At 44.2% G+C, this 72,089-nt stretch overlaps 3 protein-coding genes and 1 long non-coding RNA gene across 8 annotated transcripts; 2 read left to right on the forward strand and 2 right to left on the reverse strand.

Annotated features, from left to right (window-relative positions):
* The first annotated feature begins 3,387 nt into the window (after window positions 1-3,387).
* On the forward strand, window positions 3,388-4,083 carry LOC122319577. The gene is made up of 2 exons (XM_043207033.1): window positions 3,388-3,699; window positions 3,763-4,083. Exons 1-2 carry the CDS (start codon window positions 3,388-3,390, stop codon window positions 4,081-4,083), a joined length of 633 nt encoding a protein of 210 aa, XP_043062968.1.
* Window positions 4,084-30,505: 26,422 nt separating this feature from the next.
* Window positions 30,506-31,185, reverse strand: LOC120321569. The gene is made up of 2 exons (XR_005561268.1): window positions 31,151-31,185; window positions 30,506-30,860 (listed from the first exon to the last, which is right to left on the reverse strand). It is a non-coding gene; the product is annotated as an uncharacterized LOC120321569 (long non-coding RNA).
* A 1,250-nt stretch (window positions 31,186-32,435) lies between these two features.
* Window positions 32,436-38,557, forward strand: LOC6535210. Of its 5 annotated transcripts, XM_015195607.2 has the most exons (8): window positions 32,436-32,517; window positions 32,655-32,809; window positions 33,355-33,892; window positions 33,942-34,118; window positions 35,234-35,344; window positions 36,757-36,901; window positions 37,377-37,538; window positions 37,593-38,557. In XM_015195607.2, the coding sequence occupies exons 2-8, from the start codon at window positions 32,806-32,808 to the stop codon at window positions 38,358-38,360; spliced, it is 1,905 nt and encodes a 634-aa protein (XP_015051093.1). In that variant the 5' UTR covers window positions 32,436-32,517; window positions 32,655-32,805; the 3' UTR covers window positions 38,361-38,557. The 5 variants fall into 5 exon arrangements, with proteins under 5 accessions (XP_015051093.1, XP_039229750.1, XP_039229751.1 ...); XM_039373816.1 differs by lacking the exon at window positions 33,355-33,892 and having other exon boundaries at window positions 32,439-32,517; XM_002095833.3 differs by having other exon boundaries at window positions 32,461-32,809.
* A 733-nt stretch (window positions 38,558-39,290) lies between these two features.
* On the reverse strand, window positions 39,291-41,298 carry LOC6535211. The gene is made up of 2 exons (XM_039373814.2): window positions 41,166-41,298; window positions 39,291-40,516 (listed from the first exon to the last, which is right to left on the reverse strand). The coding sequence occupies exons 1-2, from the start codon at window positions 41,176-41,178 to the stop codon at window positions 39,471-39,473; spliced, it is 1,059 nt and encodes a 352-aa protein (XP_039229748.1). The 5' UTR covers window positions 41,179-41,298; the 3' UTR covers window positions 39,291-39,470.
* Between the last annotated feature and the right edge of the window lie 30,791 nt (window positions 41,299-72,089).

Here is a 72,089-nt window from a genome sequence, read left to right on the forward strand (position 1 = left end):
GGAAAGCTTCACTCTCCAAAAGCCTCATAAATAACATTCCCCCAAGATACAAACCACTTAACGGTAACGTATTAAATCTATCACCAAAAAAGTTTATTATATATTCTTGATTTTGCATTTCCATTTTGAAGCTGTTCATCAAATGAGTCATCCCAATATTTGTAATACAGAGTTGAAGTTTATTCTTTAAGAGTTTTACGAAATGTTTGTATACAATCAACGCCCATAAAATTATAAAATTTAAATATGTAAGTTAAAAATTATTATAATTATAATTATAATTAATTATAAAAATGTTGTTCTATTTACCTTCGTAGGTCCACGTTAAGATTAGGATAATCTTTATGGGCAACATAAAAAGATACTGCACATGCAGTATGCTTTTGTACTTGCGTGGTTGACGAAGTAGCAGAAGAATTGTTACGTCTGGGTATTCGTGCCTGTGTCTTGGGTAAGGACTCAGGCCGAGGGAGGGGCATCCGTAAGCTCGTCGATTTTGGGTCGTGGGATCTTGGTAAGCCCTCACCTCTCCAACATAACAAGAATAAATGTTAGTAGTGCCTGAAAAAGTCCGTACCGTTCGTCAGTCAGCAGTCCTCACTGCCCCACAAGCTGTAGCTTGATCGTAAAACGAGCAAAGCAATGTTTCGGCTACGTTCCCTCCCCTTCATGCGTCCGCATGCCTGATGGATCGTAGCGGGCCGCGCAATACGATACCCTTTTGTCAAGGTTGTCCGTCAAACAATATGTCATCGTTCTTGACCTACTCCAGTTCTCGCGTCAGCTCCACTTCTGGAAATGTTTACCTACTCATTTTGTTGTAGTTACAAAATAGCATAATTTTATTGAGTAATTGTTGGCTAGAGCCATGTAATACAAAAAATATAATTAATAAGCTCGCATACAAAAATTATGATAAGTATGCTATAAGTGTTTTTAGCGAGGAGTATTGAATTCATCACCAAACAATGGTGCGCACGTTAACAAAAATTGTTATCTATTCACGACTACAAACGTCGCTCTGAGGGCTCTGGTTTTTGCATAACAAAAACAAGGCGGATACTCGCCGCTGTGAAGTAATTTTTATTTAAAACAATATCGAACACAAAATATTTAACTTATATTAATGAAATAAATTGCCTGGAAGAGGCTAACAATAAAATATTTTTCTTTAATCCTGACACAAATATACTTATATTTACTAATGGTGTAGAAATTAAATGAGCACGAGACTATATGTATATATATGAATATAGAGAAAACTCGGGAACAGGGTTCCGTCAAACTTACCCCACTTTAATCCGGAGCGATGAGATCTCGACGCGTTGAATCCTGGGTGTTACTATATATATATATATATAGGGATGGAGTTATACATACATATACCTTCAATAAAAAGATATACACAAACACAAAATAAAACAAGAGAGAATGCTATAGTCGAGTTCCCCGACTATCTGATACCCGTTACTCAGCTAGCGGAAGTGCGAAGGAGTGTCTTCAACTCTGACAGTTTTTGGCGGTTTGTGGGCGTTAGAGTGGGCGTGGCAAAAAGTTTTTTTGCAAATCGATAGAAATTTACAAGACCAATACAAAAATGAAAAAATATTAAAACATTTTTCAAAAGTGTGGGCGTCGCAGTTTTAGGCGGTTTGTGGGCGTTAGAGTGGGCGTGGCAGCATGATTCGACAAACTTGCGCTGCGTCTATGTCCCTGGAGTCTGTATGCCTAGTCTCAACTTTCTAGCTCTTGTAGTTCCTGAGATCTCGACGTTCATACGTTCATACGGACAGACAGACGGACAGACGGACGGACAGACGGACATGGCCAAATCGACTCGGCTATTGATCCTGATCAAGAATATATATACTTTATATGGTCGGAAACGCTTCCTTCTGCCTGTTACATACTTTTCAACGAATCTAGTATACCCTTTTACTCTACGAGTAACGGGTATAATTAAAAAATATCAAAACATTTTTCAAAAGTGTGGGCATGGCAGTTTTGGGCGGTTTGTGGGCGTTAGAGTGGGCGTGGCAACATGAATCGACAAACTTGCGCTGCGTCTATGTCCCTGGAGTCTGTATGCTTAATCTCAACTTTCTAGCTTTTGTAGTTCCTGAGATCACAGCGTTCATACGGACGGACAGACAGACGGACAGACGGACATGGTCATATCGACTCGGCTATTGGTCCTGATCAAGAATATATATATCTAGTATACCCTTTTACTCTACGAGTAACGCCCACAAACCGCCAAAAAACTGTCAGTGTTGAAATTTCTTCTTCGCACATCCACTAGCTGAGTAACGGGTATCAGATAGTCGGGGAACTCGACTATAGCATTCTCTCTTGTTTTTTCTACCCAATATGTTCTTTAGTATCTATTTCAACGGTGAATAATAAATCATTATCATATTCGTCAGAAGGCTAGAGTCGTTTTAGCGGTAGATCGCATTTGATGTTTAGCGGGCCTTGCCTTCCGTCCATGCCGGGTATTATCCAGCTTTTTATTTAATGTATTTTTCATTTATGCCACAAATTGACAAAAAACATGCCATAAGTAACTTTGATTAATTTTAATAAATCAATTTTTTAAAACTCTATTCAAAGTTGAAATTTTATTTTGAAAGGTCAAGGAGCGGACCAACAGCCACCCGAAAACGGGGCTCTAGCGACCTAGCAGGAGCGTTATAACTCCAACCAATGAAACCCTTCCCGCCCTTCATATCCACACACTAAAATCCACGGAGCTTCTGACCCATAGTGGGCGGCTACGTGGTCTGCGCCAAGAGCTTTTCAAAGTTACAGGAAAATCCTGATTTCACCTTTCCTGTTAAGGACTTCTGCGCCACCACAGATTGGCGGATCAAACCTTGCTGAGACGGGAGGGGACCCCAAGCAGCCCCTCCGGCTCGAGCTGCAAAACACCTACAGAGAGAACGAAGGCGGACAGGCAGCTCCATTGTGCCGATAAGTTTTCGGAAATTGGACTGGTCCTGGACCAGCTCATAACCGTGACCAACGTTAAGCAGGTAAGTTACATAAACGTGCAGATAAAAGCAATGTTCGCTAATTTGAAGGCCCTCCCAGAAGACGCCAGCAGGCATATGGACATGGAGGACGAACAGTGCAACAGTGAAAAAAAAATTAAAACCCGTAGACAAGTGTCAGCAGAGCACCCCCAGCCCAAAAAGGGGCAGTTTCGACGCAAACGGACCAGAAGGAGCACACTCAAGCAGACACAGCAGACCATCACAGTGGAAGAAGACGAGGGAGAAGAGAGCGAGCCCTTCAAAACGGCAGGCGAAGACAGTGGAGCAAATCACGGCACAGCCAGCTGGAGTCCCGAGCCGTGGTAAGCCAGACACGTGGACGAAGGCGGAGATGGGGAAAAAGATTTGCCTGTCGCGGAGACCCGACTCAGTGATATTCGAGGCGAAGAGAAACACCTACAGTGAGGTCTTGGCTTTGGTCACCAGGAAGCGACGAAAAACTGCAGGAGCTGGGGAAGAACGTGCACAAGGTCCGCTGCACAGGGACGAAGACCAAAGCGCATCGCTGATGAAGAGCGATCTGGAGGCGGTGCTAGATAGAGTCGCATCTGTGCGAGTATTGACAAAGGACTCGAGGATGGAATTTCTTTCGATCAGCGACTTGGACCCACTAGTCGCTACAGAGGACCTATCAAAGGCGTTGGTAGACCAGTTCAAAGTTGAGGATAGCAATAATAAAGCTGAAAAGCCATCGACCCTCTTTTAGGGATACCCAACGGCTATAGTAGACCTGCCGTGCAGCGAGGCGCAAGCGGACCTTGCCAAGGGAAAGCTGAAAGTGGGATGGAAAATCTGTGGAGTTAAAGAGGGCGAGTCCACCCCTAGGTGTTTTAAGTGCCTAGAGCTCGGCCACATTGCGGCGCAATGCAAGAGCCCTGAAAATCGCAGCGGCTTCTATATCAAGTGCGGGCAAACCGTGCACATTGTTGCTAGCTGCACTCAAGAGGCCAAATGCTCCTCATGCACTAGTGCCAGGAGAGCTGACGCCAATCACATTGCGGGCAGCAGCAGTTGTCCTTTGAGCTAAGCCACCGAGAAAATTAAAGATTATCCACATTAATCTCAAATTATGCGAAACGGCGCATCACCTGACGTTAGCGAGCCAAACAAAAAAAAAACCCCGGGATAGACTACACACTGGACAATACACCTGTGGACCTGTGCAGCTGTTGTTACCACCAGCCATTCCCCACAGGGATTTTCCTCAGTCATAGATGATCTAGCAAACGTCGCAAGAGGAGAGCGGAACGTGGTCATCGCCTGGACAGAAGAGTGGGGCTCAGTCCACACGAATGCAAGAGGACAACCCATCCAGGAAGTCTTCGTGTCGCTGTACGTAGCTCTCCTAAACAAGGGATCGGTGCAGAGCTGGAGCAGGGTCGGCAGTAGACCTTACCTTTTGCAGTGGCTCGCTATTCCAGCGCGCACAATGGCCCCTCAGCGACGTATACACGGCTATTGACCACAAGGCGATAATCTGCGACATCACCAGCAGAACACCATTCAGCGCCCCACAAGCGAAAAGGCACTTAACACAGAGATGGAAATTAAAGAACCTTAAAAAGACTCATTATCAGTCAAAGAGAAGATGTTTCCTGGAGCTTAGCGATTCAGTCGAGCAAGATCAGCTTATACAATAGTAATAAAAAGATAAGTCAAGCGAAACCACTAAAAACCGGTGACGTCGCCCAAATGACGTCGATCGTGGAGCACCAGTTCCCACAAGTGCCCTCGGCTCCGCAATTTGCGCACGCAGCTCCAATTGACTCATCGCAATTAGCGTTCCTACCGGATGAAATTCGTAAGGTCGCCAATGACATGTCATCGGGACAAGCGTTAGGGCCAGATGGAATCCCAGACATCGCGGTCAAGCTAGGTATGAGTTCGCTAACGTCTTTAACCAGAGCCTCACGGAAGGCTTCTTTCCGGAGCGTAGGAAGAGCAAGGAAGGGCAAGGCTTTCGAGAGCTGTATCAGCCTCAGACTGCACGAAGCCATCACCGCTCGCCAATGCAGTTTGGCTTTAGGAAAGGGAGATCGACTGTGGAGGCAATAGCAACTATTAAGGAGATCGCCTCGGCAATTGAAGGTAAGGAGGCAGCAAGGAGTACTGCTTTGTGATGACCCTGGACATCGGAAATGCTATCAACTCGGCGAAATGCCACTACCAGGAAGAACGAAGGTGACTGGCAGGCAGACGATATTGCCGTGGTAATTGTGGCAGGAACTGTTCGAGAAACTTAGACCCTTGCTATCTAAGTGTACCATAGTGGAGTAACTCTCATCGGTCGGCCATTGCACACCACAAAAGGAAGGTCGTGCTTATATCTAGCCGCAAACAGAAAGAGTCAGCCAGCATTCAAGTCGGAGGCACCACGGTCACGTCGGCACAAACGATTAGATACCTAGGGGTCTTGCTAGACACTAGACCGTCGTTCAAAGAACATCTGGCTCTAGCGTGAATAATGGTTAACTGCAGGGACCCAAGGCAGGGACGTAGACTACTCCTTCAGTCTGTCTGCAGGGCAACCGGTTTGTGCGCAGCCGCGATATGGGCCGAAGCTTCAGAGAAGAGGTTTTACATAAGGGGCCTGGAATCGACGCACATGCTGTATGCCGGCAAAGACGGTGGCAGCAGTCGACGAGGGGCGCTGGACCTTTACCACTATCGTGGATGTGATAAGACGGCATGGCGAAGTCAATTTTTGGCTTACCCAGATCCTAAGCATGCATGGATGTTTCACGAGCTAGCTGATCAGGATTGGCCAAGACGATCACCGCAACCGCCCAGAATGCTGCGTAGAGGAGTCCGCTAGGCATATTATTGCCAGCGATTTGACCACGACAGGGACGGTTTCATGGAGGACATAGTGGACCTGTCGACCCTTGGAGAGCGCATGATATCGAACCAGACATTCTGGTCAGCAATTTCGCTGGTCAGCAATTTCGAGTTCCTGCAGCTCTCGAGGAAAAACTCAGAGAAACCCCTAGACATAATTGAACCTTTGACGGACCCAAGTGCTTGAATATCTCTTATTGTCCTTGCGTTTAAGCAGAACGGGGACATCCACTTATGCGTCGACATGCGACTGACAAACGAAGCAATTCTACGGGAAAACTATCCATTGCCAACCTTCGACTCTACCATGACCAGAATCAAGGAGGCTAAAATCTTCGCACGCCTAGAACTCAATGATGCTAATCACCAAGCGACGTAAAAGAAGTGTGCAAGATCTTCCAGGAAAATAATGTTCTACTGAATAGAGAGAAGTGTATCTGGAAGACAAGCAAACTAAAATTCCTTGGATACATCTTTTCCGACAATGGAATAGAAGTCGATCCCGAGAAAATGGACGATACGCGATTTTTCAGAGACCCAAAGAAAAAACAGGAAACACGGATTTTTCTTGGTCTGGTAACATACGTCAGGAAGTTCATCCCGGACCTGGCATTTTATAGAGATCCTCTAAGGATGCTGGAAAACCAAAAACAAAATCACTTGGGGCGGAGCCGAGAGGAATGCCTTTAACAACCTTAAGAATCTGTTATTCTTTAGGGCCCGGTCGCCCTCGGTGCCGTTGTATTGCAATTTAAAGCAGATAAGCAATTGATAATTATACAGTATAGATTGCTGCCTGGTATCGCAAGACATCCGGCGAGCTGCAATGGATAGAAATCCATTCCCCACCTGCCCGTAGATATGGGTAGCATCAGATTTTCTAGGTCCTTTACCCAACAATGAATATGTCCTAGGCTTTATAGACTATTTCTCACGATATATAAAGCATAAGCTTCTTAAAACCATATCGTTCACGACCCTGGCAATGAAAGAGATCTTTTGTAGACTGGGATATCCTGAGTACCTACGAACGGATAATGGACGCGAGGAGTTCTGTAACTACTGAAAGGCGTGCGGCATTGAACCAGTTAGAACCCCTCCGTATTTGCCGCAAGCAAACGGGGAAGTTAAAAACATGAACAGAGCCCTTGTAAAACGCATAAAAATAGCATACGCTAATGGGAAAAACTACCAAGAGGAAATCCAAAGGTTTGTCCTGATGTACAATATAACCCCACATGGAACAACTGGGACAGCGCCCACAAAGCTCTGCCAGCAAACCTTGGACTCTGGGGAAAGAGATAAAGACATAATTAAAAAATGTAAGAGAAAGCAGGCAGCCTACAAAAGAAGAGGGGCAAAGGAAATAGATATCGAAATGTGCGACAAAGTATTTTTGAAAAACGTAGTGCTCCCGAACAAACTTACATCAAACATCGACTAGACGGAATTTACTGTATTAAAAATTGCTTCACATCTCAAAAAGGTTTCAACAGTATCCAGCCACATGCCCATCATGATCATCACCTACTCCACAGGACACGGCACTCCAGTTCACAGTAGAAAACGTCGGGATCCATCCAGCCCTGACGCCGTTAAATCTAAAACTCGTTAATAAAGGAAGGATGTGACGACCGGCATTGCCAACAACCAAGCATCGGAAGAGCGGCGACGCGACGTTGACACCTAGCGGACATTGATGACAGCTACGCGGTTGACAGTTGACTCTAGTGCGGACGACAAGCGGCGCGGTGTGCCAACGGCAGAACTAATTGCGTCGGCACCAGGAATTTTTCAAAGAACATCCTGCTAGTAATACCTAACGTATTGCCATATTTCAATAATATCATGATCATGGGAAAATCTGCGATATAGATTAGACGCATTATTAAAGCAATTCAACAAGCTCCCACATCAAAAGATAAAAAACGATTACAAGCTTTTATCGGATTGTTAAATTTTTACCACATCTTCTTGCCACACAAGACTTTAGATCGATAGCTGGACAATAATACTAAAAGGACCTAGAAGCACCGACATTAGGACACTTTGTCTGCGCTAAAGTGTCGTCTTCTAGCTTCAAAGCAAACGGTCGTGTTTTTTTTCTGCGCTCCGAATTTATTTTGCCAAATTTTGTCAAATCCAGCGGTGGATATTAATATATTCTTGAATAATTCAATTGCTTAATCAGTACTAGTTAATGTTCCGTTCGCTTCGCAAGTGAATCTTTTGTGATTTGTGCATTTTTTTAATAAACTTATTCAATCTGTTCTCTTTCTGTCTTTGCGTTTTGTTTACTCTCTCCTTCGTGCGTTGTCCGTAGTGCTGTTTGGTGTTGTTTTTGTACTAAACTGCACGGTGTACCCGCTCTCCCGCTCTTCCACACAAAATCCTAAAGTGCACACTGCTCTCTTGCGGTATATTTTTGATTTTGTATTTTGGTACAGTGGTCAAAACCTAATTAAATATGGAAACCAATGTTGTCTGCTTGCAAAATAAATGCTATCAGGTAATAAAGTCTGAGCGTTCGAAAATGACCTGTTGGCTATTTGATAGAATGGTGCACACTTAGTGCGCAGGCTGGCTGTCAGTCGGGTGATGAACAAGGGGAATAACGTGTAGTTTCAAGCTTGCTAGAAGAACGCGCCGTAATTGTCCATACACCCGGAAGTGCGACTATACTCTCCACGCGAGGGCGGCTGGAAACAGGTCCCCTGGAAAGGTTATGTCCCTGCCAGAGGATGCTGGCAACTAGTCGGGTAGTCGGGCGTCCCGGGCCGAGAGTCAGCCTGGCTGAGGCCCCGGGTCACAAAATAGCTCAGTCTCAAACGGACAGCTCAGCGTACCTGGCAACCCCCCGTTCTAAGAAGCCTTACCCGGGCGTCGCGGATCTCCGCCCGGGTGGACCCTCCTTTTCTCCGCAACTCATGGGAACCACATGATGCCTACAAAAATAAAAAGAAGTCAGGATCTCCCAAAAAACCTACTCAATCGGCAGTGACGACTGTATCTGGCCGAAAAACCCTCAAGGTAGTGAAGTGGCCGAGTAAGCCCACCTGCCTGGCCTCCACCGCAGGATCGGGTTCGGGTGAACCAAGCCTCAAATCTGAGGCGACTGAGTGCAAGCCGCCCAAAGCCATCGCCATGGGAACATCTCTAGGCGCTAGTGCCATGATGCCCCTTTGAGGCGTAGCCAAGGACGGCAAGCACTCAGTGGCAACCGATAAAGGCAAACACACCTACGCAGAGAAACGATCTGCTGGTCAAATCATACGCTGCCAGGAGATATCGAAAACGGCTCCTTCGGCTGAATGGATGAAGCCCAGTGCATGAAGCTGGCAGTGCCAAAACCCCTCTCGGTGGTTCCACTAAAGAAAAAAATTTTTGTTTCTCGGCTATACAAGACAAAACAAAAGCCGACAACATAAAAGTGGAAAAATTTAACTTTTTTTATGCTAGGGACATCTCATCTTTCAAGATAACTGTTCCAAATGAGCAATTCTCAACCATATGTTCTGGTGATTTTTGGCCGGAAAGTATGATTGTGAAAGAGTTTGAAGCTAAGATTAAAATTAGAAAAAAAGGGCCCGTGGGAATTAAACTTCCCACAAGTGGCCAGATCACTGCCCCATCCTCCTCTACTACTTCTACTTCTTTATCTTTAAAAAACTAAAATCTAGTCTCACTATCTGTTATCAAAATGTAAGAGGTTTGTGTAGTAAGCTAACTAATTTGTATTCTAATAGCCTTTCCTTTGCATCCCATGTTATTGTGTTTACAGAGACTTGGTGAAAACCGGAGATACTTAACTCCGAAGTTTTCCCAGGTATGTACACAGTATACAGGCATGATCGTCCCTCCAGGCGGGGAGGGGGAGTCCTAATTGCTGTTAGGTTTACCCTCACGTCAGAGGAGGTACTTTTTGATGAGTTCCTTAACTTAGAATACTTATGCGTAAAGCTGTCATTTTCTGATAGCTATGTTTATATTACGTGCTCGTACATTCCGCTGTCTTCTGAATTTCCTGAATATATTAACCATTTGTCCGCTATCCAATCCTTTTCAAACAGACTGTCCGATAGGGACCAACTAGTTGTTCTAGCTGACTTTAATATACCAGGCACTAAGTGGTCCACAGAAGAACAGTCGAATATTCTCCTGCCTATAGAACAGCATGACTTTATTGACGGCTTGCTTGACATATCGTTGTCGCAAGTTAATTATATTCGAAATTCTCTTGGTCGCTTACTGGATCTATGTTACAAGTCCTAAAAGTGTGTTTCTGACTAGAGTAGCACCTCTTAGTCTACCAGAAGATCCATACCATCCATCTTTCGAGGTGACAATCGACACAGGTACCGTAATAAAAGAGAGGCCAGATAAGTCAACCAAACGAATTCATTGTTTTCGCAAGGCAAACTTTCGTAGGCTAAATCTTTTTATATCTGGCTTTAATTGGTCCGATCTATATTCTTGCAGCATAATGGCCGATGCCATAGATATTTTGTATACTGCTATGAAAATATTTTTCAACTCTTGTGTTTCGATGTACTATCCGTCTACCTCTAACAAAACTCCCTGGTTTAATAAAGAGCTGACACATCTAGACTTTATATAAAATTTAAAAATACCGGTTCTCAATCTATATTTTCTAAATATGTAAGTGCTCGGTTAAATTTTACCGTGCTTAAGGCTCAGTGTTAAAATAATTATTTAAACCGCTGTAAGTTCCAGTTCGCACAGGATTCCAAACAGTTTTATAATTTCGTTAACACTAAGCGCAAAACAACCAGTTACCCTTCCTCGCTATTTTTTGAAAATACTTCGGTAACATCGGATCAGGCAATAGCCGATCTATTTGCCAAGTTTTTTCAAACCACATATTGTACGTTACCTCATTCCGAACGGCCTTACTCTTACGCGGTATTAACGTCGAATTTAATATTCTGTCCCACACTAAACGAAAGCTCACTGCTTTATGATCTTCAGCGAGTTAAGCCTGTCTATCCGGACGGAATTCCTGGATGTGTCCTTAGAATCTGTGCGGAAGCCTTGTGCAAGCCTCTACTAAACTGTTTAACTTATCTCTGGAATCTACACAGTTCCCCCAAATATGGAAGGAGTCCTTTGTGATCCCTCTCCATAAAAAGGGAGCAAATCGGATGCAAGCAATTACAGAGGAATCTCCAAATTGTCTGCTATCCCTAAACTTTTTGAAAACGTTATCACCCTTTATTTGCAGCACCTTTGTAGGTCAATTATATCACTATGTCAGCATGGGTTCATGAAACGGATTTTAGTAAAGCATTCGACTCTGTTAATTATTCACTTTTAATAAAAAAAAGTTGATTTATTTGGTTTCCTTGTTGATCTCATAAATTGGATTCTAAGTTATCTGAATGGCAGGACGCAACGGGTCCTCTTTAAAAATTCTCTTTCTTGTATTTTCCGAGTCACATCCGACGTCCCACAAGGGAGCCACCTAGGTCCGCTCCTTTTTACCTTATTTATTAACGACCTTCCCTTAATAATAAATCATTGGCGTGTACTAATGTACGCTGATGATGTAACATTATGCTTGCAATATAAGGACATTTCTCGCCATTTGGACTTACAATCCGATCAAGATTGCCTTCAAACCTGGTGCCGTGATAACGTATTAAACTTAAATGGCTCTAAGTGTAAAGTTATGACCTTATGGTGCTCTTTGGACAGAATAATACATGTTGATGATCTTGGTGTTCTTCTGGACCCTAAACTTAAATTTTCAGACCATATTTCGTCTATTGTCAATAAGGCCAGAGGTGTGCTTAGTTTTATAAAACGGTGGTCAAAGGAATTTGATGATCCTTACATGACCAAAACCTTATTTATTTCTCTAGTCCGTCCGATCCTCGAGTACGGATCACCTGCTTGGAGTCCACAATATGAAGTTTACTCGGACCGCATCGAATCGGTTCAAAAGAACTTCTTACTTTTTGCCTTACGGCGCCTTAATTGGGATGCAAACCTTAGATTACCTCCTTATTCAAGTAGATTAATGTTAATTAACTTACCCTCCTTAGCTAACCGTAGAACGATGCTTGGAACAGCCTTTATTTTTAACCTTATTCGTGGTGAAGTGGATAGTCCCGACTTGGTTAGTCGGCTTAACTACACTGTTCCGAGCAGATTTACTAGAAATTACGTACCTCTAATTTTAAATCATTGTATATCTAATTATGAGTTGCATGATCCCTACAGAGTATTATGTTCTGACTATAATAGATTCTATCCTATTATCTCTAATTCTGACTCTCTGCCTATCTTAAAGCGATCAATACTAACGTACTTAACGAATTCTTAGATCTTACTACTATATACATATATTTCCTCGTCCTTTACTGTCTTCTATATCGCGTCTATCTTTCCGCAATTCGAGCCGTACGATACAGCGCCCCTCGGTCGGTTGGGTGGAAGGTGTGGCCGTGGGACTCGCGCGTAAAAAAAAAAAAAAAAAAAAACCATTTAAGGGAAAAAATTTCGACGGATCCCCCTTCATACCTCCAAACAATTCCTAGTCTAACGAACTAGTTTCAGTTTTCACAGAAACCCGCAACTATGCACTAAAAAAGGCCTTCCCCAATAGCAAGCCCAAAAGAAAAAGCAAACCTCCCTGGTGGTCAGCAGAACTGTCCCCCCTCCAAATAGACTGCAGAACCCTTTTTAACAGAGCCAAGGCAGAAAATGAGAAGGCCCTGTGGACCGCCTACAATAGAGCCCTTCCAAACTACAAAAAAGCCATCAGGAAAGCAAAGCGATCCTCATGGCATTCCTTCTGCTCAGAAATTGAAAATACAACTGAAGCAGGCAGACTTAGAAAAATCCTATCCAAATCGGTCACAATCCTAGGCTACCTTAAAAAAGCAGATGGCTCCTGGACCAGCACAAGTGAGGAATCTCTGGAGATACTTCTAGGAAACTGCCAAAACGCTCTCACCCCCCAACAAACAAACGCCACACTGACAAGTATCGAACTGTGCATAGACCCAAAGGTCCTCCATTGGGCTATACACAGTTTTAAACCATACAAATCTGCAGGTCCAGACAATATCATACCTGCACATATCCAACATGCGGGAAATATATCCATAAACTGGCTTCTAGACATTTTTAAAAGGTCCCTTCTTCTTGGACACCTACCGCAATTGTGGCTAGAGTTCCGAATTGTCTTCATTTCCAATGCAGGGAAACCATCACACACGACCCCCAAGGATTTCAGACCAATTATACTTTCATCCTTCCTACTAAAGACCCTTGAAAGAATCATCGGCCTGCATCTGAAATCAACTCTCAATCCAAGTCTCATCACAGACACGCAACACGCCGACAAGAAAAGGAAATCGACAGAGACAGCACTACACTCTCTCGTCTCCAAGATAGAAAAATGAATGTCCCAAAAGGAATATGCACTGGTAGCTTTCCTGGACATAGAAGGAGCTTTTAACAACGTCATCCCAAGGGCGATGACCGGAGCCCTGACAGACCTTGTGGTGGACCGCCACTTGGTGGGACTAGGCGCGTCACCCTCACTAGGCACGTCAGAAGAGGCACTCCGCAAGGAGGCGTCCTCTCCCCACTTCTATGGAACATAGCAGTCAACTCGATACTATGCGACATGAAAGGGGATAATAGCCTATGCGGAGGACGTTGCTATCATCCTCAAAGGCAAATACCCCCAAACGCTATGCGATCTCATGAGCGAGTTTTTCGATGTGTTTTGTCCAGCTGGACCAAGAATATCGGATTAGGAATTAACCCTTCAAAGACCGAGCTGGTTTTCTTCACTGAGATAATATACCAGACTTAGTCCCACCTATCCTCAACAATCAAAGACTTTCCTGCAGTAGCAGCGCAAGGTACCTTGGCTTAATACTTGACAGGAAACTAAACTGGTACTTAAATCTTACAGACAGATACAAAAAAGCTTCAATAGCACTCTTCACGTGCAAGAAAGCAATAGGGCTCAAATGGGTGATGACACCCTATATAGTAAACTGTATATATACGGCCATCGTCAGACCAATACTACTGCACGGGGTCGTGGTATTGTGGCCGGCTCTGAAAAAGAAATCCAGCATAAAAATGCTAGCAAAAATGCAAAAAGCTGTGGCACTCTGCATCAGCAGTGCTTCACGCACCACCCCAAACGAAGCCCTAAATGCCATACTCAACCTCCCAAGCCCAGAACTAGCTGGCATGGAACAGGCTACAGTAGCGGCAATCAGGCTTAGAAATATCAAACAGTGGAATCGGGTCACTCATGTATCCTAAAACACATTCAAATAGTCCCCTCCAGGACAGACTACTGCACTCCAACGGAGTACATACAAACACCTTTCAACACAATCATCCCAGAGAGGGACGATTGGAACTCACGAACACCTGGCCCCCAGAATGCTATATGCTTCTATACGGACGGGTCAAAACTACAGAACAGAGTAGGAGGAGGAGTTTACTCCGAACAGCAAGGCCTACGCCTCTCGTTCAGACTTCCCGATCATTGCAGTGTCTTCCAAGCTGAAGTAGCAGCAATAAAGGAGGCCCTAAAACACTCACTAAAACCGGAAAGCTCACATGTAAACATTTTCAGTGACAGCCAAGCAGCTATCAAATCGATTGGCTCAATCTCAAGTCACTCGAAAACAGTATCGAACTGCCGCTTTTTGGCCAAATATGGCCAAAAATAAGCTCAAAAAGAACGTCAAAACTTTTAAGATTGACCAGAGCAAACCTCAGCACTGCTATGAGAGTCATCACAGGGCATTGGTTAATAGGCACCCATGCCAGAAGACTAAATGCCCCGAATAATGATTTCTGCCGTAGCTGTAGGGACGAAGAAATGGAAGAAACGGTAGAGCATCTACTATGCCACTGTTCAGCACTGCAAGCGAAAAGACTTGCTCATTAGGAAGCAGATTCCTGATATACACGTCCGACGTCGATCCCCATCGGATACAAAAATTCACCAGCGCCTCTGGCTGGGGACTGCTAACACGAACCTCGACGGGCAAAAGGGGAAAACAAACACGGTATCACCATGGACTAAGTGCGTCGGATAACCGACGGCCGGTAAAACCTAACCTAACCTAAGTGCGCTGGCTTTAACGGCCAGACAAGTGAAGACCACCTAAGCTAAAGCTGGCTTGAAAGGGCTGATCAGTAGTTTTGGCGTGGCTAGAGATAGTTTTCGTCGAGCTTATGATCTTCTTTCCGCGCTAGACTCACAATTTAATAGCCTCAAGCTATTAGAGGAATCTCCAAAGTGCAAGAAAGCCGCTGATGGTAGGCTGCCTACCACCTGACGATCACAGCAAACCTTCAAATTTTGCTTAGATCGGCAGCTAAAACAGATTCGGAGCAAGCCGATCAATCCGTTGCCGACAACATAAAAGTGAAAAAATTTAACTTTTCTTACACAAGATACATCTCATTGTAACAAACACGACTGTTTATCTACGTCCGAGAGTATTCTCTGTCTAACTAACTTGCCGGCTAGGTTCAGGGTTGGGATGGGTTGTTTTGACTCTCGAATCGCATTATAGATGCAGACGGACAGAAAGGTAGCTCAGCTAGCAGTGGAAGGATTGGATGGTGGTTTTTTACGGTCTTTACCCGCCCTCCTGGAATTATGTTAAAAATATTCATAAATTCCCCTTTGTTGTAAACCGTTCCTCCCTCTAGCGACCTTCTTTATATTTACTGAATCATATTTAATTTAATTTAATTATTAATCGTTGAATGTACTCTAGTAACTTAGTAATAATAAAAATAAGATAAAAGGGTTATTCATTGAATTTCAAATTTAAATCGTTGCTTTAAAAGTATCGCTACTATACAACAATTTATTTCAATCGCTTAATTCTAATCGATAGTTACTATTTTCACGTTAATACTCAAGCTACGTATATTTTGTCGGACGCGAGTTTCTGGAGGAAACATAATAATAATCGCGGCTATGCGTACTTACGAAAGATCTCACGAAGGCCTGATGACGTCCGATGTTAGGTCGATTTATGCGTTAATAGTGATTTCATGAACAAATGCTTTTTACAGGCTCGAAGTCCAACAATACGTACACGTTAAAGCTAATCTAATGTTCGGCTTAAACAACTTTTAACCTTAAGCCGAGTGCTACCAAAATTTAATTGAATTTAAAAATTTTAATCATTCGAAACGAAACAGAGCTTTGTTCAGTTTATCACATGTCGCAGACACATTGCAGGGGGTGTTCCGATCAGCGCGTTGTAGGCAGATTCCTTTAGGATGATGCGCACGTGAAGGCGGAGTCCGATATGATTTTCACGTGACTTAGATAAGCACGCGATTTTAAATAAATTCGCACAAGCACTACGTTATACGTCTTTTTTAATTCAGATCAGTATAACAAGAGACCGAACTGACGCCGACAATAAAGGCGGTGAGCTTTTAACAGCAACAGAGTTGCTAAATTAAATTCGCACAAGCACTACGTTATACGTCTTTCTTATTTCAGATCAGTATAACAAGAGACCGAACTGACGCCGACAATAAAGGCGGTGAGCTATAAACAGCAACAGAGTTGCATTTCGGGTGATTTCGCGTTTGGAAATGTTAATTACTTATCCTAGACAAAAGTGGTAGGGCTGCCATATCAATTACCTGGAACTCCGCTATTTATCGCTTTAGATAATAAATATAAATCTTGAATACTTCAAAATGGTTTAAAACCGCCCTCACACCAACAGATTTAAAGGCAGTCTATTGACTCGAGTTTAAAACAGCTAATTTGGCGTTGAAATGATCTGCCAGTTTGCTTATCGAAAATTTCCGCTTAATTACCAGCTGTCCTAGTTGAAATCGTCGTAGTCGGCTGCGAAGGTCATAAACTTTCTTATTCTGCATTTAAGCCTTTTCCATGTGCCTACTTTGTTGAACTCATTGGGCCGCCTTACTCATGCCGTATTATCCACCAGCAGGCAGAGGTTTCTAAGAACGTTATAATCCTTTCCATTAGTGACCATGTGTTGGCCATACGCTACCATATAGGGTGACGGTCCGATAGATTGGTGTATGCTATTACGCAGGGAACAGTTTATGCTGCTTATATATTGGTCCCAATCCCGTTGGTTCGATCGGATGTACGTACGCAAGGCCGCCTTAATAGATCGAATGACTCGCTCGGCCGAATTACTTTGCGGTGAATAGACTCCAGTAAACACTTGGGTGATCTCATAAGAGGTCAGGAACGAAACGAACTCATGGCTTTTAAATTAAGTGCCATTGTCGCTTACTAATGTTTCCGGCACTCCTATGTAAGAGAAAATATCGTCCCTAAGATACTGAATAAGGACCTTCGATGTGAAATTCTTTACAGGCTTGAGGAAGGTAAATTTCGAAAAGTGATCTAAGATTATTAAGATTCCAATATTTCCTCGTTTTGATCGCGGGATATGTTTCCGCGATATGTTCCAGAGTTCCAGGCGCTTGGCGACTGCAATTAAATGGCTTAAGTGATCCTCAAACGTAGATGACATCCCCAGAAGTTCATCTAAATAGACGAACACGCGATCCTTCGTTCGAATTACTTGGTCCATAAGTCGACACATAGTGTCATAGTGTCATGTGTGTGCATGCCGAAAGGCATGCGTGTGAATTGATTGAGAGGCCGATTCGGTATGGTAAATCCTGTCTTTGGCTTGGACGTAGCATCGAGAGAAATCTGCCAAAAGGCATCCATGAGATCGATTTTAGAGATACAATGTACCGGAGGCAGTCTACTAAGCAAACCTTCTAAACTCGGCATTACCCCTAGACTTAACATTCGATCGACCTACGCGCATAACCGCTTCTCTTGGCGATATTGGATAGAACCTTTGTTTAATAGGTTTCGCTTGACCGGTATCGATCGTGTGCTCAATTAACGTAGGCTTCCCCAGTCCATCTCGCTCAAACGAGGGAAATAGTTCCGTCACCGCATGTAATTCACGTTGTTGGGCAGCGTTTAGCTGAAGTTGGGTCACGTCTGTAATTTTATCTCTGATCTCGTTGACCTGAAAACTTAAAGATATTTGAAATGTCTTCCAAAAATCAATTCCGCAAAATCTTGAGTAATAGTTTTTACAAAAAAAGAAATTGGAAATTGGCTTTGAGTGCGTTATATTCGATTGGTAGAGTTATATATCCCGCTTTGTGCCTGCCTATATGCCTGCTTTGTGTCATCTGCAGTTTTAGCATTTGCATATGACTTGGTTAACCTTTGCTTCAAAATTCGCTGGGCTAGCTTATTGCTTGGCGATGGCAATTTTATTCGCACCACTATCTGGTAAGGCTTAGTAACGCTCATTCAACGGAGTAATATAGGTAAAGGGTCGGATGTCATTTCCTTTATGGACTAGAGAGGAAATTAATACTTGTTTGAGTAGTAGTTTTTGTGACCAATAACGTCTTAGACGGTCAGTGGACCAACATTTCGGACACAAGTCGACCTCATCTATAAAGATTTCTGCTCGTCGTCTAGTATATTCTTTTAACCGCTCGTGAAAAGGTCTAGTAAGGCTGTTCAAAGACGTGTCTGATGGGGTTGGAATATTCTGTCCGAGGCTAGGCTACAACCTAACATTCCAATCATCCGAATTAGGTTTTAGTGGCGCATATCCGGTCTCGAACGGCTCCGCACATCCAAGTTGGAGTTTTCAGAAGTCGGTTTACAATCTGGACAGCTAGGCTTGTACGTGTCCAGTTTCCCACATCCACAACAAAATACACGACGGGGTTTTAAACAATCATGATAACTATGACCCGCGCTGTCACAATTCCAGCATTTGGTTCAGCGAAGGGCATTTACTTCAACTTATTGGTCCTCCTCTTGATCAGCGTTAACGTCATCTTTGTACATTACTTCTTGAACCACACGCTAACGTGCCAATAGAAATCGTCGTTTTTATGGCATTCGCTACGTAAAGCACACAAATTTGCGATTGGCACATGTAAGAGTTCGTGCCTAAGCTCGGGCTTCAGATTTCTCTTGACCGCATCTACTAGGTCGGAATCCGACAAGCGGATACGCAGGTATCTGCATGACGTTTATGATGACGTTATCCCCCTGAAGTGGCACCTCTTCCACTCTAGCAGACGCACCGTGCGACGGGAAGTTAAGGTTTCTTAGGACAACAGTAATTTGTTCGGTGAGATTATCATAATGGAGATTAGTATGATTCAGTAAATATATAAAAGGTCGCCAGAGGGAGGAACGGTTTACAACAAAGGGGAATTTATGACTGATTTTAGCTACCTTTCCGTCTGCATCTATAACTTCCGGTCCGCTTTTGATATTGCCTCTGTCTACATATTGGTAATGTGACGACTGCGATTCGAGAGTCAAAACAACCCACCCCAGCCCTGAACCTAGCCGGCAAGTTAGTTAGACAGAGAATACTCTCGGACGTAGATAAACAGTCGTGTTCGTTACATACTAATTGGCGCCCAACGTCGGGCTTGAGCGAATTAAATTTTCGAAGGAATCTTAATTTCGTGTATAAAACTTGATTAAACAATCGAATAGTTAAGTTCCGAATAACCCTACGAATACCTCCACTTCTCAGTACTAGATGCCCACCCAAAACTTTGATATTAGTGTAAATAGTTATATTTATATTCTTTATCTCAAGGAAATGCTGGAATTGGCAGATATTAGTCAAACCAGACCGGTCATAAAAATATAAACAACGAGGTTGTATTACGTCAATCCGAAACAAGAAGTCAATAAGGAGTTCGAGTATGGAATGATAGTATTGTATTATTACACGTTTATTTCTTTAATATCGTTATTTCAAGAAGATTTTGTTGTACCAATATGCCTATTACAAGAAGCAGACCCTTGCTGTTAGCAACCTGAATGCACCGTTTGAAAAGATACAGTAGCTAGCGAAGTTCCGATCATTGAAACCACCTGTCGACACAGATTTCATAGCGAGTGTATATCCCAGTGGATGCTTAACAATGACAACTGTCCCAACTGTCGTAGAGCCTTTAGTTTAGACGAGCTCAACATGTTACCCACGACCAATAGCATAAGCTTAGCGCAACAGTCAACGACCCCGTCAATTCCGGTTAGTGTCAACAGCGCCGCGGACACAATTGCCCGCACTAGACCCAACACTCGAAGTCACATCCGTGATAATTCGGGTTCCTCCAATGCTCGATCAGGACCCCCAGCACAAAGTTTATGGAGAAATCCGTCAAACGCAACCCAGCGCACACAGACCGCTGCATTCTCTCGTCTGCCACGTGCGTCCACAGGAAGTGTGTCAAACAACCCCACAACTTTATCTGAATAACGACTTCATAACCTTATTAGCGAATCTCTAAATAATTTTCAAGAGACAATCTGAGCGTCGATTACCGAACTTTCTCGGTTAAATTTTACCGTGCTTAATGCTCAGTGTTATAAGAATTTTTAAAACCGTTGTAAGTTCCAGTTCGCACAGGATCCCAAACAGTTTTATAATTTCGTTAACACAACCAGATACCGTTCCTCGCTATTTTTTGAAAATACTACGGTAACATCGGAATAGGCATAAGCCGATCTATTTGCCAAGTTTTCTCAAACCACATATTGTACGTTACCTCATTCCGAACGGCCTTACTCTTACGTGGTATCAACGTCGAATTTAATATTCTGTCCCACACTAAACGAAAGCTCACTGCTTTATGATCTTCAGCGAGTTAAGCCTGTCTATTCGCCAGGTCCCGACGGAATTCCTGGCTGTGTGCTTAGATTCTGTGCGGAAGCCTTGTGCAAGACTCTACTAAAACTGTTTAACTTAACTCTGGAATCTACACAGTTCCTCCAAATATGGAAGGAGTCCTTTGTGATCCCTCTCCATAAAAAAGGTAGCAAATCGGATGCAAGCAATTACAGAGGAATCTCCAAATTGTCTGCTATCCCTAAGCTTTTTGAAAACGTTATCACTACTCATTTCCAACACCTTTGTAGGTCTATTATATCACCATGTCAGCATGGGTTCATGAAACGCAGATCAACAACTACTAACCTTCTGGAGCTAGCCTTCTTCGTGGATCCGGGCTTTAAATTTAATCTACAAACAGCGTTGGACTCTGTTAATCATTCACTTTTATTAAAAAAACTTGATTTATTAGGTGTCCCTGTTGATCTCCCATTGGATTCTAAGTTATCTGAAAGGCGGGACGCAACAGGTCGTCTTTAAAAATTCACTTTCTTGTATTCTCCGAGCCACATCTGGTGTCCCACAAGGGAACCTATTAAGTCCGCTCCTTTTTATCTTATTTATTAACGACCTTCCCTTAAAATTATGTATCCAGTATAAGGACATTTTTCGCCATTTGGACTTACAATCGGATCTCGATAGCTTTCAAACCTGGTGCCGTGATAACGTATTAAACTTAAATGGCTCTAAGTGTAAAGTTATGACCTTTTATCGTGCCAACTCAATGCACGCAACTTACACTTTAAGTGGGTGCTCTTTGGACAGAATAACACATGTTGATGATCTTGGTGTTCTTCTGGACCCTAAACTTAAATTTTCAGACCATTTTTCGTCTATTGTCAATAAGGCCAGAGGTGTGCTTAGTTTTATAAAACGGTGGTCAAAGGAATTTGATTATCCTTACATGACCAAAACCTTATTTATTTCTCTAGTTCGTCCGATCCTCGAGTACGGATCACCTGCTTGGAGTCCACAATATGAAGTTTACTCGGACCGCATCAAATCGGTTCAAAAGAACTTCTTACTTTTTGCCTTACGGCGCCTTAATTGGGATGCAAACCTTAGATTACCTCCTTATTCAAGTAGATTAATGTTAATTAACTTACCCTCCTTAGCTAACCGTAGAACGATGCTTGGAACAGCCTTTATTTTTAACCTTATTCGTGGTGAAGTGGATAGTCCCGACTTGGTTAGTCGGCTAAACTTCACTGTTTTAAGCAGATTTACTAGAAATTACGATCCGTTAATTTAAATCAATGTAGATCTAATTATGAGTTATGTGATCCCTACAGAGTATTATGTTCTGACTATAATAGATTCTATCCTATTTTCTCTAATTCTGACTCTCTGCCTATCTTAAAGCGATCAATACTAACGTATTTAACAAATTCTTAGATTTTACTAGTATATATATATTTCCTCGTTCTTCACTGTCTTCTATATCGCGTCTATCTCCCCGCGATTCGAGCCGTACGATACACGGCAGCGCCCCTCGGTCGGTTGGGCGGGAGGTGTGGCCGTGGGACTCACCCGTGGGGCTCACCCGCAAGACTAGGACACAGGTCCCAAGTGGAACGAACCGCACCCATTTCTTACAATGTTCGTTTGGTCGACAATCGCATAGTCAAACGGCAGTACGACCATGTCTGTCGACTGCAAAAGACATCATAAGCAGTGCAATGCGGACATAATCGCGGACCACGACCATTTGCCATTTTCCAAAGCAATCGAAGAACCTGACCCTGACCATCCCCATCGGCTTCGAAGACTGTCTTAATTAGCGATCAGCCATCAATGCAACCGCCGACAGCCGCGACACGTAGATTTGAGTTGGGCTGCAACAACGTGGAAGAGCAGACTGGATATCTAAAGGGATCCGGGACGTGATTAGAAGGAGGAACAATCTGAAGCCTCTGGCGGACCAGCTCACACAGAATCGTGATGAATAGCGCGAACTGTGCAGAGCTGTGAAAAGAGCGGCCAGAAAGGACAAACGAGCGCTACTGGATAGACTTGCGACAGACGCAGAACGAGCAGCCGGCGAGAACAACATGCGCTCTTTTTACCAGCAGATTGCACGGATTGCCGGAACCCACCACAGACGGAACCAACCAGTCAGAGACCTAGTAGGCAACCTCTTATCCAATGATGATGCACAGATCCGGAGGTGGCGCCAACACTTCATACGAATTAGCCACACCACATTACCAAACGTGGCTACGGACTATAGAAGCATTGCGCCACCAAGTGGGAATACCAGCAATAAAGAAGCTAAAGCGCAACAGGGCATACCAGCCGAACTGCTTTAAGTTGACACTCAGCTGATGGCTGATACGCTGCATCCACATTTCGCACGCATATGGGAAGGCGAGACTGTACCTGACTCCTGGAAAAGCGGAATCATCGTGAAGCTCCCCAAGAAAGGCGACCCTAGCGACGGCAACAACTGGAGAGGGATAACACTGCTCAACACTAGCTATAACGTCCTAGCTACACTGCTGAAAAAATCGAGTCAACAATCCGAGACGAACAGGCAGGCTTCAGACCACACAGGAGTTGTATAGATCAGGCAAACACACTACGCATAATAAGCGAGCAAGCTGTGGAATGGAGAGCTCCGCTTTACCTTCTGTTCATCGACTTCAAGAAGGCGTTCGACTCAGTTGAAAGGGCAGCAATATGGCGATCACTTGCAAGAAAGGCCTACCTGCGAACCTCATCGATGCATGACGATGCCAATTTGGCGGTACTGCACAACGGGAAAACAAGTGATCCATTCTAGAGCATTGGAATTCGGCAAGGGTGCCCTCTATCACCTCTACTCTTCAACATCGTGGTCGACGAGTTAATAAGCGAAGTATGCTCGTCCAACCGCGGAATTACGTGGAGCCTCACCAAACACCTTGAGGACTTGGACTATGCAGACGACATCTGTCTTATCTCTCGTAGTCTTGGCGATATACAGAGTAAAAGTGATAACCTCGGCAGGATAGCCAGCGGCGTCGGACTCGTACCAAAAACACAAGCTATGCGATTCAACCACTCCAACCAAGGAAACATCATCATACATGGTGTCTAAATGTGTGTTTAGACATGATAAGTAGACAAACTATAAATATGTTTTATTCATGGGCTGCCATAAACATGTCACGGGACAGCATAAGTGGCAACTACATTTAAGTACGATTGCAGTGGTCTATTGCCGAAGTGTCAAGAGATATGACCACGCGGAGGTGATTAGCGCGATCATAGGCCTCAAACATAGATTTAAGAATAAATCTCAGCTGCATTGACCAACGCAGACTGCAGCCTCTTACAAGCGCTGCATTATATAATTAGATGATGAGAACCTATGTAAGAATGAATAAAGGGCGATGCCCTCGCAGTAGCAAGTCAGTTAGATTTAAACACCCGAATTGAACTCATTAAGTGTACGCATTAGTTTATAGTGTGAACATTTTGGTCCTTCGAGAAATACTGTTGTTTTCCCCCACCAGTGGTAAGAAACACAGAATAAAAGACCACGCCTTAAAGTACTAGGACGATAAGGTGAAACATTGTGTTCTTGCTTTTCCTTGGCTGATCAATCAGCTGTGAGTCGAGACACAGCTAGGTCAACTGGGCGACCAATCAAAATTCCTCCAACGGATCACGCCAAAGAACATAAGCAGAAAGCACAAAAAAGTCACAGTGATTGTTTTCCCAAGATGTTGTCGGAAAGATCTGTGAAATTGATGCAAGACCATGGAGAGCTGCAAAACAAAATACTGCAAGCCATGAAGGACAAGGCATCTATACCAGCAATAGAAGCATTGGTGGACCAATTTACTACTAACAACAATGCGCTGGTAAAATTGGGAGTTGGCGATCATCAATATTTTAATGATAAAATATTTATTAAAACTATGGATGCTGTCAAGGCCTACAAGGAGTCGCAATTAAAGGTAGAAACACTTGAAGAGATAAATATACCAAGTGGATCAAAATTATCTGATTCCGCATCAGCTCGGAGCTCCAGTCCAGTTGATAATCTGGTTCAACTGGTGGACAGAAAAGCGAATAGGGTGAGGCAACAGTTGAGCCTAATCTACTGAACTAGTCAAGCAGCTTGCAATGATGAATGATTGGTCCAACATGACGGACACACTGAAACTGCTTGAAAACAAGTACGACAGAACTGCCTTTGATCAAGATGAGGCAGACATTCTGCAATCTGAAGTTTCCGCACTAGATATGGTACTTCAGAGGAAGTTGGAACAGTTTAAAAATTCCAACTACGACTTGCCAGAACTCCCAAAAGTGGGCCTTCCAACGTTCAATGGAAATACGAAGGAATGGCCAACATTTTACGAGCTGTTCTCCGAGCTAATAGATAGCAGGAAGGATCTCAGCAACACAAGGAAGCTGGGATATTTAAGAGCCTGCTTAAAAGAGAAGCTCAAATGGTGTTTAGCCATTTGATAACGGGATCAGCGGCTAGCTATGTAGCAGCATGGGAGCTTATGTGCAAACGCTATGAGAATAGCAGAAAAATATTCTCCCAACACTTCAACAAATTAATGGAACTGGAGGGCTTGCTGCCCCATGATGAGAAGAATTTAGGGAAGTTTTTGGATACTGCGACCGAGAGCATATTCATCATAAAGCAAAAAGGAAAAATATGAAGCTCTGCTGACGTAATTTTAGCAGAAATTCTGCTGCGGAAATTTTTGCCAGAACCCTTGCAGCTATATGAACAGCATGTAAAAAAGGCAAGAGGTATACAGTCCTTACAAGATGTACTGGAGTTTATTGAGCAACAATACAACTCAGTAAATGCCATTACCAAAAATACCGCTTAGCTTGCTACAAGAAAAGTGCAAGTTAGATCGTGTGCCTTTTGCTCTAAGGATGACCACGATATGATAAAGTGTCTCAAATTCAGAGCACAATCAATCGAAAAAAGAAAGGAATTCGTTCAAAAGAACAGCATGGGCTTTAGATGCTTTGGAAAGCATAATGCTATCGACTGCAGAAAAGAAATTACATGCAATCGGTGCTCCAAAAGACACAAGAGCCTTCTTCATGAAGACACAAAACGCAGTATCAACAGCAATAGCCTTAAGCAAGGCCAAGACACACTATTGGATACAGCTGTTGTTTTATTGAAAAACAAAGCTGGAGGTTACAACGAGTTGAGGGCGCTTATTGACGGTGGATCCCAGAAGACGCTGATTTCAGAGGAAGCAGCACAAATATTAAGGATTAAGGATATTAAGGTCGAAGGTATCTCCCAGACTACTCAATTATCAAAAAATAGTGTCCACCTGACGATCAAACCAAAAATTCCAAGCAGCTTCAAAGCATCAACCGAAGCATTGGTTTTACCAACACTCCATAGAGCCCTTCCCAGCAAAAAGTTTGATATTGATATCAACAAAGAGTGGAAGGGCTACAGGCTAGCAGATCCACGATTCAACGAGCCAAGCAGAATTGACTTGTTGATAGGTGTGGATCTAATTCCCCTGATTATGATGGAGAAAATAAAAACCGTGAATGGAATCTTGGGACAAAAAACCAGATTTGGATAGTGTCCGGAAATATAACTCAAGCAAAAAATTATAAGTGCCACTACAACAATAAATCTAAAGGACCTGGAACGCTTTTGGGAATTGGAAGATGAAGCCGATGAGACGATTACAGACAATGCAGAATGTGAAAGAAAATTCCAAGAAACAACTGTCATCAACGAGGAAGGCAGATTTGTGGTTTCAATTCCATTCCACAAAGAGGCAAAGCTGGGAGACTCTCGCAAACAGGCAATAGCATGGCTTATGCAATTAGAAAAGAAGTTTCAAAGAAACCCGAAGAACTGGGCTGCATACAACGAATTCATGAAAGAATACCTTAAGATGGGACATATGGAATCTGTAAAGACAAAGGGTCAAGGTAAATACTATTTACCCCATCAAGCAATCATCAGGCCTGGAAGCTTAACTACGAAGCTACGAGTAGTTTTTGACGCATCCGCAAAGACGACAAATGGACTAAGCCTAAATGATGTTATTATAGCTGGTCCTAAGATTCAAAAGGATATATTCGATATTCAAATTAAATGGCGCAAGTAAGTGGCAATATGTTATGGTAGCTGACATTGAAAAAATGTATCGCCAAATAAGGGTTGCTGCGAAAGACCAAGAATACCAATATATCCTATGGAGAGATGATCCAAAATTGCCGATCAGTGAGTTTAAGTTAAAAACCGTAACTTATGGCACATCGGCAGCACCTTTCTTAGCAGTCCGATGTCTACGAGAGTTGCCAGATCGCTTTTGCCAAGAGGAAGCGTCTTAGCAGAGACACTTAGAGACGACTTTTATACGGATGACCTCACAACTGGTGGAGACACAGTCAACGAGTGCCATGAACTTCAAAGGAAATTGAGACAAGTGATGGAGAAGGCCGGCATGCATCTGCGAAAATGCATCTGCGAAACGTATTTTAGCCGACATTCAGGACGACGGTGCTACGGAGAAAATCTGCATTGGGGAGAATGAATCGATCAAAACCTTAGGACTTCAATGGGATCCGAAGAAGGATATATTTACGTTTTCGGTAGAAAACCCAATGCTAACACGCATAACAAAGCGGTTAGTGTTATCACAGTTGTCCAGAATTAGTTTATTCCCTAACCTTTTGTTGTTTTTGAGATGTACCTATTTTCCTACCTCAAAAATTCGATTTTGTCTAGTAGGTTGCACCTATCTAGATTAGCCTGTTGCGCTTTTTCGATGCTGTTTCTAATTGCAAGTCTCTGAGCGTCGTTGAGTGAGTGTAAGGCTTATTTGGGTTGTATATTTGTGACTGAGTGTAATGTCTTATTACACTTTTCCGTGGCTCTCATGATAAGCTCGTCAACCTTTTTGTCAATTTTAATGCACCTAGCTATTTCCGTTAAGGTTCTGTGGAATCGCTCCACTTGCTCGTTTGAGATGCTGTGTAATGGGGTGCATTAACGATGTCAATTTCATATTGGTTTTTCAATAACGAAGTTTCGGTCTCCGAATTGAAGGATGCCTCATTATCGCAGTATATTGTTTGGTATTTCGGAAAAAATGTACCAATTGTAGTATGGGGCTGCTTACGTCAACTACGGCCCTAGAAGTTAATGGCTGCACCACTGCACCACTAAACTTGTGCACACAGGTAAAAATATATGTCTTATTCAGCATTTTGCCCGTATATGAGGTGCATGTCTTGCACTTTATAACTACTTCGTTGGTGAGTTTAGACATACATATTTTGAAAATAGTAATCCTGGAGGACTTGTTTAACATTTTCCTGGACAGCCCTGTAGGCTGTAGTGACAGTTCCTGGGCAGCCCTGTGGGCGCGGCTGTTCCCGCACGTAATAATTTCTCTCTGTTCATTACCATCTGTGATATCATTCACGAAGTTTTTGCAATACCAAAATTGGGTTGATGGAAAGTCCGTCTCTAAGGCATGCTCGATGTATGCTAGTGTGGGGAGATTGCAGTAAATAGCGTTGACAACATCTATTTTTACAACTTCTTTAATCAGTCCGAACAGGGAGTCTTTATTATCAAATAGATAATGTGTCGGTTTTTGGTACCGAAAACTGTAAAACGTCGCCGTGAGGGCTGGCTTGCTTTTTCCAGTTGTGTTCTTCGATGAATACTTTCCATCGTTTTATAAGCATTTGTATTCCTCTTGGACACAGCGAAGGTGAGAGGCTGATGGTCCTTAAAAATCCGGATCTCTTTGGTGTCGTATAGGTAATTTTGCAATTTCCCAATAGCCCAGACGATTGCTAATAACTCCCTTTCGTTTGTTGCGTAATTGACCTCGCAGTCTTTTAATGTGTGAGATGTAACAATAAAACCGAAAAATGTAACACTTTCTGAATTTAACACTGATGAATTCATACTTTCCTCCGTTTATGGAGAAAGAAGTTTTTTCGCGGTCTTTTTCGGCCAGATAAATCTGGTGGTACCCCGATTTTAAGTCTAGGGTAGTAGAAAATTTTGCCGTTCCTAAGTTCGCTAAAAACATAGAATTACTTGGCATAGGGTACCGATGGGCGATGGTTCGTTCATTCAGTTTTTTGATGTCGATCACCAGTCTTTTTATACCCGTTACTCGTAGAGTAAAAGGGTATACTAGATTCGTTGAAAAGTATGTAACAGGCAGAAGGAAGCGTTTCCGACCATATAAAGTATATATATTCTTGATCAGGATCAATAGCCGAGTCGATTTGGCCATGTCCGTCTGTCCGTCCGTCTGTCCGTCTGTCCGTCCGTCTGTCCGTCTGTCCGTCTGTCTGTCCGTATGAACGTCGAGATCTCAGGAACTACAAAAGCTAGAAAGTTGAGATTAAGCATACAGACTCCAGGGACATAGACGCAGCGCAAGTTTATCGAATCATGCTGCCACGCCCACAAACCGCCCAAAGCTGCCACGCCCACACTTTTGAACTATGTTTTGATATTTTTTCATTTTTGTATTGGTCTTGTAAATATCTATCGATTTGCCAAAAAACTTTTTGCCACGCCCACTCTAATGCCCGCAAACCGCCCAAAGCTGCCACGCCCACACTTTTGAAAAATGTTTTGATATTTTTTCATTTTTGTATTAGTCTTGTAAATTTCTATTAATTTCCCAAAAAACTTTTTGTCACGCCCACTCTAACGCCCACAAACCGCCAAAAACCGTCAGTGTTGCAGACTCCCCTTCGCACTTCCACTAGCTGAGTAACGGATATCAGATAGTCGGGGAACTCGACTATAACGTTCTCTCTTGTTTTTTCTGTTACCGTCGGTTCCTTTCCTTCCTTTTTTTGTCAACAACCCATGTTGGGCGGTTAAAAGGCGACCTAGAAGGCCGGATAATGCCATCCTTTAACAGCTGTTTGATTTCTGTGTTAACGAAATCCGCTGCTCCCATAGGGTACGTCTACGTCATCGATTTTTGTGAACTATACGGTATCGCATTCGTGGTATCTTAGCTGTCACGATACGTTTCCATACATAATTGCGTTGTTGTGTAGATCTAATGCCGCTCCTGCGTTAGCAAGTCGAACCCTATTATGGCATCAAACGTACTGATGGTATCAAGTAGAAAGAATGGGGCTGTTAGGCAAAATATGAGCATTACACACATTTTTTTTACTTTACTGGAGCCGTGAATGGAACTCACAGTGAATGGGGAGTCCTTTACGGGCTTTACATAATTGTTCGCCGCTCCATCTTTGAGTCGCTTAAGTCCAATAAGTCACTGTCGTTCTTATTCGCATTAAGAGCGGCGGCAGCCGCGTTGAAATCAATATTCTGATTTCTTTGCTCCACCGCCCTAGCATATTTGGCCACGAACATACTTCGTTCGATACTGGCCTCTGCATAAAATCTGGAATTGACTTTACTATAGGTAAAGGTGTATCGCACGGTGTTGCTCCCGGCTTTACGGCTACCCTCTGGTAGCTACCTCTGGTACGGCTACCTCTGGCGTTCTACACGCAAATTTTTTAATTGTTGATTAACGGCATTAATTTGATCCGCGAACTCGGCCCTAAGCCTCTGTTCTTGATTAGCCAATGCGGCCTGAACTAACATTTCGATTGGGGACACATTCATTGTGTATGCGTTTTTTTCTGACTGTGATAGTTGATGTCTGAGGTTCCCTGAGACGAGTTCTTCTTACCCATATGGGCCTGGGTAACTCATAAGGCCATTAATTGATTAACACTAAGCTCAAGTTATTGAGATGCCGAATATTTAATATTTTAATTCGGCAGAACTTGGCGTCTGAAAATTTGTATTTGGAGACGGCTGATAATAATTTGCTTTCATTTATGAGTCACATTGACAGTCGCACTTTATTGGAAATTTCATGTTAAGATTTAAGGTACATAAGTTGTTTATTTTATCTCTGTGTAATTTGAAGTTGTCTTAGACTTGGTCAGCCCACTTACATGTTTTTTGGGTTGTGGATTCTGTTTGGTTAGGTGCCAATTATGTTATTAGTACAATTCTATATATTGATTAGCCAAATTGGGTGACTTCTGGGAGGTCCCACGCAGCAGTCCCTGAATGGCAGGCCTGGCGATTATACGGGAGCTATGGTTTCCCTCGCAAAAGTCTTTGCGCGGGGTAGCAGGTTGTAAATCCAAATGTAGAATTGCCATGATTACGAAGGCTTCTGGCCTAGAGACACAGATAGCGTGATAATAAAAAGATATACAGCAAATATACGGCCGGAGTTTCGATCTATAAGCTTGTGCTCTTTATTAAAACAGTGGTATATGAAAACTAAAAACTTATCCAACTGTACTAGAGATAACCACGGCCGGCAAGCCGACCGCTCGTCCAGCACAGTGCTGACACTAGCATAAACAGCATATACATACTTGCTGTCACACTTGGCAACCAATGGGGATGGATTTGCATATAACACTCTAGGGTGGACTTATTACTGATCAATTGCCTTAACTTACATATATATATAGCTGGTAATGAGGATAAACTTGTTTGTTTTTTGGTTAAAGATGGATACATAAAAAAATACATTTTGTTTTGGCCTTGTTTTTATACATATATGTATAATTATGTATTTCACCATAAGCTTATTATAAAAAATTTACAAATTTGAAATACGTTTTTATATTTTGAGTGAAAATCGATTATTTGATTTGTTTGGATATACGAAATAAGTTCTAGTTATATGTTGAGAGTATACCAGATTCTTTAAAAAGTATGTAACAGGCAGAAGGAAGCGTTTCCGACCAGTTGAAATTAAACATACAGGCTCCAGTTACATAGACGCAGCGAAAGTTTCTCGATTCATGATGCCACGCCCACACTTTTAAAAAATGTTATAATATTTTTTATTTCTGTATTGGTCTTGTAAATTTCTATCGATTTGCCAAAATACTTTTTGCCACGCCCACTCTAACGCCCACAAACCACCCAAAGCTGCCACGCCCACACTTTTGAAAAATGTTTTGATATGTTTTCATTTTTGTAATAGTCTTGTAAATTTCTATCTATTTGTAAAAAAATTTGTGCCACGCCCACTCTAACACTGATAGTCGGGCAACTCGACTATAGCGTTCTCTCTTGTTTCATTTATATTTGTATCTATGACTATGACTTAATATACTTTTAACAAGCTACACTGCCTTCGGGGTTGTTATGCCACTACGTGCCAAGCAGTGCAGATTTGACATATATTTTATTTTAATTACTAGTGTAAGATAAACCATTATCTGTATTGCAATTATATATTCATTACAAATTGTAATAGAGAAGTTTTAAAACTCTAATTCATATATATATAGTTACGGCCTGTTGTTAAGCTAATAATCTTTTATATACGCTATTTTTGAAGAGATGGTAGCTGAGTTAGTGTGTAAGTAGTAGTGTGTAGTCTAAGTAAAAGGTGCAAGGGCGATAGTACAAAATAGAGAGAGACGAGCTTAGGTAAGGAAAGATAATCGCACAACTAAGGTGCCGTAGAGATAAATTGAGTCTATAATGTTGGCACTAAGCAAAAACCCCGACACTTGTGTTATAAAATATAAATGCAAAAAAGTATAACATTTTCTGATGAAAATATTATGTTAATTATAAGATTGTTGGTAAATGTTATTTGTGTTAACGGAAACAACTTAATTGACCGCAGAACCGCAAATAGAGAAAAGGTAAGGTTTAGTGGAAATTAGATATAACTAAAAAAAAGTAACTAGTTCTACTAAAAACAAGTTAAATAATTGAGCAGAGGTCACACTAATCTGATAACAACGTCAACCACATGTTGACTTCATCAAAATAGTTTGTTAGAACTTAGACCAGACCATTAAAGGTGTGATTCGTTTTGGTAGTGTTTTCAAAACATCCCCATATATATATTTTTTGAGATTTTTAATAACTTTATTTAAGTTATTATACGAAAGATATCAATATGGATCAATTAATAACATCGACTCTCAAAACTCGTAGACAACGTTCTCTTGGATTGCGTCTTTTAATATGTTACCTTAAGAAAAGTAACGTTAAATTAGAAGAAAATGTAAATACGTGGACGTCTTTATTAATTCAATCATGCAAATTGCCTGAGTTACGTTTATATGGAGATTTAATATTTTCAGCTATGGGTAAGTTTATAAATCAGGCAAAATTTTTTAAACGAAATCTAAAAAACCGCGCAAAACTACCAAGCCAACACTTTTGGAAAATAATTTTGATATTTTATATTGGTCTTGTAAATTCCTAATCGATTTGCCAAACCATATTTTTGCTAGGCCCGCTTTAACGCCTGCAAACCGCCAAACAGTTACGCTCTTTTACCTATAATTTTTATGATGCTGTGATACATTTTCAATATATTCGGAATAAAACTAACAAAGCTACGACGGCTTAAGGGAGGAAATAAAAAGCTACGCTACTACCGTAGAAATTCGTTTTACTATTGTTAATCGACACAACGTGGACTACCGTTAACAGTAATACGTTTTTATACTGTCAGCATGTATTTATTTTATTTTATGTGCTTGCATTATTTTCCGGTTTTATTTTATTTTATGTGTTCATATTATTTTCTTTTTTTTTTAAAGGGTATATATAAATGAAGTAGAAATATTAATAAACAGCGTTTTTGCCTATTCACTTCTATGGAATTTAAATCATTTTTACTTTTCAGCACTGCTAATTGACAGATTGCAGAGCGACGGTAATATGTCAAAAGCATTCGCATCTGCTCATTTATATAAAGTTATTGAATGCTTATCTCACAACGAAATATATAAAAACGAACGTCAAACTTTTGCTGCCTTACACACTATAAAAAAATGTCTTAAATATTACCCAAAAGGAATAAAAGCAAAATCATCAACAATTAAAAATATATTAGCATTATTAATAGACAACCGAAACGATGATGTTGTTTATCAATCTGGTGAATGTTGGCTTTTATTACAGAAGCTTCACGGTATTTCCGATAAGGAACATATTGGTAATATAATTGAATGGAAGGATTTTCAATTATCTCTGCTTAGTAATATCCAATATATTATAAATAGTACAATAGTCATGAATAGTCAGGAATTAGTTGACAGCCTATCAAAACCAAATAATTTTGGGGCTTTTACCTTTGAAGCTGTAAAAGATCCTTTTGAAAGGGCTTCACAAGCTTTTCGACGGATTTTTAATCTTATTGAATATCTAAAAATTGCATTAAGGTAAGAAAACGAATTTAACTTTCTATAATATAAACCAAAATATTTGCAGAAAACAATTTTTCAAAAAGTATATTTGCATACATCAAATCTTGGTTTTAATACAAAATGGACTGAAAGCACATGTAAACCAACAGCATAATTTACGAATTGATCATGCATATATTGAGACATTTTTGCCGCAAATGCATATCAAATTTTTGGAGCTATTGGAAATTGTCATTGAAACGTAAGTAACTGGAATTTGTAGATACCGTAAAATACCAAATCTAAATTGGTAAAACACGGTACAACAAGGACATTAAAATAACACGATGCGTAATGCCATACGATTTTTTTGCACACGATGGCTCTCTAGAAATTTTGTTCAAAAGCCAGAGAGCAGAGAGCTCTAGAGCCAGCAGCTCTCTTGTACGCATACAGCGACAGCTGACCACTGTATTGGTGCACACGTATGCACATGAATTGTAAAAATGGCAAAATATGCCCTTCATTTTAGAAGTTCTTTGACTTTAAATCTATATTATTTTTTATAAATTGCCACCACTTAAAAACTCTAGTTTTGCATTGCCTTAACAAAACAATTATTTAAATTCAACATAGAAATAATAATAGCACAATCTATGTACATATATGCATAATAATTTTCAAATATGATTTTATATTAGAATAGTTTTCATTAGAGTATTCAGCGTGCGACGTGTGAAAAATATAAGACGACAATGATTCTTCGGTGCTTATGTCCGCACTTCGTGCATCAATAAAATTAATTTTGCAATAAAAAGTTTCCATATTTTGATTTATTTTATAAATAATATTTTGGATTATGAATTATTTTTATGAAATATTTATTTTTTAAATGTAATTTCTTTTTTTTAAATTCTTTGTTTTAAGTTACAGTATTTTAATAATTTACTTTGTATACGTTTTAATTATTTATTATAGTTATTTAGTCAAATTACTAGTATAAAAATAACCAATTTTCAGTATTTAAAATGCAAATAAGATTCACTTAAATTATTTTTTTATATTTTTTTTTGATATTTTTATAAAAGCGCGCAATTATGGGTGGTAAGAAATGCTCTACGAGTAACGGGTATAAAAAACTTCTTTCAAACTTCTGCAAAACCAATGTATGGCCGTTACGCATCTTGTTATTATAATGTCTTTGGTACATCTGTGAATTCAGCAGAATGCTGGGTGGAAAGAATTTTTGGAACTTCGATTCCGTGTAAATCAATCGAACGTGAAAATGAAACAATTTTTTGGAATTTTGAAAAGCTCTAAGATTTGTATTTGAAAGGGAAAAATGTATGTTATATTAATTTAGCTATTAATTTATAGATGTTATACACACCTCAGGATGGACTATCGGCTTGTTTTAAATATTTTATTGGATGGTCTAGAAAAAAAAAGGAAATCAATGTTTCTAGAAGCAAATTCAAAGGATGTTTCGTAAGTACTACTAGCTAATTTTTGTAACTTTACCGAGGTAAGTAAATGTGACAACAGCACCTTTAACGTAAAAAATTTCGGACATCATGTTTTTTGACAATTATTACCAACAACATTTTCAATAAGTTTTTATAAATAATGTAACTTGCTTAAATTCCTGCACACTGCCTATAAAGGATAGATTTTTTGAAGTTTATTGCCAATTTTGTTGAATGTATAACAAGAGGGAATCCGTTCTTCCAATTTCTCGACTATCGGATACCACTTTCCTTGAAGTGCGCGAGATGACAAATAACTAGAGGTTTAATTTGGTATGGCAAACTTTTAGTAAGAAATTTATTATTAGCTCCATCTAGTTGTCGATGGTCTCTTCAGTTCGAAAATTAATTATTCACAAAAACTGGTATTTATGTTGCCCATGTGCGTTAAGTAGGCATATATATATATATATGTTGTTATGTGTTAAGACATACTTATACAGAACAGTAAAGAGCCTATTGGCGTAACATAGAAACGCTCGTTAAACCTCTGCCTATGACAACATCACACCGAATTTGTTGAGCATTGCGTTTTTGAAGTCCTCCAATGCCGAACAGCACGCTGACTGCGAATAAAAAACTGCCAGTATAGTAAACAAGCAGTCGGGCTTATTAATATTCTCTGCTTTTCAGCTTTTTCTATTTATTTCTCTTTTTCATTTTCATAACTTAAATATAGCTTTATAGTATAAAAATATATCGGGTGAACCTAGATATATCTTAGACTGTCGGTTTGTCCATAATAATTATTTTTAAAGAGTTCACTTGCGAATATTTACCAAAATTACTCCCTTTTTTCTTTTCGTGTAGCCTTCTTCGTCTTTTCCTTTTTATACCCGTTACTCGTTGAGTAAAAGGTATACTAGATTCGTTGAAAAGTATGTAACAGGCAGAACAAAGCTTTTCCGACCATTTAAAGTATACATATTCTTGATCAGGATCAATAGCCGAGTAGATTTGGCCATGTACGTCTGTCCGTTTGTCTGTCTGTCTAACCCACTCTAACGCCCACAAAGCTTGTAGCTTGTAAATTTCTATGGGTTTGCCAAAAAACTGTTTTCCACGCCCACTATAACGCCCGCAGACCGCAAAAAACTGCCACGCCCGCACTTTTAAAAATGTTGATATTTTTTCACATTTTTGTTAGTCTTGTAAATTTCTCTCGATTTGCCAAAAATCTGTTTTGCCACTCCCACTCGAACGCCCACAAACCGGCGAAGACGGTCAGTGTTGAAATTTCTCTTCGTACTTCCACTAGCTGAGTAACGGGTATCAGATAGTCGGGTAACTCGACTATAGCGTTTTTTCTTGTTTTATTTTCAAATGTACAAATTTATACAATTTATACAAATTTTCTAACTTTCACATTTTAAGGAATATGCGTGTAGTCGTGTATAGAGTTATATCCTTATGGTGCTCTACTCTACAAGAAGGAAGCCATTGCGAAATTATTGAGGATACTCTTATCAAAGAATTGTTGGGTGATATGTTATCGCGAGTCCCAACTTCAATAAAAAATGTAAATATTGTTTTTATACTGAGTACTGGAGTTAGATTTGTATATTTTTTTTTTTTGGGAAGGCGTCATCGACTGCGTTACCATTCCAAACCTATTTAATTAAAAAAATTCCTCCATTATCGATAATTAAAATGGTACCGAAGAAAAAACATTAAACTAAACAAACAAAAAATTTGAATAATGCAAAGAAACAACGAAAAAAGTATTAACAGTATTTTTGAAGCGTTTTTAATTACTAAAGCTTAGAGTTAGTTTATTTTATTATCTATAACTAAAATAAGCTTAAATGGATTAGCGTGCATCACGGCCTAAATTTGGATAATTTATATTAGGACAAATATTTCGAGATTGTTCTATTTTATTGGTCATTAAATTAATGACCAAATTAAACTAATAAATAAGCTTAGCAAAGTATCGTCGTAACCATATTAAGCAATCACAATACATTTTATTAATTTTTTTTAACTTAATCCAGGAAAGCGGACCACACTTGGAACAATCACCTGAAACTCTATTTTCGATGCTGAAATTTTCATTATGCAATAAAGACTATGACGAGCTTCGTCACCAAGCACACTCTTGCCTACAAAAGTTCTTGTTATCGTCTGGTCATTTGATAAAGCAACAACTTTTAAAGGAAAGTATAATTCACGAGTGGTAACAAGTTATAACTAAAACTTATGTATTACAGGAGGTGCACAACACCTTATTGGAAATTTCTGTTCAAATGCATTCTCATCCTACCAAAGAACCAAAGAATAAAGAATTAAACGGGCACCTGGAAGTTTACAAGTCTTTCACAATTTTATTAAAATTGCGAAACTATAGATGTCCTACGCCTTCTGAAATTATAATGACTCTTTTACACGAATCCCGATTATTCAATGATAGCATTCAACTTAAGCAAAGTCATAGTTTAAACTTCTTGGAACTGATGCTTCATCCTCAAAAGGCGGATATTCATTTTAAAAGTGTTGACAATTTACGGAGTATACCTTTAAGGCACACAAACTTTCCAACAAATCAAACGAAGAGTGGACACGATTTGTTACAAACGGTCAATAGTGCCAAAGACCCATTGATGACGACCTTTACAACAATTGAAAATAATGAAGATAACCAAAAAGACACTGGGTATGATAAAAGTTCTTTGAGTGAAGAGAAACCTTTTGAAGATGTTTCTAAAAATTACTTTAAAGAATTAATTGCTGAGGACAAAACAAAAAATTTAAAAGAACTATTAGATGACCCTTTGCTCTCATCAAAAAGCAACAGCTTGGAGAATTTAGAAGAACAAACTGATGGAATTATGAATGGCACTAATCTCAACTCTGATTTAATTTCATCCTGCTGCAGTGCTAAAAATACTGTAAAAATAATTCCTTCGAACATGAAGAAATTAGATGATGCTGAAATGATAGCCGACCTGGAAGCAATATTCGTTGGTGAACTTTTATGAAAAAAAAAAAGATTACTTTTGTATGCTTTATTTTTTTTTGGCCGTCTGCGTATTTTTTCCCGCGGAATAATACTTTAAAATATGATTATACATATTCTTTTTTCTGATTCCGTAAGCCTAGTTCTCAGCAAAATGGATATTTTTCGTCGGTATATTTTTATCTTGAGCGTAAATAAAATTTCAACTTTAATAAAAAATCAGATTTTCAAACTTAATTAAATAATCTTTGCCGGTAAGGGCTTTTACACTAGTACACTAGCGCACTAACGCTTGGTGCAAAAGTGTACAAATCCAACACTGTTTATTTTTTCTCGGAAACTGCTTCAGGGACTATTTTCCTGGCCTAATAGGTTTTATTTTAAACATCCCTTTATTAAAAAACATAACAATGAAAATCTGAAAAAGAACAGGCGGGGACCTGGTTCGGGCGGTTCTGTTGCAAGGAATTCCGTTTTATTTCGCCTGTACTCGTGGGCACCTCTCCTATGAGGGTGGATCTCATTGGCTTATCTCACCAGCCCACCAATTGGAACCAGGTCAGCTCCAGCAATGACATGGACATGTCTGAATAAGGCTAATAGAAATGAGGTTTGGGTTAACATTAAGCATTGGTGTTCCCGAACACCGCCGGGGTGTTTCCCCCCGGGCCCGTATTCCCTGTCGCCGGGCCTGAGTTTGAGAGATCGTAGCAACGTTCTAAACATCGTAGGTGTTACAAGAGCCTTCAATCCTAACTATCTTGATCTAAAAGTTCTCGAGTCTCCTACGTTCACATGGCCAGATCGACTAGGCTAGTGATCCTGATTAGCAATCACTGCGGATAGCAGTGATTTACAGAGTGTATTAATGAAGTCCAGTATAAAATTATTTATCGCCACATGAGCCCACTAGAGAAGCTATTCGAATAATACTACATAAGCACAGGTTGTGTTGTTTTCGAAAGTGTTTTTTTTATTTCTGAAAAAGACCTGAGATTTAAAATAGAATGTGTGCAGTCGGCAGCGCCATAAAATTTATCGGTTTATGTACATTAATTTATTATAACGTATGATACGTACATACAAAATAAATTAAATAATTCCAAATATAGGTTTTTTTTTTAATCATATTTTAATTAAAAGGGTTAGATGATGTATCGTAATCGCTTTTTTTATGACATCCTTTGTCGTCTCTTGAATCCGCTTCGCCTTTAAATTGTTTTCTCATACTTTTATTCCCTAGCTTATTTCCGATAGAAACAATTTTAGCTATTACTGCAATAATATGTGAAGAATCATGGCATAATATGGACGAATTTTTTGGACTTATCAAATTTCTGGTTTTACAAATAATACATAATATTTTTTCTTGACGTTTTGTCGATTCGTAATTAAGGCAGTCTTTATGAAAGGAATGTTGACAAAGAAAATAAATGGACTGCAAAGTTAAGATTTCATGACAGATGTCACATTTATCATTACGAAACTCGATTGGATTGTTTAAATAGAGAGACAGCATGGATTTCGATCTCTTAATCTTATCGTTGTAATTTTCAACTAACTGTAATTCATTCGCCGAATCAACTATATTTCGCAATAATTCATCCCTAAATATTGGTTTTATCTGTAATGATCTTATTTCTTCATTAGAGCAAGAACTTTTTAACATCATAAGAAATGATTTTTTACTTAGATTTGTATTTAAAGCAAAATCTGAATTACTTTTCATTAAGTTATAAATACTCTTATTTATTGTTTCGTTATGCAATGTGCCTGTATTTTTTATATCGCATTGGATTCTTTGAAAAGCATTTAAAAATGTATAAAGTTTACATATAATCAAAGTTTTGTCCAATCGCAAGCACTTTGTCTTTATGAAATCTGAGACAAAACTTGCACTAACTTTTTCTCCATGCCATAGTGTAAGATATGAGACCAGCAAATAAAACAATAATTTTTCGTCACAGACAGGAAAGGCTTCTACTATCTTGGCTAACAATTTAGCGCAATAATCGTTATTATCTGCCAAAATGGAACAAAAAGAAAGAATATTTTTTGGTTCTTCAACATTTTTTAATGTTATATTATTTAAATAGGTAGTGGGATCAACTGCTAGAGTTGCTGGTCCATATTCTAACAATTGCTGTAATATATGTTCTTCTTCAACTGGGGTGTGATCTGAAAGAGTACATTCGAAATACATTTTCAATAAGGTTGAAAGATATTCTATATCTGGGGGGCTTTTATAGTTCTGGGGATCATCTCGATGCATTTCATGCTTAATTTGTTCACGTTTAAAACAGCATTCACTGAGTCTTGTATGGCAGCTTGAAGACGTATTCTTTTTTTTCCATTCAGATAAGTAATTTAGTAAATAACTATTGTATCTGGAATACAAAAGTTTCGAAATGACAGCATGCGGTTTAATGAAACCAATAGTTTTAATAAATTCTTGAGTAGCTCTAGTGATGTCGCCCTTTTGTAGTAAATGATTTCCATAATGAAAGCGTACTAAAGCAGTTTCTGACGATGAGGTAATGCCTTCTCGATGCAACAATCTCAATGCAATATCGTACATATTTTTTTCAACTAAGAGGTGTATATTAATATCTATGCTGTTTTGTTGTAACAATAACATGTTGCAAGAATTTACTTCACGAGAAGGGGTAACAATGTAACAAAAATCGGTTTCGCTTAGTACATACAAAAAATCTTGAAATTGCTTTTGAAAAACTATTATTTTGTTTTCTGTGTCAACAACAATTAGTGTCGTTTTGCTTTGCTTTAAGTTTGAATTTTTGGCGCCTATGATGAGATAATGGCCTACCCAAGCCAGACATTCCTTTGCTCCTTCGATAGCAAAACAAGGACCCCTTCCCTCAGGGGTGTAGCAATAAACAGCATCTGCCCGTCCCACTACCAACATCGAATCATTTAAATCGCCGCTTTCCGTCTGTCGCATTCTACTGCGGTAATTAATATTACCTTTATCATTATCAAGGACAAATTTGGTATCCATTATGCATTTATCTTTTAACATAAAACAATAAACTCCTTGAACACATGTTACAAACATTATTTGAGTGGTATCCAAAGGTTGTGTTTTAATGTCTAAATGTATTCCAATGACTGCGTATCCAGATACAGTATGTTTGCGAATATTTGCAGAAAAATGTTTTGTAATTTTTCCATAATGCAATAGAATGTCACCATTCTCGAATCCTATGGCCAACGCAAACAATTTATCGTCAGATTCGTCTGCGTTAATGCATAAGGGTTTACTTGACGCTTGTGTATATGCAGATGCAATTATTGGAGCTCCTTGCTTTTTTGTTAATCTTTTTAGATCAAATATATCAATGTGAATACCATTATTGATATCCGGTGTGACAGTCGCAAGACAGTTATTGCTGGTAAGGGAACATAGTGATATAGCATTCCGCTTGGATAAAGATTTAAAGCTGATACATTCCCAACTCGAAAGGTAAATAAGTATATTTCCGTTTTTATCGCAAACTACTAATTTAATATTTATTTCTTCAGTGCATGATTTGGATTCGTGAAAGCAGTAGCACGATATGTCTGCCGTGCTTGGAATTTTAACAAATGGTAAAGCGATAGTATTGAACAGATCCACTTTTTTCCATTCCAACACACTTATATCCATTTTGCTTATAAAAATTTACAAATATACATTAGTTTGAGTAAATTAAATTCGAGATTGATACATGTGTGTCACCTGGGGGTTGGCCAACAAATTGAAACAGGTCAAAACGAAACTTGCGTTCCTAAAAGATTAATAACACTAAGCACATCCAAGGATTAGGGTTTTAATTTGAAATGTGGAAATGTTATATTTTGGAAAACTTGATATTATTACCACAACAAGAGAGAACGCTATAGTCGAGTACACCGACTATCTGATACCCCTTACAAAGCTAGTGAAAGTGCGAAGGGAAATTTAAACACTGACCGTTTTTGGCGGTTTGTGGGCGTTAGAGTAGGCGTGGCAAAAAAATTTTTGGTAAGTAGAGTTAAATTTACAAGACGAACAAAAACGTGAAAACTTTCAAAACATTTTTCAAAAGTATGGGCGTAGCAACTTTGGGCGGGTTGTGGGCGTTAGGGTGGGCGTGGAAAAAAGTTTTTCTACAGAACGATAAAAATTTATAATACTAATAAAAAATGGAAAAAATATTAAAAATTTTTCAAAAGTGTGGGGGTGGCAGTTTTGGGCGGTTTGTGGGCGTGGCCACTTGAATCGACAAACTGCGTCTACGTCTCTGGAGTGTGCATGCCTAATCTCAACTTTCTAGCTTAGATCTCGACGTTCATATGGACGGACAGACAGGCGGACAGACGGACATGGAGATCGATTCGGTTATTGATCCTGATCAAAAATATATATACTTTATATGGTCGGAAACGCCTTCTGCCTGTTACATACTTTTCAACGCGTCTAGTATACCCTTTTACTCTACGAGTAACGGGTATAATTACTTTTTCAAGATAAAAATTGTAACGAACTGTTTTCCTTGTTTCTGCTCGCTACGAAACGCAACGGCTAGCTCAGAGAGTTTGTTTGTTCGTCCCACCAAATTTATGATTTGTGTGATTGCCCGACCAAGAGAAAACAGAGTTTTAGATTTAAACCACCTTTATTCAGTGACTTGATACAGAGAATCCTGTGATCCTCGCCTTCGGACGCGCGTCGTCTTTCCTTTGTCGTCCTTCTTAGCTGGTCCCGCGTCTCCCTCGACGGCGTATTCGTGCCGGCTCGACTGGACTTAGGATGTTATGGGGCAGGATGTATCGTCCGAAAGATCAGCTAGAGCTTCTCCCCGAACCACCTTTGCACCCACTGACTCCACCGTCCCTTGTTGCGTAAGCCAGGCACTCGTCGCCCTTGCCAAAGGACCAACCATCGGGCTTGGCCGGGGCTTAGGATGTTATGGGGCAAGATGTATCGTCCGAAAGATCAGCTGGAGCTGCTCCCCGAACCACCTTTGCGACCACTGACTCCACCGTCCCTTTCTGACCACGCCAGGTCCTGTTGTTTGCTTCTCCTTCGCTGGTCCTTCCTTGCGGGGATCCTTTTTGGATGCTCGCTTCGACGCAATTGTACTTTCACTTGCGGGCGTCACTGTGTAGCTCTCCACGCACTGTTTCGGATCGGCTGTCTGCCCGGGTGGTACTCCGCGTACTTTCTTATTGACTGTCTGTGTCCTCCGCGTACTTTTCCCGATCGACTGTGAGGCTGTATGGCTCTCCGCGCACTTCTCATTTACTGTCTACTCTCTGGCACTTTCTTTTTTGACTGTCCCGGGCTGCGCCGGCGCCGTCCCTTATATCGGCTGCGGGAATCCCGTTATTTCCCCTTTTGCACACGGCCCGCTCGGGTCCAAGGTCCAAACATGTCCCGTTAGTTCACGGTGCGTCCTCTTTGTGCCTGTCCAAAGTCCGCACCGTTACCGTATGACCTCTATGCCCTTGGCGGGTTTGAGTCCAAGGTCCAGCGCGGTACCGTTAATTCACGGTCTCTCCGCTTTGCCGGGGTCCAAGGTCCATTATTTACCGTTTGACCTGACCGCCCTTGACTCTTCTCGCATTCCAGCCGTCTTCGCTGTTGCTACGCCGATCTCCTGCACCCGGATTTGTGGGGAGTTTTAAGACTCCTCACATCTCCCCCTTTCTTCGGAAGCTTTTGAAAAGGATGTTGCTTCCGGCGGTCCTCTGCTTTGGCTCCTCCTTGCATAGGCAACTTCCTCGATCTCCACTCGTCGACCCTGCGCCCTTCGTTCTCAGCCTGGCAGTCGCAGCTTATTAGGCCCCGTCGTTCAGCGTCTTGACTTGGCATCTTGAACACCCTTGCGCCTTCCTGATCGCAGCCTCTACGTCTCAGCCTGTTCGAGCATCTCGACGTGGCATCTTGATCCTCACCGTTCCTTACTCCTCACGTCGACCGGCGCCTCCTTGATCTCAGCCCGACAGCCTCAGCCTAGTAGACCCTGTCGTTCGACATCTTGACTCGGCATCTTGATCCTTGCGCCTTTCTCCAGCTTCCTGTATTTGTTGCCGTCTGCCTCTGGTCGCCAGCTCCGCATTTAAATTTCCCGCCGATGAGCGCTTTCCATCTCTGGCAACTCCATCGATACTCACCATGATCGAGTTATCGATGCTGGTGACCGGCGTTGCCACTTCCGATTCCTACCGATGTTGTCCCATCGCTGAGTGCGCGATCGAGTTATCGATATTGTCGACCGGCGTTGCCACTTCATGTTCCGTAATTCCGATGTTCCGATGTCGTGCCGATTGCTGTCAATAGTGTGACAGCGTGTTGAAAATCAATATAAAATCCAGTATTTGTTGTTCCCTATCGATCTCACTATCGATCGACCGCTATTATTGTAGCGCCCCCATCCCGATTTTCTCTTGTTTTGATGCCAACAGCTGATATGGTTTGTTTTCCTTTAAAGCAGCTTTATGGTGTCATCCTTGCTTCCTGATGTTGGGTCCACCCTTTGCCCCACCCTCCACCCTTCCTCAAGCTCCTTGGGCATAACGTCGGTCTCCTCCATGCTGGCTCCTGGATCAGGACACTCACGTAGGTGACTCCGACTTCCACGACCGGTCTCCTTCCACGATTTCAATATCTTCCCCTCTGTTCTTTTGGTCATGACAATTACGGTTGGGCGCCAGATGTAACGAACTGTTTTCCTTGTTTCTGCTCGCTACGAAACGCAACGGCTAGCTCAGAGAGTTTGTTTGTTCGTCCCACCAAATTTATAATTTGTGTGATTGCTCGACCAAGAGAAAACAGAGTTTTAGATTTAAACCACCTTTATTCAGTGACTTGATACAGAGAATCCTGTGATCCTCGCCTTCGGACGCGCGTCGTCTCTCCTTCGTCGTCCTTCTTAGCTGGTCCCGCGTCTCCCTCGACGGCGTATTCGTGCCGGCTCGACTGGACTTAGGATGTTATGGGGCAGGATATGTCGTCCGAAAGATCAGCTAGAGCTTCTCCCCGAACCACCTTTGCGACTGGACTTAGGATGTTATGGGGCAGGATATGTCGTCCGAAAGATCAGCTAGAGCTTCTCCCCGAACCACCTTTGCACCCACTGACTCCACCGTCCCTTGTTGCGTAAGCCAGGCACTCGTCGCCCTTGCCAAAGGACCAACCTGCGGGCTTGGCCGGGGCTTGGGATGTTATGGGGCAAGATGTATCAGCTGGAGCTGCTCCCCGAACCACCTTTGCGACCACTGACTCCACCGTCCCTTTCTGACCACGCCAGGTCCTGTTGTTTGCTTCTCCTTCGCTGGTCATTCCTTGCGGGGATCCTTTTTGGATGCTCGCTTCGACGCAATTGTACTTTCACTTGCGGGCGTCACTGTGTAGCTCTCCACGCACTGTTTCGGATCGGCTGTCTGCCCGGGTGGTACTCCGCGTACTTTCTTATTGACTGTCTGTGTCCTCCGCGTACTTTTCCCGATCGACTGTGAGGCTGTATGGCTCTCCGCACACTTCTCATTTACTGTCTACTGTCTGGCACTTTCATTTTTAACTGTCCTGGGCTGCGCCGGCGCCGTCCCTTATATCGGCTGCGGGAATCCCGTTATTTCCTCTTTTGCACACGGTCCGCTCGGGTCCAAGGTCCAAACATGTCCCGTTAGTTCACGGTGCGTCCTCTTTGTGCCTGTCCGAAGTCCGCACCGTTACCGTATGACCTCTATGCCCTTGGCGGGTTTGAGTCCAAGGTCCAGCGGGGTACCGTTAATTCACGGTCTCTCCGCTTTGCCGGGGTCCAAGGTCCATTATTTACCGTTTGACCTGACCGCCCTTGACTCTTCTCGCATTCCAGCCGTCTTCGCTGTTGCTACGCCGATCTCCTGCACCCGGATTTGTGGGGAGTTTTAAGACTCCTCACAAAATATATGTACGAAAATATATTTTGTGAAAACCTGTGAGACCTCCATAAGTGCCTCGTCGGATGCGACTTTTGGTATGAATGTCATTTCAAAACAAGTTTGTCAAGATCTGTGAAGCGCGAAGTTATATTGCAACTCACAGATAGTAATTAATTGTTAAAAAACTGGTAAATGCCGAGCTAGAACGATAATCATCAAGGGTATATATGTAGGTATATGTATTTGACGCTGTATGTATCACTTTAAGAACTTTAAGAAATTCAATTAGTTGACTTTTGGAAATAAATTGCAAAGGTCATAGTCTCGCTAGAAAATGCAATACCTATGATAAGAAAACCCTCCAACGTGGGACTAGCAACATCAACGTAGACGTCCCGTCCCATCAACTCCCCGATGACGTTAGGTGGCAGCCCCACCACTGGGATAAGCCGCATCTGGCCAATCACCAGATCGGTCGAAAAACTTAAACCGATTACCGAAACAGAAACGAGAGAATTAAACATAAACAGCCCCCCAAATTCGATGACGACCATAGGCATATCGAAACGGACACAAATTGGACAATGGAATGTTAGAACTCTGAGAGCCATCTAGATTAGCACAGCTCGAAGCGGAGATGGAGAGACTCCATATTGCAATAGCTGGAATCAGTAAGAAAAGGTGGTCTGGCAGTGGGGAAACAACAACATCAAATAGCAATCTAGTCATACACAGTGGCAGCAGATACGGGGTGGGGAGTTATGTGTCCAAGCGCATAAAAAAGACACTGCACTCCTGGGAACCCATTTCTAATAGAATCATGACAGCCCTCACAGCAACCCTCAGCAAAACGCGGCAAGGTGACATTAAAATCCTCATGGGTGACTTAATTCCGAAAGTAGGCCCCAACAACACCGGACTAAGATCTGTCATGGGCCAACATGGATCTGGGACTCGCAATGACAATGGAGAGAGATTAGTGGAACTCTGCCAGCTATTCCAACTGGTCATCGGCGACACAATATTCCCACACCAAGATGTCACTATTGGACGAACGGAACAAAAGGGGAGCATCTATAGATAGTGATCATGAGTTGGTCATTGGAGAACTTGAAATAAAGTTGAACCGCAACTACTCAAGGAACACTGATAACAGCCAACACCGACGAGCGCCCCCCCTGAATCTGCACCTCCTTAGCGACTCCACTCTGAGGACGAGAATGACGTCCACATTGCGGGAACAACTTATCCCCTTAGAAGACCACCCATGGGAGCACACCTGCAGACAGCTAAGGACCGCAGCTGAGCACACAGGAGTTGTATAGATCAGGCAAACACACTACGCATAATAACCGAACAAGCTGTGGAATGAAGAGCCCCGCTTTACCTTCTGTTCATCGTTTTCAAGAAGGCGCTCGACTCAGTTGAAAGGGCAGCAATATGGCGATCACTTGCAAGAAAGGCCTACCTACGAACCTCATCGCTATCATCAAATCGATGCATGACGATGCCAATTTGGCGGTACTGCACAACGGGAAAACAAGTGAACCTTTTCAGACGAGCATTGGAATTCGGCAAGGATGCGCTCTATCACCTCTACTCTCAACATCGTGGTCGACGAGTTAATGAGCGAAGTATGCTCGTCCAAGCGCAGAATTACGTTGAGCCTCACCAGACACCTTGAGGACTTGGACTATGCAGACGACATCTGTCTTATCTATCATAGACTCGGCGATATACAGAGGAAAAATAAGGACCTCGCCAGGATAGCCAGCAGCGTCGGACTCGAGATAAACATAGCAAAAACGCAAGCTATGCGATTCAACCAATCCAACCAAGGAAACATCATCATACATGGGAACCCAATCGAGTTCGTCAACAGTTTCCCATACCTTGGCACCATTATAGACAACAATGGTGGAGTGGATGATGATGTCTCGAGTCGCCTTGGCAAAGCCCGCTCAGCCTTTTGGAGAATATTTGGAAAAACAGAGAAATAAGCCGGCGAACAAAGCTCCGGATCTACAATGCGTGTGTGAAATCCATACTGCTATACGGAAGTGAGACATGGCTCACAAGGACGAAAGTAACTGCAGCTATTCAGCAACAAATGCCTGAGAATCATATGTAGGATATTCTGGTCAAACAGAATAGCCAACACAGAGCTGTGGCGCGTTACGAGCGAGTTCCCGATACACACCCAAATAAGGAAGAAGAAATAGATGTGGATAGGGCACGTTAGAGTGGGCGTGGCAAAAAGTTTTTTGGCAGTTCGATAGAAATTTACAAGACTAACAAAAAAATGAAAACATATCAAAACATTTTTCAAAAGTGAGAGCGTGGCAGCTTTGGGCAATTTGTGGGCTTTAGAGTGAAATCGATAGAAATTTACAAGACTTATACAAAAATGAAAAAATATCAAAATATTTTTCAAAAGTGTGGATGTGGCAGTTTTGGGTGGTTTCTGGGCGTTATAGTGGGCGTGGCAACATGAATCGACATACTTGCACTGCGTCTATGTCTCTGGAGCCTGTATGTTTGATCTCAACTTTCTAGCTTTTGTAGTTCCTGAGATCTCAGCGTTCATACGGTCGGACAGACGGACATTGCCAGATCGACTCGGCTATTAATCCTGTTTTCTTAGTTTCTGCTCGCTACGAATTGCAACGGCTAGCTCAGAGAGTTAGTTTGTTCGACAGTTAGACAGAGGTTCTGATTTAAACCACCTTTATTCAGGGACGCTTGATAAAGAGAATCCTGTGATCCTCGCCAACGGATGCGCGTCGTCGCTCCTTCGTCATCCTGCTTTGCTGCTCCCGCGTCGCTCTCGACGGCGTAACCGTGCCGGCTGGACTGGGGCGTAGGATGTTATGGGGACAGGGTGTATCGTCCGTGAGATCAGCTAGAGTTTCTCCCCGAACCACCTTTGTCGACCAAAGACTCCACCGTCCCTCCTTGCGTGAGCCAGGCACTCGACGGCTTATCCGTGACGGCTCGACTGGAGCTTAGGTATTATGGGGTCAGGGTGGTGTATCGTCCGTGAGATCGGCTAGAGCTTCTCCCCGAACCACCTTTGTCGACCAAAGACTCCACCGTCCCTTCTTGCGTGAGCCAGCGTATCGACAGCGTATCCGGGCCGGCTCGACTGGGGCTTAGGATGTTATGGGGACAGAGTGTATCGTCCGTGAGATCAGCTAGAGCTTCTCCCCAAACCACCTTTATCAACAAAAGACTCCACCGTCCCTTTTCTGACCACGCTAGGTCCTGGTGTTTGCTTGTTCTTCGCTTGTTCTTGCTTGCGGAGATCCTCTCACTAGATGCCGCTTCGACGCACGCTTGTACTTTCACTTGTTCAGGGTCTTGTTCCGCGTAATTCACTTGTTCACTATTCCGCTGTTCCTTCACTGATCGACTATAATACTCTCCGGGTACTTTCTTCACTGACTGCCCGTCTGTATGGCAGACTGACTGGGACTGACTGTCCCAAGCTGCGCCGGCGCCATCTCTTTTATAGCCCGCGGGAATCCCGTTATTTCCCTTTTTGCGCACGGCTTACTCGGATACAAGGTCGAACTCATGTCCCGTTGGTTCACGATCGAGATATTGATATTGGCGACCGGCGTTGACACTTCCTGTTCCTAACGATAGTGCCATGTCATGTCATTGTAAATCCAGTACTTTTTTTATCGATCTCACTATCGATTGACCGCTATTATCGTAGCGCCCCCATACCGAATTTCTTCGCACGTGGTTTCTGGTGTTGCAGCTCAATGGAAGTAAGTTGGCGAATTTGGCTGGTGCGGATGATTTCGCACCTTTTTTTGATGTGAGCTGTATTGTGCCCATTACCCTCCCCTGTCCCAATCAACATGTTGATTCTCTCTTCTGGGCTTCTGGGCAACGTTCCTGCCGCGCGATCTTCGGTGGTGGTGGCGCGGGCCACACCCACGGACCCTTCTCCGGGTTCTCCGTCGGGCTTTCGTCGTCCGGCTCCGTCCTCCACGTGCGCGGCTCGCGCACACCGGCCTCCACCCAACCTCCTCCCACACGCGGGCCTCCGGCGTGTCCTCCGCTTCCGCTGGTGCAGGCCACGTCCAAGTTACCGTCTGCTGGTGCCACCGGCAGCCGCCCATCCCGATTGTGCGGAGGGTCTGCGCGACGTGTGCCTGGTCTACGTCCCAGGCCTACTGCCGCTCGCACCCTTCTTATCCTCGGGTGGTGGTGTCGGCGTGCTTGGTGGCGGCGGCGTCGGTGGTGCTGACGGCGGTGTCGGTGGTTGCGTCGGTGGCGGTGGTGGATGCGGCAGCGTCGGCGGCGGTGGTGGATGCGGCTGCGTCGGTGGCGGTGGTGGATGCGGCAACGTTGGCTCCGCCGGCGGCTGCGGCAACGACGGCGGTGGGTGTGGTGCCCACACCTCCTCCTCCTGTCAACGTGTCAGGCGCTTCTGCCACGCGGCCGTGGCGGCGATTGCCCTTCGTTCCGCCACCATCCGCTCGAACAGTGTGGCGTTCTGTGCCTCCGCGAATTCTCGCAGATCCTCCAGGTCACGCGACGGCATCGCCTCTCCGAGGCGGATTCGTCCGTGGCCCTGCGTCGCCCGCCGCACGCTCCGGTATGCCATCTTCGTACTTGTCCGAGGACACCTCCGGGTAGAGAGAGTCATACGTGATTTGCCCCTCGGACACCGTCTCCTCCTCCGACAGATCCATGTCTGCCGACTCGATTTAAAAGAAAGACCTCGGTTTTCCGTCTGCTCTTTTCTGCCGTTATTCCGTAACGGGAATCTCCTCCGTGTACCTCCCCCCACGGAATTCGCAACTGTGTGCGTTAACGGTTTTCCGGCTGTATACCCTCCCTGTCCCGCTCTCGCGTTCCAACTGGCCTGTTTGTGTGTGTGTTTGTTTTCGAGTGACTTTTGTGACTTCCGACTGTTCGATACCCTGTATTGTCTTCCCCCCTTCTTTACTAAAGGGTTTTATTATTGTATTTCGCACTCGGTGTCCTGCCCGCCGGCGCTTCCCGGCTTTAAGTCGCTAATATAGGCCGTTTTCGTTATTTTAGTTGTCGCGTGCTCCAATACACAAATTACGGGTGACGTGAATTTCTTTATTCTAACCGGCCCGTTGATCCTTGGTGCCAGTTTCCCCGCGAAGCCCTCGGTGACAGGTGGTGCTCTTTGGCCCATACTGTTTCTCCGAATCTCCACGTCCTCCTTCGGAGATTATAGTGGCACGCCTGATCCTGCGCTGCTGTTTCCATATCCTCCTCCATGACACCACATTCTTATTCCCTGCCCGGTGCGGAATGTGCCGGTACAACTGGCCGGCCTCCTCTAGGTAGTCTGGGAAATTTTGGGGATCCTGGTTCACTTTCCTCCGCATCTCTTCCATCCATCTGCATCCCTGCTGTCCGGGTGCCCTTCCTTCGTCCGCGACGACGTTCAGCTCGCCCTTTCTATACGAGATTTCAAAATCGTATTTTTGGAGCTCCAGTGCCCACCATGCGCTCCTTTCGGACGGGCTCTCGATGCTGTTTAGCCATTTCATGTGATCGGTTATCACTTTGAAATGGTACCCTTCCAGGTATGGTCTCAATTTCCTGACAGCCCACACTATTGCTAAACATTCCTTCTCCGTTGCAGAGTAGTACTTTTCTGCTTCGTTCAGTGCTCTGCTGGAGTAGGATATGACCCGCTCTCCTTGCTCGGAGTGCTGTGTGAGAATAGTGCCTAGCCCGTAGTCGCTGGCGTCCGTCTGTAACACGAATGTCTTTGCGAAATCGGGGCATGCCAGAATCGGGTCGGCGACCAGCCTGGTTTTGACTGCCTCGAATGCTTCTGTGGGGGTCTGTCCACTCCCACCTTGCCTGTTTTTTGAGAAGTGCGTTCAGCGGTTGTACCAGCGTCGCAAAGTCAGGTACAAAACGCCTGTACCACGACGACACTCCCAGGTACTGTCGCAGCTCCTTCATGTTTCCCGGGGCTTTAGCTGTGCTATTGCCGCTACTTTCTCCGGATCCGTTCCGATGCCTTGATCCGTCACGCGGTTGCCGAAGCGGAATGGAGTCCGAACGGCACCGTGAATGCCGTATATTGCCGACTCGTCGCTTCCAGCGGGATCTGCCAGTACGCGTCCTTCAAGTCTAGGTTGCTTATGTACTTCGCCTCCACTGAAACAGGCCCATTTCCGGCACGGTGAATGCCGTATATTGCCGACTCGTCGCTTTCCTCGGGATCTGCCAGTACCCGTCCTTCAAGTCTAGGCTGCTTATGTACTTCGTCTCCCTTAGTTGATCTAGAATGTAATTGATCATAGGCATAGGGTACGCGTCCTTCACGGACTTCGCGTTAATTTGACGGAAGTCCACACACAGCCTCCATTGCCCCTAGACAGGTCGATGCATCCTTTCTGTAACAGCTCGTCGACCTTGACGTTGATCTCACCCTGTATTTTCGGGTTCTTCGGGTAATAGCGCTGTTTGACCGGTTGATCGCCTTTCACCGTGATTTTGTGCACCGCCACTGTTGATGTCCCATGTACTCTTCCCGACTCAGCTAACTCTGACTTCAAGAAGCCGTCAATATCCTCCTTCGCGAAGTCTATCTCCCTCTCCACGATGACCACTGACAGTTTTTCGCGTGTACTGATTCAAACCGCCTGTCCAACTGGTATCGTTACGCTCAGTCCCGCGCACTCCATCTTGACTCCAACTTTCGTTAGGAAATCCCAGCCCAGCACTAGAGCGTCGATAATGTTCTGGAGTATTAGCAGTTGCATTCTTACGGTACTCTCTCCAAGTCCTATGTACACTTCGAGCAGCGATGTGACCTCCTCATACCGTCCAACAGCCATTCGCACTTCTCTGCTCGTGGATATGACCTTTCCCACCGCCCGCAACCTGTCCGCTAACTCTTCGCTAATGAAACTAGCTGTGGCTCCGGTGTCCATCGTGGCCTTAATTTCCACTCCGTCAATGAGCACTGTGGCGAATAGTTGTCTTTCTTTCGCCTTCAGCTTGCCCATTAATTTTGAGGGGCACCACCTTGCGAACGCTGGTTGCCCCTCTGTGGTTGGGGTCACGCGGTGTTTCCCGATCTTGGACAGCACTCTGCGGTCCTCGGGCCGATTCTCCCGCACGTTCAGCAGAAGCTTACCGGTCGGTTCCGGCATCTATAGCAGGCTTGGGCTGGGCTTAACACGAACCCCCCCCCGTACTGGGTCCGGTCCTCTCCCGTTTGTTTCGTGCCTCGACGGTCCCGTGGTGTCCTCTTGGCACCTTCTGCACACCGCGTTTTGTTGCCTTCTTGGGAAATGCCGCTGGTGGCAGGCTCTGTGGGTCCGCTCTGACTCGAATCGTTCCCTTTGGGTGTCCAGCTCCTCGAACTCATCGGCCTGGGCCATCAGAGCATCCAGGTGCCGGCATTCGTACGGAGAGCTGGGGTGCTGTTCTCCCTTATCCTTCCCAGGGTCTCTTTCTGGGACATCCCCACATCCACCATGTAATCCTTTAAACACTCACCATGCCGCTGCTTCCTTTGCCTGACCCGGTCTGCCAGTTTCGTTATGAAGCCCCTGGGCAGGAAGAATTCCTGGAAGCTTTTGATAAATTCTGCCCATATCCCCCAGAATCTATTTTTGGCTATGAACCACTTTAGGGCCCTGCCCGTCAACAGTTTCCTCATCGCTCGTGGTATTTGGTTATATAATTGCTGACCACTCCACCTGCTCCAGAAACTGCAACAGCTTGTCGTGTCCGTCGTACCGGAAGCTCTACTCCCGCACCTGCTTCGCCACCTTCGCGTAATCTTGAGGGGCTACTCTCGCGTGGTCCCGACGATCGCGGCTGGACTTCCGCCTCTTCCTGCTCTCGCGGCTGCCTTTCGGGTCTGCTCCCGCTGGCCTCCATCATACTGTTGAAGTCGAGGCTCCTCATAAAGCTTTATAGCCACGATATACCTATCTTTTCCACTGTTCTTTAGGCCAGGACAATCACGTTTGGGCGCCAGATGTAACGAACTGATTTTTTAGTTTCTGCTCGCTACGGATTGCAACGGCTAGCTCAGAGAGTTTGTTTGTTCGTCCCATCAAATTTATGATTTGTGTGATTGCCTGACCAAAAAGAAAACAGAGTTTCTGATTAAAATAGCCGTTATTTAGTACCACTTCAATAATAGAGATTTTTGCGATCCTTGCCTTCGGATGCACATCGTCGCTCCTTCGTCGTCTTTCTTCGCTGGTCCTGTGTCGCTCTCGACGGCGTACCCGTGCCGGCTCGACTGGGCTTAGGATGTTTTGGGGACCATGAGTAAGCTAGCGCTTCTTTCTGAACCACATTTGCCGACCAAAAACCTGTATATGCCGGGCACTCGTCGCCTCTGCCAATAGACCACCTGCTGGCTCGACTGGGGCTTAGGATGTTATGGGGCAGGATTAATTGACCATGAGATAAGCTAGCGCTCCTTCCCAAAGGCCTTTGCCGACAAAAGACTCCACCGTCCCTTGCTGACCACTCTTGGTCCTTGTGATGGCTTGTCCTTTGCTTGTTGGGGTCCTCCTTGGATGCCCGCTTCGACCCTCACTTGTCGTTTACTCGTTCTGGGTACCGTTCCGCGTACTTTGACTGCTTCACTATTTCGCTGTCTGATTGACTCTATGGTTATTCGCGCGCTTTTCCTGCTTGACTCCCCGTCTCTTTGATAGGCCGCGGGGATACCGCTATTTCCTTTTTTGCGCACGGCTCGCTCTGGTGTAAGGTGCAACTCATGTCCCGTTAGTTCACGGTGCGTCCTCTTTGTGCTTGTCCAAAGTCCACACCGTTACTGTTTTCAAACATGCTTTCTGCCCAAGGAATGCTTTGCGAAACTTGCAGACAAGGTGAGGCGAAGGAAGCAAGGGTTTAGGGAAACATTCAAGGAGTACTTGGACGAGATGCAGACCCTAATAAGACCTCTGGGATACTGGAAAAATGAATCGAAATGAATAGCATTGAGATCCAACCACGTGGACGACCTATCGGCACGTCTGATCCTGGAAGACGAGTACGAGGAGCTGTACAAGGAACGGGAAGCTTTTTCAAAAGAGCATAGATTTAGCCGAAACAAAGCCCCGGCCGCAACACAGGCCACTCACAGGTCAATCTATCCCGGTCCAGTTCAGGCAACAGAACACACTCCTATGGAGGCCGCCAGTCACTGCCCAGAGACATAATAAAACAACACCCGGGGGCAACTCGGATTAAAACCAATCCCATAATGCGAGTCCGGTCGCAGGTGGAAATGATCATTGGGCAAGACGCTGCCAAAATCGGAGGCTGCAGTTCTGCTGGATGTGCGGAAGAGTAGGAATCAGAAGTACGGAATGCACCAGAGCGGGATCGCAAGGTGCCGCCTCTCAAAACTAACTGGCAAGTTTATCGAATAGGAGGCGCAGTTGTCCACAGTGGTGACGACCGGGGCAACAGAAAGCATCGTAAGCGAACTGGCGGACAATGAGGCTGCCCGTGGAACCATTACAAGGATGCAAGGGCAGGTTAGGTTTGCAGATGGAAGGTGCAACGAAATCAATGCACAGATCGAAGTACGAGTCGAATTCGGCATCAGACGACTCTACATGAGCCTCCTGGTGCGCCGAAATCAGGTGCTCCGGTCATGAAATCCGGATAGCGGTTAGAAGCTGACATAACGCGTAGCTCGAGGAGAAGGTTTCAGTCGCAGTAGTCCCAAAAGGGCAGCGAAGACGACGAAATGGATAAATTCCTGGAAACAGAGCTCGCGGAACTTCGCTCTATGGCCAGAATAGCCGAGCACACGATAACCATTAAGGGCGATAAACCGATTAAGCAGAGAACACAAAAGAAAATGAAGATAAAAAAGTTTTTTCGTACTCTAGCCGGACCCTAAGCTGCCGATAAAAACTACTCAACAACAAAGAAGGAGTACTTGTGACAATATGACTTTGAGATTGCGTACAGAACGCAATTGCGCTCTCAAGGCAGCCACAACAACAGACACACTGCTAAAAACGCAGCAGACTACGGATCACGGAAATGCGAGAGAAAATAAAGGCACATCCTCAGAAGTTCCCAAAATATGTATGGGAAGGCAGCGATCTCTACACAGGCAGATTCCGCATAGAGCAGTAAACGAAGATGTGGTGACCTGGAAGCTGTGCGTTTCGCGGCAATTAAGGGAATCCGTTCTGCGATAAAACCACGACTCCCCAGCAGCCGCCCATGTGGGCAGTCGAAAGACAATTGCGCGGCTGGCAGCCCGTTACTACTGACTAGAACACATGGGCGTACGTTCGAAAACGCGAGGACTGTGCATGGATTAAACCAAATCAGCGGCAGGCAGCGGGAAAATCGTGACGCGAATTCCGGAAGAGCCCTGGACAACCGTGTGTGAGCGTGCAGTTTGCGAGCAGGGTTTTCCATAAGTGCCTCAACGCCATAGGGCACCATACATCCCACAGGAGAATTCGACTGAGAGAGCGAACTGTAAAGACAATGATAGCACATTTCGGCGGACAGGATCAGAGGAATTGGGATGAAAGATTGCCCGAAATTATGCTTGCTGTGAATTCCAGTGCATCGGAGTCTTTGGGCTACTCACCGGCGTTTATGGCAAACGCACTATACGACCGTGTCGGATATTACGTACGGGAACCTGGCGTTTGAAAGGTGCATCCGTAAGAACCGAGCAGCGTGGTACCGGCGCCCCCAGTCAGAGCAGACGTGGGGTTGGCATATTATTGTTTCACCTTGGAGACCTTGGGGTTCGCAGCCTTTAGCTATTGTAAGTCCACGGTGGGGCGCCAGATGTAACGAACTGATTTCTTAGTTCCTGCTCGGTACCGATAGCAAGGGCTAGTTCAGAGAGTTTGTTTGTTCGTCCCACCAAATTAATGATTTCTTTGATTGCCCAACCCAAATAGAGTTTCTGATTAGAATAGCCTTTATTTAGTACCTCGTCGCTCCTTCGTCGTCCATCTTCGCTGGTCCCGTGTCCCTCTCGACGGCGTGCGTAGGATGTTATAGGGACAGGGTGTATCGTCCGTGAGATAAGCTAGCACGGCTCGCTTCGGTGCAAGGTCCAACTCATGTCCCGTTAGTTCACGGTGCGTCCTCTTTGTGCTTGTCAAAAGTCCACACCGTTATCGTTTGACCTCTGTGCACTTGGCCGGTTCAAGTTCAAGGTCCAGCGCGCTACCGTTAGTTCACGGTCTCTCCGCTTTGCCTGGGGTCCAAGGTCCATTACCTACAGTTTGACCTGACCGCCCTTGACTCCTCTCGCATTCCAGCCAACTTCTCTGTTGCTAGGCCGATCTCCTGCACCCGGATTTGTGTCCTCACATCTCCCCCTTCCTTCGAAATATTTTAAACGTTGTCGTTTCCTGTCCCTACCGATACTGCCACGTCGTGCCGATTGCACGATCGAGTTATCGATATTGGCGACCGGCGTTGCCACTTCCAGTTCCTATCGATATTGCCATGCCGTGCCGATTGGTGCCAATAGTGTGACTGCGTATTTTTTTGTTCCCTATCGATCGACCGCTATTATCGTAGCGCCCCCATCCCGATTTTCTCTACACGTGGTTCTGGTGTTGCAGCTCAATGGAGGTTAGGTTAGGTTAGGTCGGAAGGCCCTCATGGAGCTGTGCATAGCCCCATATGGCCCGTAGCTCTCTGAATGTTTCTTTATGGACCTAGAGAATGTTTACGCGGTTTTCGAAATCTTTTAGGATCAAGGTATTTTTCCTTTCTGGAGGCATCTTCTAGCGATGCCAGAACCGGAGCGCCAAGGTAGTTTATCTTATCTTATCTTCTTGCCCTTGTTAGGGCCGGACATTTGCAAATGAAATGCTCCAAGGTTTCGATTGCCTCGCATTCATCACATTTCCGGCATTTGGCATTGTGGGTAATGCCCAGTTTGACTGCGTGTGCCGTATCTAGGCAGTGGGGTGTAAGAATTCCCGCTAACTTAGCTTTGGAGCGTTCTAAATGAGACAGGAACGTTTTCTGATCATTTATTCGCCAGTCCGACGCCTTCCTATGCAAGTTCGTCTGCCGTCTCATTACCATCGATGCCCTGGTGGCTGGGAACCCAGTAGATCCTCACTGACGTGGTCGTGCTAAGGATATCAAGTGCCTCCCTGCTTGCAAGTACACTTTTGGAACTGACCGCTGACGATTGCATGGATCTTATTGCCGCTTTACTGCCTACAAACAAGTTGACCGCTTCATGTGGGCGTTCAATGCTCTGCGCAAGTTCTGCCGCTTTCCCTATGCAGAATACTTCCGCCTGGAATATGCTGCATTGCCTTGGTAGCTTATACGACAGCCTCATTTCAGGGTCTGTACAGTATATGCCCTCTCCAACTCCTCCTGCCATCTTGGAGCCGTCGGTGTATACACTACACCACCACCACACTAAGACTCCATACATTAGAGTTGGACGTACCACCGAGATGTAAACACAGTGCATTAGAGCAAGTGAGAGGCCCCATGTGCTGCTAAGCATCTTCTTGGACGCATATAGCGCTATGGTGGCCTTTATTACCCTCTGTAGTACATTGGGCTTCCATGTCAGCTTGCTGTCTAAAACAATTCCGAGGTACTTGACCTGTGTCTTCGGGGTTAGCCTGGTTGAGTAAATCTTCGGAGGAACCCATAGCGGCACCTTGTATATCTTGGTGAAGAGAATGAGGTCCGTCTTATCCGCGTTGATAGTCCTACCTTCTTCGCCCACTCACATATCTGCCTGAACGTTGATTCCATAATCGAGCTGAGTGTCGCTGGACAGACTCCCGTGATAATTATGCTTATGTCGTCAGCATAGACTGTTATCTCTGGGGCCTTCCTCTCGAATCTCTTGATCAGGTCATCTACCAACAGATTCCACAGGAGAGGCGACAGGACCCCGCCGTGCGGCGTGCCCTTGTGTGCTCCTTTCACCATGGAGGCGGTGCCCCAATCAGATTTTACCCGTCTACAGCTTAGAAGATTTCTTATCCACAAACTGATAGCGGGGGGCGTGTTGGCCGCTTCTAGGCGATCCATTATAGCGTCTGTGGTCACGTTGTTGAATGCTCCGGATATATCCACAAACACCCCGAGAGCATATTCTTGGTTATGCAGGGCTTTGTCAATGGTGGTTACTAATGAGTGTAGTGCCGTCTCTACTGATTTACCTTTCGTGTAAGCGTGCTGGTTGGATAACAGTAGTCGTCCATCATCGTTTCTATTGTATATGTCCAGCAGCTTTTCTAGCGTACTGGGGCTCGTAATCCTTGGGGCTCATATGGCTGCACTTCCCTGCTTTTGGCAGGAAGACCATCTTAGAGGTCCTCCATTGGATAGGGATATAGCCCGTGCTTAAGCAAGCTGTGAAAATATCGTGTAGTGGGGTGATCACTTTTTTGGTCACCAGTAGCATAGCTGGAAATATTCCATCTAGTCCCGGTGCTTTTATTCCCGCAAAGGAGTCTATAGCCCATTGGATTCTTCTAGAGGATATTAGATCTGTTGGGAGATGCTCTTCTCCAGTTACGAGGTCCTGGTGCTTGTTGGCATCGGATATCTCGGTCCATCCTGGCAAGTGAGCATGCATTAGCGCTGTTAGGGCCTTTTCGCTGCCCTCAGTCCACTGTCCGTCATCGCGTTTGAGCTGACTATGTATGGTTGGCTGCTTTGGAGTCTAGCCGTTTCTGGGGCCGTCTCGATATTGGAGCAGAAGTTTTCCACGAGCTTATTTGTGCCCTGCGTAAATCCTTCTTGTAATCCCTGAGTAGGATCTTGTATTCCCCATTGATTATCTCATTATTCGCGTCTTTGGCGATTTTGAAAAATTCTCGAAGGTTATTGCGTAGAAGCGAAAGATTACCGTTCCACCAGGGTGGCATGGTCCTCTTCCTGGCTCTAGATGTCTGTCATGCTGCGCGTTGCGCATCTAATAATTCCCTGGAGAGGGTCTCTAGGGACTTTTCTATGTCTTCAGCGGATTTTACTAGGCCCGGGCCAGTCGCGAGTCGTGTCGAGATTGTCTTCTTTAACATTCCCCAGTGTTCCGGGGGTTTGGTGTGGGAGAGTGGTTGAATTTGTATATAAATTGTATGTACTTATGATCTGAGAAAGATGGTCTCTCAAGGACTCTCCATTCTGAAACCATAGTACTTTGTCCCCTTACGAGTGTTAGGTCTAGCACGTTCGAGGAGGTGGGACCTACAAAGGTGTGCTCTTCCCCCACGTTAGCTATGACTCACCTCTGTCGTTGATGTCGGGGCTCCCCCACATGCGCGTTGGCGTCTGCACCCACGATCAGTTGCTGGTCGTTCGGGCTGGCCGTCCTATCATGTGCCATGTGCCAAGATTGAGCAGCAGCACCCTTAGTGGCATGGGTACTGGGCTCATCTCCATTCGACGGGTTGACTGTCAACGTCAGGTCACCGTCCTCCTCGTCTTGCGAAAGTCCCTGGGCGGCTTCCGCGATGGTTTCCAGACCTAGGTCCTTCTCCACCTCGCCTGCCTTCAGGGTGTGAGCATCCTTATCCCCGGGATGGCGTTTGTTGAGGCCCAGGTACACGCTCCCCACGCCCCACGCCATCTTCCCGTATCTCGGATAGAGGATGTCCTCCGCCTCTTTATTTATCTGGAGGACTGCACTTTGGCCCCTTCCTTGGGTGATGTGGTCGCAAGGTGCAGAACCTTCCAGTCCGCGGTTGGTATGTCTGGATTCTGTCGCTGCAGGAGCTTCAGCGCCGGGTCCCCTTGGATTGCGATGGGAAAGAGAACCTTCGCCTTAGGAATGGATGGGATTAGCTCCCTGTCCACCACCGTCAGCTGGGCCCCCTCCCACAACGCCTCCAATTGGCAGACCGTTTGCGTCAGCCACTTTCTCGTCGCGTCATCCATGCACTTCAGGATTTTGACCCCGTTCAGCCACCAGGCACCTTCAAATGTGGGCATGGGGGCCTCAGGATTTTCCTCCACTGTGCAAGCAATGACTCAACGAGTCTCGCACCAACTTTCACGGCGGCTCGGTCATCTTGCCGGCTTCATCGCTTTTGTCAATGAGTGCCACGATCAAGTGTCGTTTGGTCGCCTCACTGACTTTTAGCCTATTCTCGGGCTTCCTTCAGCCCGCGTCGCCGCTTGCTCCCCGGTGCGTCCTTATTGGCGCTCTCTGTTGAGCGTTGCCTCTTGTTGGCAAGCGACTCCTCCACCTTGTTTGCGAATCCGCCCGTGGATGCCATGTTCGGGAGGTTGGCGAAGTGCAGCCTGCCCTCTGCGAGCTTTTGCTCGGCCCAGGTAAGCTTTGCCTTTTCCTGTGGGGATAGGCTCAGGATGCGAAGGGCGGCTTTGTACTGCGCCTTAGCCTTCATCCCTTCGTTTAAACGCTTCGGCCCGTCCCTGCGCGGGGAGCTGATGCCTGGTTTCCGCGAGCGGAGAAGGCTTTCCTCCTCTTCTTTAGAGAGCTGCATGCTCGATACAGACTCGGACCTGGAGTCTGTATCGACTACGGCACCTGAGCGGCTTAGCCTCCCATGAGTCGTTGTTGTTGTTGTTGTGGCAGTAGCATTACAACTGACATGACCTGCTCCCGTCAAATCAGAGGTGTGACCGCTGGCGACACGCAGAGGGGATTGCTCCCCTCCGTGCCCGCCGGTGGTAGCAGTCACGCCTTCAACAGTCCACTGTCCGTCATCGCGTTTGAGCTGACTATGTATGGTTGGCTGCTTTGGAGTCTAGCCGTTTCTGGGGCCGTCTCGATATTGGAGCAGAAGTTTTCCACGAGCTTATTTGTGCCCTGCGTAAATCCTTCTTGTAATCCCTGAGTAGGATCTTGTATTCCCCATTGATTATCTCATTATTCGCGTCTTTGGCGATTTTGAAAAATTCTCGAAGGTTATTGCGTAGAAGCGAAAGATTACCGTTCCACCAGGGTGGCATGGTCCTCTTCCTGGCTCTAGATGTCTGTCATGCTGCGCGTTGCGCATCTAATAATTCCCTGGAGAGGGTCTCTAGGGACTTTTCTATGTCTTCAGCGGATTTTACTAGGCCCGGGCCAGTCGCGAGTCGTGTCGAGATTGTCTTCTTTAACATTCCCCAGTGTTCCGGGGGTTTGGTGTGGGAGAGTGGTTGAATTTGTATATAAATTGTATGTACTTATGATCTGAGAAAGATGGTCTCTCAAGGACTCTCCATTCTGAAACCATAGTACTTTGTCCCCTTACGAGTGTTAGGTCTAGCACGTTCGAGGAGGTGGGACCTACAAAGGTGTGCTCTTCCCCCACGTTAGCTATGACTCACCTCTGTCGTTGATGTCGGGGCTCCCCCACATGCGCGTTGGCGTCTGCACCCACGATCAGTTGCTGGTCGTTCGGGCTGGCCGTCCTATCATGTGCCATGTGCCAAGATTGAGCAGCAGCACCCTTAGTGGCATGGGTACTGGGCTCATCTCCATTCGACGGGTTGACTGTCAACGTCAGGTCACCGTCCTCCTCGTCTTGCGAAAGTCCCTGGGCGGCTTCCGCGATGGTTTCCAGACCTAGGTCCTTCTCCACCTCGCCTGCCTTCAGGGTGTGAGCATCCTTATCCCCGGGATGGCGTTTGTTGAGGCCCAGGTACACGCTCCCCATGCCCCACGCCATCTTCCCGTATCTCGGATAGAGGATGTCCTCCGCCTCTTTATTTATCTGGAGGACTGCACTTTGGCCCCTTCCTTGGGTGATGTGGTCGCAAGGTGCAGAACCTTCCAGTCCGCGGTTGGTATGTCTGGATTCTGTCGCTGCAGGAGCTTCAGCGCCGGGTCCCCTTGGATTGCGATGGGAAAGAGAACCTTCGCCTTAGGAATGGATGGGATTAGCTCCCTGTCCACCACCGTCAGCTGGGCCCCCTCCCACAACGCCTCCAATTGGCAGACCGTTTGCGTCAGCCACTTTCTCGTCGCGTCATCCATGCACTTCAGGATTTTGACCCCGTTCAGCCACCAGGCACCTTCAAATGTGGGCATGGGGGCCTCAGGATTTTCCTCCACTGTGCAAGCAATGACTCAACGAGTCTCGCACCAACTTTCACGGCGGCTCGGTCATCTTGCCGGCTTGATCGCTTTTGTCAATGAGTGCCACGATCAAGTGTCGTTTGGTCGCCTCACTGATTTTTAGCCTATTCTCGGGCTTCCTTCAGCCCGCGTCGCCGCTTGCTCCCCGGTGCGTCCTTATTGGCGCTCTCTGTTGAGCGTTGCCTCTTGTTGGCAAGCGACTCCTCCACCTTGTTTGCGAATCCGCCCGTGGATGCCATGTTCGGGAGGTTGGCGAAGTGCAGCCTGCCCTCTGCGAGCTTTTGCTCGGCCCAGGTAAGCTTTGCCTTTTCCTGTGGGGATAGGCTCAGGATGCGAAGGGCGGCTTTGTACTGCGCCTTAGCCTTCATCCCTTCGCTTAAACGCTTCGGCCCGTCCCTGCGCGGGGAGCTGATGCCTGGTTTCCGCGAGCGGAGAAGGCTTTCCTCCTCTTCTTTAGAGAGCTGCATGCTCGATACAGACTCGGACCTGGAGTCTGTATCGACTACGGCACCTGAGCGGCTTAGCCTCCCATGAGTCGTTGTTGTTGTTGTTGTGGCAGTAGCATTACAACTGACATGACCTGCTCCCGTCAAATCAGAGGTGTGACCGCTGGCGACACGCAGAGGGGATTGCTCCCCTCCGTGCCCGCCGGTGGTAGCAGTCACGCCTTCAACAGACGTTTCGGCAGACATCCCAGCCCGAGTTGAGTTAATTGTGGTGTACATTCTACACTGGTTAGTTTCCGGGGAACACCCTACTTGCGTTTTATGCCTAACCGCCAGGCACTTCATTTCCTCCTGCTTTTTGAGCGGAAGGTATTGAACCGTTGCCTTAGCTAGACACTGCATTACCGCGGACGGGGCAAGCAGCAATGCATTACCCGTTGTCCGGGATAATGCAGTGCCCATTGCCCAGCCGGCGCCCTCGTGGAGGGTTCCGATGGAGCATTTTTGCCAGCGTCAATGGAGGTAAGTTTGCGGCTTTTTGCGAAAATCCGCCATATTTACTCATTCTCTCTTCTGGTTTTCAGCTCCACCAACAAGCATGCCCCTTCATGCTCCGGGGTGGCTGACCCTGTACCCGAGCGCCCTGCGCAAGTTGTCCCATGATCTATGCCCCTTCATACTCGACGGCGGCGGTGGTGTCGGTGGCTGCGGCAACGCTGGTGGTGGGTGTGGAGCAAACAGCGCCTCCTCCTCCTCCTGACACTGTGTTAGGCGCTCCTGCCACGCGGCCTGGTCGGCGACTGCCTTCCGTTTCTCCACTATTGGCTCAAAACGTCGCAGAATGGCGTTCCGCACGTCCGCGAACTCCCGGAGTTCCTCCGGGTCCCACGTCGGCTTCGCGACCCGAGGCGGATTCGGCCGTACCCCTAAGTCGCTCGGTGCACGCTGCGATAAGCCATCCTGGCTTTCGCCATCCTGGCTTTCGCCATCCTGGCTTTCGCCATCCGGACTTCTTCGTCCTCGTCCAAGGACACCTCCGGGGTGACCGTCTCACCCCCGTCGTCCTGCTCATTCTCCGAAGAGAGGGACACATTGGCCCCTCGGTCACCGTCTCCTCCTCCGACAGATCCATGTCGGGCACTCCGTCGGATCCTCCTGCACCGGGGATGGGAATCACGACACCAGGGGTGACGCCAGAAGCTGGAGATAGGAATCGGAATCTTTACTTCATATCGCTTCGGGCTGTTCCCCAGTGTCCATCTCCCGCACTTCCCGGTTGTTATTTGCTGCGCGTGCTGCCATTCTGCCGACTCGATTTAAAAGAAAGACTCTCACTTTTCTCGCCGCGACGAAGGCTCGGTTTTCCGTCAGCTCCTTTCTGCCGTTATTCCGCGGGGTCTGTACCGGTAACGGAATTCTCCTCCGTGTACCTGCCTCCTACGGAATTCGCAACTGTGTGCGTTAGCCGTTAACGGTTTTCCAGCTGTATACCCTCCCTGTCCCGCTCTCGCGCTCCATCTGGCCTGTTTGTGTGAGTGTGTGTGTTTATTTTCGAGTGATTTTTGTGACTTCCGACTTTTCGATACCCTGTATCGTCTTCCCCACCATAGGGTTTTTTTATTGTATTTCGCACTCGGTGTCCTCTGGACCGCCGGCGCCCGCGCTTCCCGGCTTTAAGTCGCTAATATGAGCCGTTTTCGTTTTTTTAGTTGTCGCGTGAATTTCTTTATTCTCAACGGCCCGTCAATCCTTGGTGCCAGTTTCCCCGCGAATCCCTCGGCTGCTTTTGACAGGTGGTGCTCCTTGGCCCATACTGTGTCCCCCACCTTGGGTTTCCACGCCCTTCTTTGGAGATTCTAGTGGCGCGACTAATCCTGCGCTGCCTTCTCCATATTCCTCCGCACCAGTTCGAAAATCTCCTTCAGCTTTTCCGCGTTCCCCGCCGGTGTCTGTGTACACCTGCCAGTTTCGGCCGTCTGTTCATCAAACCGCGTTCGGCAGCCTTGGTTCCCTTCCCTGCGTGATAAATGCCGGCGAGTATCCGGTGGTCTTCGCCACACTCGTATTCACTGCCAGCGGTAGTTCCGGCCGTTCCGTGTTCTCTGATCGGCCACTGTGAACTGCGCGATCATTGTTTTCATGTGGAGTATATGGAGCCGTGAGCTGGTTTCGCACACCCAGCTCCTCCAAAAACCTTTTGAATGCCCTGCTCGTAAATTGGACATCGTTGTCCGTGATCATGACTTTTGGCATTCCGTATCTGGCCACTATTCGCTCTCGCACAGCTTTTCGTAGCGCCTTGGTGGTTGCCCTACGCATCGGGACGATCTCGGTCCACTTGGAGAACCTGTCCACCAGAACCAGCAGCATCGAATTTCCGTGCTTCGACCTCGGCAAAGTGCCCACGAAATCCGCGCACACGGTGGCCCATGGTTCTTCCGGCACCTGGGTCAGCATTTTTCCGGCTGCTTGCAGCTGGTACTTGTACTTCATACAGCTTTTCTGACAGCCCAATGAAATATTGAATAATGAAATGCTTTATAAACTGAACTGTTCAGTTACCCGAAAGTTATAAAAATATTAATCGATAAAAATTATAATAGATATAAATTCTTTGTCAAATTTACAAAGCACACATGTATACGTAGAGATATACAAGCCCTGCAGTCCCATTCACCACCGTCAGTGGAACACTAGATGAATACAAGCATCTCAAGCGTTTAATCATCGCGCAATTTATATGAAAACTAGCAATGATTTTAACACGATTAACGATGATTAACAAGGCATCACAGAAACGGTCGAACGGTAACGTTGCGGACTTTGTACGAGCACAAAGAGAATGCACCGTAAACTAACGGGACATTGTTCGCCTTTGTACCCGAGTAGGTCCTATAAAGGGACCGCGCAAGCGCAGCTAAGCACGCGAGGACTTATACGTGCATAGAACCTGCGCAATCAGGACGAAGGCGTGCGGACAGACAGTCAAAACAGTGAGAGTAGCAGTCAAAAGAAATTACTCAGTAAGAACGCGCGCACAGTACCGCGAATGCCAACTAAGTAATAAGGACAAAGAGAAGCAAAAATGCAAGGATAATTACAGCGACCTAGTGGGCAGAGCACCCAAGACCCTCAGATCAAGATCACAGAGCCAAGACGCAAAGCGACAAGAGAGTGCTTCTAGCTTCAAAGCGAACGGTCGTGTTTTTTTCTGCGCTTCGAATTTATTTTTGTCTTGCTAAATCCAGCGGTGGAATTTAACAAATTCTTTATTAATTCAATTTCGTAATCCGTACTAGTTAAAGTTCTGTTCGCTTCGCGAGTGAATCTTTTGTGATATGTGCATTATTTTAATAAATTAATTCAATCTTTTCTCTTTCTGTCTTTGCGTTTTGTTTACTCTCTCTCTTTCGTGCGTTGTCCGTAGTGCTGTTTGGTGTTGTGTTTGTACTTAACTGCACGGTGCATCCGCTCTCTCGCTCTCCCACACAAAATCCTAAAGTGCACACTGCGCTCTTGCGGTACATTTTCTGATTTTGTCTTTTGGTACAGTGGTCAAAACCCAATTAAACATGGAAACCAATGTTGTCTGCTTCCATAACAAATGCCGTCAGGTAATAAAGACTGATCAGTCAAAAATGACCTGGTGGCTATGAGATAGAAGGGTGCACACTAAGTCCGCTGTTTTTGACGGCCGAACAAGTGATGACCTAGCTAAAGGCCCTAATTTAAAATACTGTTCTGATACTTGCCTAGGAGTTGCGAATGAAATGCAACTCTTTATGAGCCAAACTAAAGGTGGCTTGAAAGGACTGATCAGCAGTTTTGGCTTGGCTAGAGATAGTTTTCGTCGAGCTGATGATCTTCTTTCTGCGCTTGATTCACAATTTAATAGCCTCAAACTATTAGAAGAATCTTCCAAAGCGCAAGAAAGCCGCTGGTGGTAGGCTGTCTAAGGGGAATGCCCCGCAACCTTCGGAAAGTGATCAACAGGACTCCACAGCTGATCAGTTGACGATCGCAGCAAACCCTCAAATGTTGCTTAGATCGGCAGCTAAAAAAGATTCGGTGCAATCCGATCAATCGGTTGTGGAGGAAGTCCTGCCTGGGATTGCTACAGATTCCATTTTGTCCGCACTGGTTTCTCAACCGGTGATTCCACCCGTCCCGAATTGTTTACCACCACAAAGAAATATTGAGTCCGGACTACCGGCTCTAGTTGGCACTTCAGAAATACAACCTGCAGTGCCAAAACTCCTCTCGGTGGTTCCACTAAAGAAACAAATTTTTGTTTCTCGTTTTTCCCCTGATCAAACATCATTTGATGTACTGTCTTATATACAAGACAAAACAAAAGCCGACAACAAAAAAGTGGAAAAATGTAACTTTTCTAATGCTAGGGACATCTTATCTTTTAAGATAACTGTCCCAAATGAGCTATTCTTAACCATATGATCTGGTGATTTTTGGCCGGAAAGTATCATTGTGAAAGAGTTTGAAGCTAAGATTAAAATTAGAAAAAAAGGGCCCGTGGGAATTAAACTTCCCACAAGTGGCCAGATCACTGCCCCATCCTCCTCTACTACTTCTACTTCTTTATCTTTAAAAAACTAAAATCTAGTCTCACTATCTGTTATCAAAATGTAAGAGGCTTGTGTAGTAAGCTAACTAATTTGTATTCTAATAGCCTTTCCTTTGCATCCCATGTTATTGTGTTTACAGAGACTTGGTTAAAACCGGAGATACTTAACTCCGAAGTTTTCCCAGGTATGTACACAGTATACAGGCATGATCGTCCCTCCAGGCGGGGAGGGGGAGTCCTAATTGCTGATAGGTCTACCCTCACGTCAGAGGAGGTACTTTTTGATGAGTTCCGTAACTTAGAATTCTTACGCGTAAAGCTGTCATTTTCTGATAGCTATGTTTATATTACGTGCTCGTACATTCCGCCGTCTTCTGAATTTCCTGAATATATTAACCATTTGTCCGCTATCCAATCCGTTTCAAACAGACTGTCCGATAGGGACCAACTAGTTGTTCGGAGGCTAAATCTTTTTATATCTGGCTTTAATTGGTCCGATCTATATTCTTGCAGCATAATGGCCGATAGATATTTTTATACCCGTTACTCGTAGAGTAAAAGGGTATACTAGATTCGTTGAAAAGTATGTAACAGGCAGAAGGAAGCGTTTCCGACCATATAAAGTATATATATTCTTGATCAGGATCAATAGCCGAGTCGATCTGGCCATGTCCGTCTGTCCGTCCGTCTGTCCGTCCGTCTGTCCGTCCGTCTGTCCGTCCTTCTGTCCGTCCGTCTGTCCGTCCGTATGAACGTCGAGATCTCAGGAACTACTAAAGCTAGAAAGTTGAGATTAAGCATACAAACTCCAGGGACATAGAAGCAGCGCAAGTTTATCGATTCATGTTGCCACGCCCACTCTAACGCCCACAAACCGCCCAAAACTTCCACGCCCACACTTTTGAAAAATGTTTTGAAATTTTTTCACTTTCGTATTAGTCTTTTAATTTTCTATCGATCTACCAAAAAACTTTTTGCCACGCCCACTCTAACGCTCTCAAACCGCCCAAAGCTGATACGCCTACACTTTTGAAAAATGTTTTGATATTTTTTCATTTTTATATTGGTCTTGTGAATTTCTATCGATTTGCCAAGAAACGTTCTGCCACGCCCACTATAACGCCTACAAACCGCCAAAAACTGTGTTTAAGACTCTCCTTTTCCCTTCCACTAGCTGAGTAACGGGTATCAGATAGTCGGGGAACTCGACTCTAGCGTTCTCTCTTGTTTATACTGCAATTTAATCATTTTTCAACTCTTGTGTTCCGATGTACTATCCGTCTACCTCCAACAAACCTCCTTGGTTTAATAAAGAGCTGACACATCTAAGAAATGTTAAGTCCAAATGTAAGTTACCTCATACCGAACGGCCTTACTCTTACACGGTATCAAAGTCGAATTTCATATTCTGTCCCACTCTAAACGAAAGCTCACTGCTTTATGATCTTCAGCAATTTATGCCTGTTTATTCGCCAGGTCCCGACGGAATTTCTGGCTGTGTGCTTAGATTCTGTACGGAAGCCTTGTGCAAACCTCTACTAAAACTGTTTAACTTATCTCTGGAATCTACACGGTTCCCCCAAATATGGAAGAAGTCCTTTGTGATCTCTCTCCATTAAAAAGGTAGCAAATCGGATGCAAGCAATTACAGAGGAATCTCCAAATTGTCTGCTATCCCTAAGCTTTTTGAAAAAGTTATCACTCCTTATTTGCAGCACCTTTGTAGGTCAATTATATCACCATGTCAGCATGGGTTCATGAAACGCAGATCAACACCTACTAACCTTCTGGAGCTAACTTCTTTCGTAGTACAGGGTTTCAAAAATAATCTTCAAACAGATGTCATTTATACGGATTTTAGTAAAGCATTCGACTCTGTTAATCATTCACTTTTAATAAAAAAAACTTGATTTATTAGGTTTCCCTGTTGATCTCCTAAATTGGATTCTAAGTTATCTGAATGGCAGGACGCAACGGGTACTCTTTAAAAATTCTCTTTCTTGTATTCTCCGAGTCACATCCGGCGTCCCACAAGGGAGCCACCTAGGTCCGCTCCTTTTTACCTTATTTATTAACGACCTTCCCTTAATAATAAATCATTCGCGTGTACTAATATACGCTGATGATGTAATACTATGCTTGCAATATAAGGACATTTCTCGCCATTTGGACTTACAATCCGATCTAGATTGCTTTCAAACATGGTGCCGTGATAACGTATTAAACTTAAATGGCTCTAAGTGTAAAATTATGACCTTTTGTCGTGCCAACTCAATGCACGCAACTTACACTTTAAGTGGGTGCTCTTTGGACAGAATAACACATGTTGATGATCTTGGTGTTCTTCTGGACCCTAAACTTAAATTTTCAGAAAACGAATACATACATATATAAAAATCACTCCATATATTCAACCAGTTTAATACACAAATAAAACATATTTCCAAAAAATAATAAATAATATCAAATCCGAACTGAGAACAAATTTTATTTCTTGGCTCAAAATAAAACACAAATTTCGACATACAGAATAAAATAAAATCTGACTTTTTCTTCCGTTATTACATTACATATGTATGTTTAAACTCCAAATAATACATACATACATACACACAGTCGCGACTTACATAGGCTTGCCAAGTGCAAGTTCTTTCGTCTCCTCTTTGTTCTTTATTGCCCTGACAAAAACCGGCGCATAGCGACGAAAGAATACCCTATAATCGAAACATAAAATAAAATAAATAAGTCCGACGACAAAATTTAAGAAAAAACTGACCCGATTATTTAATAATTATTTAAGCCAAATAATAATTTTTTACAAGCTATTTCTGGCTCCTATTTCTGGTTCCTAAATTAAAATAATTATTTATCAGTTCCACCCAAATTTATCAGCCTACCTACTTGGCTTTTTGGCGTGTTTGTTGGTTTTTTTTGGTGTTTATGTTTCGCATCCGTTTGTCGCGATTTTTTCGTTGTGGTCCTAAATCCGGTAGCTATTTTTATAAATTATTAGCTATCATCCGAACTCTATTATTTAGCTATTTTTCCACAAATTCGAATTTATAGCTATTTTCTATATATTAGCTATTTTTTTTCGGGATTTCAAGTCGGTAGCGATTTTTTATAAATTATTGGCTATTACCCAGACTCCATCTGTTAGCTATTTTTTAGCTATTTTTTTTCCATAGATTCAAATTTATAGCTATTTTCTATATATTAGCTATTTTTTTTCGGGATCTCAAGTCAGTAGCGATTTTTTATAAATTATTGGCTATTACCCAGACTGCATCTGGTAGCTATTATTTCGCTATTTTTTCCATAAATTCCAATTTATAGCTATTTTCTATATATTAGCTATTTTGTTTTTTTCGGGATTTCCAGTCGGTAGCGATTTTTTATAAATCATTGGCTATTATCCAGACTCCAGCTGGTAGCTTTTTTAGCTATTTTTTCTAGAAATTGCAATTCATAGTTTTTTTTATAAATTTGAGCTATTGTTTCCAGATCCCAATTACAAATTTCTCCCGAATTCCGACGGGATCCTTTGTCCATCCAGATTTGGGTGCCCTCTGTGTCTGGCTCTTTTTCAGTTGCACATTTTTTGCGGCGTGCAGGCCTTCTTGACTTCCTTCTCCTAGGGCTAGCTGAGCATGCCCCTAGAGGGAGACAAGAAAAAGACACCCGCACCTGGAAAAGAACAAAAGTTCAACCCGCAATCTCCGCTATCCACTCGCGGTAAGCCAGCACCCAAGTCCGTTA

Source organism: Drosophila yakuba, chromosome 3L, assembly GCF_016746365.2.
Source record: "Drosophila yakuba strain Tai18E2 chromosome 3L, Prin_Dyak_Tai18E2_2.1, whole genome shotgun sequence".
Classification (NCBI taxonomy): domain Eukaryota; kingdom Metazoa; phylum Arthropoda; class Insecta; order Diptera; family Drosophilidae; genus Drosophila; species Drosophila yakuba.

Excerpts from the sequence above, each read along its gene's own strand:
- LOC122319577 (XM_043207033.1), top strand. The coding sequence starts at position 3,388 with ATGGGGAAAAAGATTTGCCTGTCGCGGAGACCCGACTCAGTGATATTC. Across the intron at positions 3,700-3,762 it reads AGGACCTATCAAAGGCGTTG|GGATACCCAACGGCTATAGT; the intron begins GTAGACCAGTTC and ends ACCCTCTTTTAG.
- LOC6535210 (XM_002095833.3), top strand. The coding sequence starts at position 32,617 with ATGGATCAATTAATAACATCGACTCTCAAAACTCGTAGACAACGTTCT. Across the intron at positions 32,810-33,354 it reads TTTAATATTTTCAGCTATGG|CACTGCTAATTGACAGATTG; the intron begins GTAAGTTTATAA and ends TTTACTTTTCAG. Across the intron at positions 34,119-35,233 it reads TTGGAAATTGTCATTGAAAC|ATGTTATACACACCTCAGGA; the intron begins GTAAGTAACTGG and ends ATTAATTTATAG.